Source organism: Chenopodium quinoa, unplaced genomic scaffold (assembly GCF_001683475.1).
Source record: "Chenopodium quinoa cultivar QQ74 unplaced genomic scaffold, ASM168347v1, whole genome shotgun sequence".
NCBI classification, from domain to species: domain Eukaryota; kingdom Viridiplantae; phylum Streptophyta; class Magnoliopsida; order Caryophyllales; family Amaranthaceae; genus Chenopodium; species Chenopodium quinoa.
Window position 1 is genome coordinate 37,267 of NW_018744092.1, and position 61,668 is coordinate 98,934.

General features: G+C 36.8%; 4 protein-coding genes across 5 annotated transcripts; 3 read left to right on the forward strand and 1 right to left on the reverse strand.

Moving 5' to 3' along the window:
• Positions 1-26,018: 26,018 nt before the first annotated feature.
• On the forward strand, positions 26,019-30,155 carry LOC110691720 (ABC transporter F family member 1). Of its 2 annotated transcripts, none has more exons than XM_021868652.1 (6): positions 26,019-26,200; positions 26,330-26,537; positions 27,379-27,452; positions 27,559-27,769; positions 27,854-28,088; positions 28,747-30,155. In XM_021868652.1, exons 2-6 carry the CDS (start codon positions 26,337-26,339, stop codon positions 29,799-29,801), a joined length of 1,776 nt encoding a protein of 591 aa, XP_021724344.1. In that variant the 5' UTR covers positions 26,019-26,200; positions 26,330-26,336; the 3' UTR covers positions 29,802-30,155. The 2 variants fall into 2 exon arrangements, with proteins under 2 accessions (XP_021724344.1, XP_021724345.1); XM_021868653.1 differs by lacking the exon at positions 26,019-26,200 and adding an exon at positions 27,128-27,276 and having other exon boundaries at positions 26,432-26,537.
• Positions 30,156-33,368: 3,213 nt separating this feature from the next.
• Positions 33,369-36,446, forward strand: LOC110691674 (receptor like protein 30-like). Its single transcript, XM_021868613.1, has one exon. The coding sequence runs from the start codon at positions 33,369-33,371 to the stop codon at positions 36,444-36,446; it is 3,078 nt and encodes a 1,025-aa protein (XP_021724305.1).
• Positions 36,447-39,231: 2,785 nt separating this feature from the next.
• LOC110691721 (dolichol kinase EVAN-like) lies at positions 39,232-47,379 on the reverse strand. Its single transcript, XM_021868654.1, has 14 exons — positions 46,850-47,379; positions 46,592-46,704; positions 45,779-45,961; positions 45,496-45,600; positions 43,543-43,613; positions 43,386-43,463; positions 43,042-43,256; positions 42,705-42,894; positions 42,553-42,618; positions 40,596-40,684; positions 40,348-40,462; positions 40,098-40,149; positions 39,903-39,997; positions 39,232-39,784 (listed from the first exon to the last, which is right to left on the reverse strand). Exons 1-14 carry the CDS (start codon positions 47,041-47,043, stop codon positions 39,671-39,673), a joined length of 1,680 nt encoding a protein of 559 aa, XP_021724346.1. The 5' UTR covers positions 47,044-47,379; the 3' UTR covers positions 39,232-39,670.
• Positions 47,380-60,086: 12,707 nt separating this feature from the next.
• On the forward strand, positions 60,087-60,455 carry LOC110691675 (50S ribosomal protein L18-like). The gene has a single exon (XM_021868614.1). The coding sequence runs from the start codon at positions 60,087-60,089 to the stop codon at positions 60,453-60,455; it is 369 nt and encodes a 122-aa protein (XP_021724306.1).
• Positions 60,456-61,668: the final 1,213 nt, after the last annotated feature.

The following is a 61,668-nucleotide window of genomic DNA, read 5'->3' on the forward strand; positions in this document are numbered from 1 at the left end:
ATAAGGTGGAGGAACACCAAACTCTCTCAAGGTTTTATTTGGAAAAGCCATTTGAAATTGATGGAGAGGTGAAGAAATTGGGGAATTAGCCCTTGGTGATTGTGGTACCTGGATAGTTATCCACTTCCAAAGATCGACAGTCTGGTCGACTCTACAACTGGTCATGCTTTGATGAGCTTCATGGACGCCTATTCAGGCTTCCATCAGATACCCTTGTGGAAAAAAGATCGAGAAAAGATGACATTCGTCACTGATCAAGGGCTATTCTGTTATACGGTGATGCCATTTGGGTTGAAGAATGCGCCTGCTACCTTCCAGCGTATGATTAATACCGTCTTCATTAATCAAATTGGAAGTAATGTAGAGGCGTACATTGATGACATGATAGTCAAATCCAAGCAGCAGACGGATCACCTTGCTGACCTCCGAGAAACCTTCAACACCCTCAGGCGGCATAAGGTCATGCTTAATCCCAAGAAGTGCGTCTTTGGTGTTGAGTCTGGGAAGTTTCTCGGATTTTTGATTGCTCAAAGGGGAATAGAGGCAAATCCGGAAAAAGTACAGGCAGTTATCGACATGAAGTCACCCTGCATTGTCAAGGAAGTACAAAAATTAACTGGTTGCCTGGCGGTGTTGGGAAGATTCCTCACTCGGTCAGGTGACAAATGCCTCTACTTCTTCCAAGCAATAAAAAAGAAGACAAGATTTGAATGGGGGGAAAATGCTGAGGCGGCATTCCAAAAGCTGAAAGAGCACCTTCACTCCTTACCCCGGCTGGTTAGTCCTTTAGCTGGGGAGGTTCTCTACATGTACTTGGCCGTCTCAGATCACGCCCTCAGTGCCGTTTTCTTAGCTGAAAGAGACAGCAATCAACTCCTAGTGTACTTCATTAGCCATGTGCTTAGAAATGCTGAACTACGGTACCCCTTGGTTGAAAAAATTGGCCTTTCCCTTTTATGGCCATAAAGAAGTTGAAATCATACTTCTTGGCACATCTGGTTGTAATCTACACAGACCAACCCCTCAAGCGGCCAATGACAACCCTAGAGTCATCTGGTATAATGCTCAAATGGGCTATTGAGATGCAAAGCTGGGAAATAGCCTTCGAACCGAGGAAAGCAGTGAAGGGTTAGGCGTTTGCTAACTTCATTGTCGAAATGACCAGGCTGGATGAGCCGGGAAACATTGATCAGGTTTAGAAGGTACATGTAGACGGGAGCTCTACTATGAACGGTTGTGGTGCAGGCGTAATTTGCAAGTCTCCCAAAAGAAATACATATGAATATGTACTACGGTTCAAGTTTCAAGCCTCAAACAATGAGGCGGAGTATGAGGCCCTGCTAGCCGGAATTGGCATGTGTAAGGCAGCAGGGGCAAGGAAAGTTGACGTCTGTTCAGATTCTCAGTTGATCGTCAGCCAATACCATGGTGACTATGAGGCCACCCATCCGACAATAATCAAATACCTTCAGGCGGTCAAAGATGAGGCCGGGACACTTGACAAATTTAACCTGAGTCAAGTGCCCAGGTCAGAAAACAACTAGGCGGATGCTCTATCAAAATTGGCGTGATCCGCCTCTTGCGATGCGCCTCGGTCTATCTTCTGGGAAGTCATGGAAAAGAGGAGCATTGAGAATGATCCCTTTGGAGTTCTTGACCGATGTTCAACCTGGATGGATGCCATCCGGGCTTATTTGGCAGACGACATCTTGCCGGATGCCCCTTCAGAAGCGGCTGCCCTGAAGAAGCGGGACTCAAGTTTTGAGATCCATTGAGGAGAACTCCTCAGGAAGGGTTACCTCCAACCGTGGTAGAAGTGTGTAACCCCAGAGAAGGGGAAAGAGGTGCTAGAGGATCTGCACACGGGTTTTTGTGCTTCACACATAGGCGGCAGAACTCTAGCAAAGAGGGCCAGGCGGCAGGGATACTTCTGGCCTACCCTTGAGGCAGACGCCATGGAAATGGTGAAGAAGTGTGACAAGTGCAAAGATTTGGCCGGCTCATACATCGTCCGGCTACTGACCTGACAGCTATTTACAGCCCGGTTCCATTTGCAAAGTGGGGCATGGACATCTTAGGTCCTTATATGCCTGCCTCAGGCGGACGAAGATACATACTAGTGGCTATAGATTACTTCACCAAATGGGTAGAGGCAGAGGCGGTCTAAGGCATTAAGACAAAGGACGTCATCTTCTTCATTTGGAGAAACGTCATCACCCGGTTTGGGGTTCCTATGTCTATGGTTTTTGACAATGGCCCTCAGTTTGAGATGTCTACCCTCAAGAACTGGTTGGGAGATCAAGGGGTCTCACACTGTTTCGCATCAGTCGGCCGTCCCCAAGCAAACGGTCAAGTTGAAGCTTTCAACAAACTGATCTCAGACAGTATAAAAAAGAAAATTGAAAGGGGTGGTGGTCTTTGGGCGGATGAGTTACCTCACATCCTGTGGGCCATCAGAACAACTGAAAAAAGGGCAACCGGTGAAACCCCATTTCTCATGACATACGGCACTGAATTCGTCCTGGCTATTGAACTTCATGAGCCAACACTTCGCATCATGCTTTATGATGAAGAGGCAAATTGGGAGGCCATGCGTCTAGCATTGGATTCACTCCTGGAGCGCAGGGGCAATGCCGCTTTGCGTCATGAGATATACCGCCTGAGAATGACTAGAGCCTACAATAAAAGAGTGCACAAACGACCTTTGAAAATGGGGGATTTTGTGCTACGAAAAATGGAGGCAACCGGCAGGGCCAATGAGCAAGGGAAGCTAACTCCTAATAGGGAAGGTCCCTACCGGATTTTTGAAGAAGTTAGAGGCGGCACCTACCGCTTGGAAACTCCGGACGGCAAGCAGCTAGCCAGAACTTGGAATGTAGATAACTTGAAAAAGTACTACTTCTGAGATTCGTAATTTTTTGCAAATAAAGTATTAATGAAAAAGTGCTTTATTAATTTTTGTTCTGTACAAAGCCCCGATTGTGTACTACACAACCGGGCAAATTTTGAGGCCAAAGGCCAGATTTTCGTAATTATTGTATATTGTACTCTTGTTTGTGCAATACACGACTGGGCAAATTTTGAGGCCAAAGGCCAGATTTTATCTTAACCCAATCGCCTGCTTCAACATTAGCAGACATCCGACGACGCCCCTTTGGGTGAAATCGTCGAAGAGAACATCTCCCATTTGGGTGGTAAATTGTTCTATCAAAACGTACAAACGGCTAAAAACTAACTTTCCAGGTTAAAACAGTCGCTTGAATATGCAATTGAAATCGAGATACCTCATGTTGTTCCCAAGTGACGCAGACGGTTCCCGAAATCTCGATCAGAGATACATGGCTTTTGCTCAAAGCATCACAGTCAGTCTCTCGCCAATCGCTTAAGAAGTAAAGGTTGGGATGCAGCTGCATGACGCTCCAAAATAGCGCAAGCGACCACTCAAAGACACTCAGTCGGTTATTGACACAACCGCATGAGGCCCCAAAGTGGCACAATCGGTATTTATGGTCCTCACTTAAAGGTATTACAGCCGTACAAAGGTTGATTGTTTCATATCAAGTGCCTAAGAGTGATTACCCGAAGGGTAACAAACAGTCGGATAAGCGATGGGCATAAGCAAATAACGTCTGCTATCCCTACTTAGCCAATTCAGAAACTCTCAAAATGGTCAAGGGACTGCCTGCTTATTCTCCGTATGCTCGTTTGGACGGCTACGTGCTTAGCGTAGGGAAGCTACCACGCACACAACTGTCCAGGGACAAGGAGGCTCATACATCCGCCATACCGCACGCACATTAGAAATGTAAATTGAAGTTGAAGCAAAGCGGCGAAATGTAAAAATTTAAGCAGATATGTATAAATTGAAGCAAATTGAAATTTTGATTAGAAATAAAGCCGACTCAGCCGGCAAATGTATAAATTGGCTAATAGCCAAAAGAAATTGTTAGCCAGACCCATGTTCGGGATAAAGAAGAGATACATCAAAATACGAGGCACGCAAGCCGGAGAGTCAAAATTAACAAAGATCAAGATTCAAACGGATCCTTGGCAGCGACCTCAGGAGCAGGAGGGGCAAGGGTCTCTTCAGCCTGGACCTCTTCATTTTCAGCACCGGCATCTTCGTCCCCGTGTGCACCCATTTCCGCTTGCATAGCCTCGATATCCTTCCTGGCCCACACTTTATAAGGCTCCGGGGCCGGCTGGTTTGTTTCCTTGGCCAAAATGGCAAGATCTGAGTATTTGTAGGCTAGTTCTAAGACGACATATTCCGCCTCTGGATGTACCAGGGACCAAGCCATTTGCATGCGGTTTTCGCAGTCTTGCTCATTCTCCTCGATGAGCCGGCATTGTTTCGCTTCCAAGGTGGCTTGGAAGTTCTGACTGGCGGAAGCTGCATTCTTCTTCAGGCGGCAGTTCTCAGTCAGCAGCAAAGAGTTCTCCCTTTTGGTCGCCTCAAAGAGCTTGAGAGACTCCGCCGTCTTCTTCACCTCCTCTTCACCATTCTCTTTCTCTGCCTAGAAGTTATGAATTTTTGTCCGGGCTTCATCGAGGGATTTTTGAAGCTTTTTGATGGAGTCTTCCTGTTGCATGATTATACTTTTAGTTTCTAATTCATGCACAATCATGGAATATTGAGCAACGTTATGGGCCTACGACGCCTCTCGTTTAGCTCGTCTTACCTCATCCTGCTTCCTAACGTAGGCCCTTTTCAGCCCTTCTACGCGCAGCATGGACTGCATTAGCACAGTCGGGGTTAGAAGGTCAAAAGGTTTAATACCTTTGATATATTCAGTTAAAGAGGAACATACCTCAGCCAGGCTGACCATGACCTGGTCGGCATTGAAGGTGTTGATCCCCGGGATCGCCTCCTTCTCTTCTTTTGGAATGGCCTTCAGCATAGCCCTGGCGTACTATTGTACATCCGGCCAGTGAGGAGAGAGATTTTCACCAGAAAGAGACGGTGAGAAAGCTACATACGTCCCTCCCATTGGCTGCCGGCTGCCAGAAGAGTCTTCTGGCTGGAGTTGGGAGTGTGACTTGACCCGCATGGGCTTGCCAAGCAAAGAGGGGTTGAAGGGATCTATTGTACCTTGAGAGATAGGTTGGGAGCCTTGGTTGCCCTCAACCGGCACAGAAGCGCCTGAAGCCCTAGGCGGCGCAACCTCCCTGGATGCCTCTGGGACATCTGGCTGCATGGAGGTTAGATCAAACCCCAGGCAAGTGTTTTTTACGGACTTACCCCCAACCGTCAGACGGCTGGGGACCGCTTGAGAGGAGGTTTTTCGTGAATTATTTGAAATGGCTCCCTCCTCTCCCGGCCGGGGCAGGATCAACTTGGTCAGAGAGCGAGGCGCCTTGCTCCCTTACTGAGTAAAAAAGACAAGTATAATGGTCAGCCGGTATATACTTCGAAAATATGCAAGACTAGGGGACGGGTGCATGTACCTTGTTTTTTGCCGCCTGGGCAGCTTTTTTCTTCTCCGCATTCTCCTTGCGGAATTCAGCGGCTGATTTTGTAGGCGTCTTGTGTGGAGGCAACATGGTTAAAGCGTTCACTGCAGAAATGAAACCGTCTGATTAGACGAAGATAATAAAACTTTCAAAAGCATAAAATAGCTAAGGCGGTATAATAAGGCCAGGTGCTCATGAAACCTACGTTTTTTAAACTTGGTGCTTAACCCGCAGGCGGATAAGAACGCCTCATCTCGCAAGAACTCATGTTTGGGTACCTAATTCTTGGGCACGCTTATTAGTTCACCGGTTGAGAGGGTGGTTATGGTGAGTTCAAAGAACCACTTCTCTATTATCCTCTCATAGTCCTCATCCGGGACTCGGGGCATCTTACATTTTTGCCCAAGGAGCTCAGGCTTCCGGTTGTAAGTCCTGAACTCGCGATTCTCCTCTTTGGTGGGAGTAGAAACCAGATAAAACCGGTTCTTCCAGTCTGACCACTTAGACGGTTTATCCAACGTCATCAAGTACTGGGGATAAATAGTGCATGTGGGCGAAGGCCTCCCAACCGGCGTTTAGGCCTTGCATCTCGCAGGCGGCAATATAGCCCAAAATGTTAACCCAAGAATTGGGGGTTAACTGCCATATGCCCAGACCATATGCTCTTAGGATGGCCTTAATTGTGTCATGAAGAGGGAAGCGGAGACCGACTAAAAAGGTCGCCTCGTAGTAGCCAAAATACCCGTTCGCATTGCGCTGGTTGTCTTCCCAGACAATCGTTCCCATCTCAGGCGATACTCGAATTTTGTAACCCTCTCCTAGGGGCTGCTTGAGTACAAAATCTCCAAGGTTTCTCTCCATGCTCGCCCGGTCCTTAGCTGAGACAGTGATGAGGAGGGGATCACCCTTATTATTCCAAGTAGGTTTCTCTTCCTCCTCGCTATCTACAACCGGAGTAAGATAGCTTCTGCTACTGCCTTCAGAGCCTGATGTAGAGGCGGTTTCTCCGCTTCTCTCATCTCCAGAGGATTTTTTCTCCTCCTCAGCTCCAGAGATAGAGGCGGCATCTTCACCGCCTCCATTATCGGACCCTAGGATTCCATCACTGGGGGTGCTTGGGGTACATCTTGGGGATTCCCTTGTCATCTCAGCCTGGTTTGTTTCAGGCGGCAACTCTTCGGAGCTCTCTCCTCTATACTCCGGATCTACAGCCGTTTTTCTAGTACGAGCCATTGTGTCCTGCACAGAGACAGAGACGGTCGGATTGGGAGATGAAGAAGGTGAATCCCAGTACCTAGAGGCGACTTCCCCAGTCTTAGACTTAGTTGTACCAGGGACCGGCTGAACTCTAAATCGTGGTGTACCGGGTGTGTGGTTAGTGAGTCCATTTACTTTTAAAGGCAAAGAAAGGAAAAAGAGAAACAAAAATGCATGAAAGAGCTGAAAGGGGTAGAAACGATATCTCAAAGTAAGCTGAAAGGTTCAAGAGTGTTGACCGGCTGATGAAGCAGGCGGAATTCAATGGATGGCTTGCTAGAGGTACAGGCGGTTGACCAACCATATGTACCCTCTGAGAAGAGCAAGTATTTTGAAACCAGAACTAGCTAGAGCACAAACGGTAAATCTGTGTGTGCCCGACTATCTCAGACGAAAAACCGGATGAGTTAGGAGAAGACAAACGGTTGTGTAAGCAACGACAGCCGGGATCAGAGCTCTCTTTGTCTCTCAAGAAAATTCTCTCAAAATTTGCAAAAAGTGTGGAATGAGAGGAGGGGGGTTCCTATTTATAAGGAACTCAGGAGGCGAACCGTCGCCTCCTCTTTTCAAAATTCAAATTCAAAAAAAAAGGAGGGAATAAGACGAACCGTCGCCTTCTCAGAGCGTGACACGTGTCACAGGTGCCACGTGGCAAGCCACGTCACACCTGTGAGGGACAAATGTTTGGGGTAAAATTACCCATGCCACGTGGCCCAATGGGGTGCTGACAAGTGTCAGCCCCCAAAGAGGCCCAATGGGATCCACTCTCATGCTGACACATGGCCCCGTAACCCTAATAGGGGAACAAATCCCCTTCTACTATAAAGAGGAAAGTCCTCATTTATTAAACATTCATGTACAATCATAAATACAAATACAACTACCGAGCAATATTAATTGCAGAATCTCCCGGAATCCGAGAGACCATTTACTTTCCGCATTCTTACTCACTCAGACTTATTCTAACTTGATCGTCGGAGGCGGAACTCCAACCAACCGGAGTCTCCGTGCTTTGTAGGTATAGGAGGTCGGCTACCAGTTCTTGTGTTGTAACTCTCCCGCTGGACACATTAAAAAACCCCGAAACAATTATTATTATTATTATTATTATTATTATTATTATTATTATTATTATTATTGTTATTTTTATAACAATTATTATTATTATTTTGCTATCGTGTTTTTATCGTGTGGTAATAACACAAGTATATGCTAAAATATTTTTTTCATAAACTTAATGACAATATTTAAGTTATTTAAAACGAAAAACACGAGTAATAACAATAATTTTTTTTCATAATTTCCGAAATGCATGTTACAAGTTGTACTTCTAAACTCCTAAATTACAAAAAATCGAAGCATGACTGACACCACATGCATTTTTGGTCTGCTCCACCAAAGTAATTTCGGGCTTCACTTGCTAATTAGTAATTAAATTTATGCAGCCATCAAGAGGACCACTAACCCCACAATGTACACGAAGTACACCCTTATCATTCTCATGTCTTCTTTGAAGGTGAATATAGGTTGATTTTCTTGGTTATTTTGGAACATGGTGGCCGATTTAATGGTGATTTTGCTTGGTTTTTTTGGGTAAGAAAGAAGGTAAAAGGAGATAAGAAACGAGTGGTGAGTGGAAGTTTGGATAAGGGTAATCTTCTTTTTATAGTAAGAAGTGTGTACATTATATCGTATTTTAATACATATACTTATGACAATCGTATAGTATAAAAGTACGACATTTAGTCTCGCCAGGGAAATGTGTCATTTTTATAGAAAGATGTGTTATTGTTTGACCCTCCAAAGTATGATAAGTGTATTAGTATTTTTCATTTAAAGTGTTGTGCACAGTACTTGAATTTGGTCAGCCTACCTATAAAGTCAACTACTCCAAACACTAGCACCCAACAAAGATTAGGGAGAAATAATATATTCTATCCTAAGCGATAACTAACTAGTGTAACTGTATTTCTTTTTTTTTTTTTTTGGGAAATTCTCAACGGTAACGCCCAACTTCTGCTACGCACCAATGGTAACCCCTTTTTTTTTGGATTATATAAAATGACCCTAACTAAGAAATTTATCTCACATATGACATTAATGAGTGTTATTTATTTAAAGAAAAACTAACTATGGCTAACTTTAAAAAAAAAAATCAAAATCACAAACCCTAAACTTGTAAAAAATAAATTAAGCAATCAAATTAAATCGTTCTTAAAAAATAAGATAAGATAATCTCAATTTCAATTGAGCAAATTATGCAGCTAAATCATCAGAAAATCGCTATAATAAATCGAGGAAGAAGACCACCACTGACATACTTTGCTTCTGGGTTCGTTGTTTCGCGTTTTCCCCAATTTGCTCTCCTCTGAATCTCTGATATATATATAAGTCGTACTGTACATCTTTTTCCTTTGTCATACACGGGTTACGATGGTGGTTGGTTAAGGGGTAGGGTGGCTGTGGGCAGCAAGGAGGTGTTTGGGGGAGGGCGACAAGCAAGGAGGTGGTTGGGGGAGGGCGACAAGCAAGGAGGTGGATGGAGGGAGGGCGGCAAAGAGGTGGTTGGGGAGTGGGCTGGAAAGTGAGGGAAAGGAGGAGAGGTTGGCCGGAATCAATGGGGATTGGGGGTTGGGATTAATTTTTTTAATTTTTCTTTTTTTAAAAAAAGTGTAAATTTAACCATAGTTAATATTTAATGAAATAAGGTTATGAGTGAGATGAAATTTTTAACTAAGGTTATTTTGTATAATCCAAAAAAACGGGGGTTACCATTAGTGCGTAGCAAAAGTTGGGGGTTACTGTTAAGAATATCCCTTTTTTTAATACATAGTCATTAATAGTGAGATAATACGACCCTGATAGATATAAATTTGTGTTTTGATAGAGTAAGACAAGATTAAAGTTTACACTGTTAAGGTTGTCTGATTAAGGGAATTATTATTATTATTTTTATTTTTTTTTACCTTTAACCACGTCAACTTTATGTTATATATGACCTTACATAGTATATTTTACCCTTGACTACGTTAACTTTATGTTTTTTGACTTTACATAGTATATTTTACCCTTAACCATGTCAACGTTATGTTGTATGACTTTACATAGTACATATATATACGATCTAATAAGAGCAAAAATTAATTTTGTATGAATACATGTCAAGGTATAAGATTTTGAAATATTCTGTCTAGCCCTACTAGTATTGTAACCTTATACCTTTGAGTAGATTTCAGAGCTGATATCCTAGGGAGATGTGTATTTTATTAGTATTGTTTCACTACCTTGGTGAGTGTAATGAATTATGAGGTTCATGAATTATCACTTAAATGGTTTAGGTACTCTGTCATATGTATATCACATGAGTATTTTTGAGTTTCAACACGACAAGATTATATGTTTTTTCTTTTTGTAATACCATGACATTTTAGAACTTTTTTTACTATATGATTACTAGAGTCTAATTTAGTTACGGTTTTCTTTATTTTATCAAATTAAGTTTCTTAAAACAGATTAATTAGTTTGTTACATATAGATAAAACAAAAGAATTTAATAAAAAGATTTTCATTATTACCAAAATCTAGATATTTACAATCTAAACCCTTTAATTATCCTTTATTTATTTTTTATATACAAATTAGCGCTTTTTCTTTTCCTATAAACACCCCCTATTTTTCTCATTTCAACACACTAAAAAATCCTACAAAACCTCTCTCTAGAAATTCTCTCTAAAAAATCCTTTTTATTATCTTGCTTTAGTTAAAATCTCTTTAATCTAGCTTTATTTAAGTTATTAGCTTATATAAAAAAGCATTATCTAGTTAAACTACTATTTCTATTTTTATTTAGGTATTGTTATTATCTCTAATTCCTATAAAAAAAATTGCAAAAAATATTTTTCTTTAAGTTCAAGTATTATGGTTATTTCTTATCTTTGTTTAAACAAAAAAGATTAGTTTAATTGCTTAAGTATTCCTAGTCCATATTTTAAAAAATAAAATAAAAAGTTTACTTATGAAGATCTAGCTTTATTTTTCAAGAATTAATTCAAGTTTATTTTGTTTAATCAAAATTCCAAAAAAAAAGAAGAAGTTCATTAGCTTTATTTTCACTTGTTTCTCTTAATATCTCAAAAGTTTCAAAAATAACACTTAGCCTTTTCTTAATTCACTTTAATTAAGGAGATCTCATCCTTTAATCTTGGTAAGCCAAATGTGTTATCTAAAAAATAGCTACATCTAGCTTAAGGTATTATTCTTCTTCCTTTCTCAATTTCCTTAATTATTATTATTATACTAACTAATGTGTTTGTTTCCATGTGATGTTACCAATAGGAGTAATGATATTAGGTGCTAAATTAGCCCTAAATATTTCATTATTCCATATTAGAAAACCAAACCTATTGGTGAGGTGATAGGATATGGGAAAAAGGGGTGTAATTGCATTTAATTTGCATTTTATCTTTGTCCAATGTATTAAAACATAAAGTGTTAAAACACATAAAGTGTTAATGCATTCATGTGTCTGTCTAAAATATATATTAAGAATAAATTCCTTCTTAAGGTGAATTTAAAGACCTAAGGAAGTAAGAGTTTATGTAGAGAATGTTCAAGAATAAGGAGTAACTCACAACGTCCTAGAATTCGCCAATTTAACATATATTATGTTCTGAATCAGCTCCCATTCTTAAGGTAAAATTATAGGATTTTTCAAGACCTTTCCAACCGTATCTTACAATAATCTTTTCAATTTTTCTATGATTGTTGATGAATTTTTTCGTTCAAGATGTCTAAAGTATAAAAAGGGCACGTTTTTTCCTCTTAGTTCTTTTTTAAAAGAAATATTAAAATAGTATTAAATTATATTAAGATACGAATGGTGTCATGGAACCTATACTACACTATGTTATGAAATTGTAACTTATAAGTTTTTATTGTTAAGTGATTTTATCTTAATTTTTACTTTATCTAAAGATGACTTTAAAAATAAGAGAAATCTTTAGGAGCTTTAATTTTATCTTGAGATGATTTTAGAAACAAAAGAGTTTTAAGAAAAATTAATTTTAATTTTAAGATGACTTCAGAAATAAAAAAAAAAGTTTTAGCAAGCTTTAATTTATTTTAAGATGACTTTAGAATAAAAGTCTTTGTTAATTATGTGACATTTAATTTCAAACCCTCTTGTACACAAGAATGAATCATAACTTTGCATGCTTGTTTAAATGATTAATGATAATTAATATATGGTTATGGCCTCATTTCCAAACATGAGGTTAAGATTAATTATTTAGTTGTATAAGGTTGTAACAATTATCCATCTCCATAAAAATAAGCCTATATCCCATTATAATTCCTTAATGGATTAATTGACAATCGGATATGATTAAATAGTTTATTGTTCCCTTTTATTTGGAAGTAAGGCCTTGACAGGTGTCGTGCTTTATTTGGCCAATTCCATTTAGCCTAAACACATATCCCTTAAAACATTACAAAAATTACCCTTGAGTGATTTTAAACCCAAAGTGAGATTATATAGTGAACTCTTACCGTTTCACTCAAAAAATACCTTGACCCACTAAAAAAAGTCGTCAATTGGGACACATTTGTTGATTCAAAGGACATTTTTGGTAATCACTAATCGAGGTGATTTGCCTCAACCAAGGTGGTTCATTTTACTTTTATGAGTGAATCCGTCAAAGATCACAAAAATCCCACTTACAAAAATGACGCTTATGTCAACTACCCAAATTAAAAACCCAATGGAATTGGTTATTTAAAGCATGACATATGTCTGAACTACGATGGTTTTGATCCATGAGTGGATTCAAATCCCACTATGATCGGTACGTAGTGCAACTTCGGTGCTCAAACCTACCTTATACTAATTATTATATTCCCATGACGTAATTTCATTTTGTGTGACTAACATGCTTTTAAATTTGATTTTATTTATTATACCTATGATAAACTCTTTTTTAAAATGCAATAGTAAGAGTCCGTTCTTTAGAGCGGAAGAGAAGAAGAGTCTCAGACGTTCGATTCTCTTAACTTAAATCCCAAACCCAAGACTGTGCTTTTTTTTTTGTTTTTTTGGAGTAAGCAGTTAATTTTTAGTTTTATTTCTTGACTGTTTTAATTCGGGTAAAAATAAGGTGGCGACTCAAAGTGTAACGCTCTAAAAAATTCCTTTCCTTTAAAATACCTGTTTTGCCCTTTTTAAAATACGAAATAGGAAAATCTAAGACATTACCGCCACCGTGATAACGTCTAAGGCAATTATCAAAGACACACAGCGAAAGACTCACTTTAAAAACCATTCAAAACAACTCAACTTAAAAAGTCAAACCAAACGAAAGTAAAGTCAAACCAAAGTCAAATAAAGTCAACCTACAACTTGGAGCCATTGTAGACCCTTATCAAAACCCAAACAAATTTTTAAAACCTTTGTGTTAGTCTCACAAGCAAATATATAATAATCAAAGAAAATAAAACACATCATATTCTTATGGAAACTAAACAGGATTCACTCTTCACTCATGCCCATCATGAATATGCTTTATCACCTGAAAAGCTTTTCTTAACTTTATCCCCACTACTCGCCATTAGAAATGGGTCGTCATAGGGCCAAGATAAAGACAAGGCCAAACAAACAACAATGCTGAGTACATAAGCGTAAACAGTACACACTAACATGCACTACTAGAAAACAGGTCATTTCTGACGGAAAAATTCGTTGGAATCACCCTGAATTCTGTCGAAAAGCCCGTTTTCGACTGAATTTTCGTCTGAACCGGTTGTCGAAAACCTTTTGCAGGAAAAACGACCTTTTCCAACGAAAAATCCGTCGGAAACACTTTTCCGACAGAAAATCCGTCGGAATTGTTTTGTCGGAAGAGGAATTTTGGCCCTGGAAAAGTCCGTCGGAAATTTCCGACGGATACTGTTCCGCCGGAAGCTGCTTAAAAAAAATAAAAATAAAATAAAAAGCACCAAAAGCCCCAACCACCCTAACCCACCCTGTCGAGCCACCACTTCCCCACCTAACCAACCCCCTAACCTAAACCATAACCCACCCACCTAGAAAAATGAAAAAAAAAAACCACCACTCCTAACCAGCTCCAACCCACCCACACCAGACACCCCACCCCACACCACCTAGACCAGACCCCCCACCCCACCTATCCACCCTGACCAAACCAAACTTCCCCCACCCACCCTGACCAAACCAAACTTCCCCCACCCACCCTGACCAAACCAGACCCTCACCCTACCCCACCCTTTCGAGCCACCACCACCCCACCTAACCAACCCCCTAACCCACCCACCCACCTAGAAAAACGAAAAAAAAATTAACAAATTAAAAGAAACGAAAGAAAAAATTCAGAACACCCAAATCGTAAAAAACAAATCAAAACATAAACCAAAAAAACGAAAAAAAAAATCGATAAAAACAATTTATACATTACATAGTCCAAACATCCGAAAAAACCAGATCTACAAACTTACATTACAAAATTTATAAACTTACATTACAATTTCATCAAAAAAATAATTATAATCATAAATTTTGTGAAAAATAAAACTAGATCTACAAACTAACCAATATTTAACCTATATTTTCGGCCTTCTACGGTGCTTGACGGTGGACGGCGGTGCTCCCACGATGCTTGACTGTGCTCGATCCAACATTGAAAGAACGAGAAGAGGCGAAAGAAAGAGATTAGATAGAAAGAAGAAGGAGAAATAGATCAGAGAGAAAGAAGAAGGTGAAATAGATCAGAGAGAAAAGGAACGAGAAGAGGACGAGAGAAAAGATGAAGGAGAAGAGGAGAGAGAAGAGAGAACCAGAGAAGTAGAAGAAGGCGGAAGAGAGAAGGAGAAGAGGAGAGAGAAAGAGAAATGAGAAATGAAAGGGGGAGGGGGTTAGTTCCGGTTTAATTAGGGTTTTTTTTTTATTTCCGTCAGAATGGGTTTAAATTCTGTCGGAAATCTCCTACGAATTTTAAATCCATCAGAAATTAATTATTTTTCGATGGAATATCCGTCGGAAACTAAGTATTTTCCGATGGATTTAAATTCCTACGGAAAATCTAAATTCGTCGGAAATTTCCGACGGAATTTAAATCCATCGGAAAATTCGTTTTTTTCGACGGATTTTTGTGTCTGTCGGAACACATCCGTCGGAAATTGACCTTTTTCTAGTAGTGATGCTTTCATCCTATCAACACACAACTTACCTTGTGGCACCTGTTTACAAACATACAACATACAACACAAGCAACCAAAAAATAAATAAATTGCTTAGTAAATTTGATTACGCATCGAACGGGTTTGCCCCCTAACCTGCCCCAATAAAGAGGTACTAACACGGGAGCTAACCGTGCCAGTATAAAAGAACTACTTGTAAGTGGCGGAATTCCTGCGCATAATAAAAGGAAAATACAGCGTCCTATACTCCCAGTAGAAGTTATAGTTAAATATAAAACCCCATAACTCCCCCCAATATTCATACTCAAGGTATGTACGTTCCAAAAGTTTTGGTGCGTAATCTCTTTCACCTTACGTTGTTTACATATTTTAGACTTGGTGATGACTCTCAATTCACAACATAATCAATCATCATCAATCATTCAAGCAATCAAACATACCAACTTAATTCTTGAATAATTAGTGACCACATTTTATTTAATGTTGAACCCTTTTTAAACTATCTCGGCGTTAGATAACACCTTAAGCGCATAATGCACCACACATCCTATCCCTCGGTGTTTAGAACACCTTAAGTGCACTTAGGCACCAAAATATAAATTAAATCTTCGTGTACATAGACATTTAAATAGCTCATTTCCCATGCTTATAACATCAATAAAAATTATATGAACCATAATAAAATTCCCTTTCAATATTCCAAACTCAATTAAACATTTACTTTAATTAAACTTGCTCTCAATCATTCCAATAATAAAAGTGTGGTTCATAATCAACATGTCAATATAATTAATTCCAATCAATAATTCATCTCAAATAATTCATACCTCACAAATCAATCACCAAAATCAATCCAATCAACAATTCCAACCAATACCTATCATGATACTACCTTGGAATTAATTAAACAAAGCCTAGCATGCTTCTACACACTTAAATAATTACCAAGTATGCGAACGTACCTCGAATATGATCTCAAAATTGTTATGACTACGCAAAATCACTCACTTGGAAGTCTCCTACAACCCAAAATTACAAAGAGACATTAATACCTATTCATAACAAATTTCAAGCAATATACACACTCTTTAAATCATTTTTGAACCTTATAAAGCATGCTGAAAATTAATTTAAACCACTTACTTTTATTCCCAATTAATGGGTAATTAAAAATCCTTTCAAGAAACATAATTGTAGCCTCTACATAAAAATTCCAGCATTTTAAAAACTCCTTAAACTTGCAATAATTTAGTTTAAAACATTAATTTCAATAGTTTTAATCAACTACAATCAAATTCCATCAATAAACATTAATTTAGAAACCTAGGGTTTTCAATTTGGGCTTTTTAATTCAAAAAATAAATCTGAAAATTATATACATATTAACCATTATTAAAACATCATAAAATCATCACACACACCAAAAACAATAATTAATCAAGGTTAGATTGAATTAAAAATAAAAAGAAGAATTTTTTTTTTTCTTTTTGTAAGGGTCGAACACAACAAGAAGAAGGAAAGGGAGAGTGGTCGGCGCACCACCTCCCCGCGGCTGGCTGCTGCTGCCGCCCTATGCTGGCGATGACCGGCTGTGGTGGTGGTGGTGCCAACCGGCCACCGGTGGTGTACGTATGAGGTGAAAAGAAAAAAGGGGAGGGAGGAAAATTATGGGGAAAGAAAAATAAGAGGAGAGAGACAAATATTTTACCTTTGGGTATTTTCCACCTTGGGCAAAGTTTAATTTGCTCATATGATGGGTATTTATACCCTCTCTAAAACCCTCCTAACTTAAATTCCTTTTCTACCCTTAATGATTCATACTCCTATTCCAAATGACATTTGACTTTCCTTAAAACTCCATTGCTTTTATAAATAATTATGCCCCAAAGTTTCTAAATAATAAAATAAAATATTTCCAAAACAATTAAATAAATAAAAATGGACTTTAACCTTTTTAAATTATTACCATAAATGATTCATTTCGAATTATTTAAATACTTCATAAAATAATGTTTTAAATTAATATACGTATAAAAATACGGGGTATTACACTAAGTTTTTTATTAAAAGTCTTATCAGACACCTAGGTGGAACCTCTCGGACATGCCTAGTTCAGATCTGTGTAGTCAACACACATCCGCTAGGTACCATTCGGCTTCTTTACCAGAACGACATTGGCTACCCAATCCGGGTAGTAACATTGTCGAATGAACCAAGCATCCATCAGTTTCTTGACCTCAGCGGCAGCCACCTGAGACCTTTCCTCGGCCGTGATTTCTTTTCTTCTGCCTAACCGGCTTCTTTTTAGGGTCCACGGCAAGTTTGTGGACAACAAGATCCGAGCTTACGCCTGGCATCTCTTCCACTTCAAAGGCAAAGATGTCTTTGAATTCTTTCAATAGCTAGTGCAAGTCTGCACCCAATGTTGCAAAAGCAACTGTCCCCACCTTCACGGTTCGCTCTGGCCGGTTGTCATCCAGAACGATATCAATGTTATCACCACCCGGCTGGGGACGAAGATCATCTGACCGTTCCCCGATCAGTGATTGCTATTGTTTTTCTTTCTTGACGGCCACCAAGTGGTCCGCCTTTCTCTTTTAGCCGGCTGCTTTGGAAGCAGGCGCGGCTTCTTGACAATCGTCAAGATCGATAAACCTCCCACGTTGGCCGGCTGCAGCCACAGTGGGTTTGACATCTGAGAGATAACACTCTCTCGCCGCCTTCTGGTCCCCATTCAGGGACCCTATCGACCCATCATCCCTCTCGAATTTCATCAACATGAGAGACGGGATGATGACTACTTTAAACTCGTTGAGAGTAGGACGGCCCAGGATCAGGTTGTAGGCGGTTAATTCTTCGACCACCAAAAATTTGACGACCATGTGTCGTCCTTCCCCCTTCTCACCTAGCCGGATGGGTAGGTCAATCCTTCCCATCGGATGCACTACTCCTTCCCCAAAACTGACCAAGGGATGGGAGGCCTTGTGCATGCTGCTAGGTTTGTACTTGAGCTTTTCCAAGCACCTACAGCTGATAAGGTCAGACGAGCTCCAAGTATCAATGAGGATTCGGCCTACTCGCTGATTGGCGACTTTGCACTCGATGACTATGGGGTCATCATGAGGCCGCCTGACCTTGCCCCGGTCTTTCTCAGAGATGATGACCTCAGGGAAGGTGTCTTTTGACACCTGGCCCTCATCCACTGAGTTGACCTCCAACTTCCGGAGGTTTTCTTTTGTGCCCCAGATGGTTGGACCACCTCCGGCGAAGCCGCCTGCTATAGTCATGATTTGCTCCTCATCAGTGTCAGAGCTTATAGCAAGATTGTCGGGCTTCTTGGACGGTTCTCCATTATTTGCCCGGGGGTTGCCCTTGGACTTCACAAGGTAGGGCTTCAAAGCCCCCTCATCAGCCAGGAGGTCCAGTAGCCGCCTGAGGCTATAGCAACCATTGGTGTCATGGCCTATGTCCTCGTGAAAATGGAAGAAATTGGACTTGTCCCAACTATTGATGGGACTTTTCATTGCAGCCGATTTCTTTATAGACAACCGGTCTTTGACCTCCATGAGAATGGAGGAGCAATCCTTGTTGAACTCGTACTCGGGGACGTACGGTTTCAACTCTTTCTTCTTCTTCTGGGATGACTGACCAGAGCGATCAGCCACCCAAACTTCTTTTATTTTCTTGCTCTCTTCTTTATTGACCGGCTGAGCGGGCCGGTTATCCCTCTTGTCAGATTTTTTAGGATCTGACGGCTGCTTGATGGCACAGAGCTCCGTCGCCTGTATGTAGGCTTCGACTTTCATCAGAGCTTCTTGGAGGGTTGCCACCCTCTTTCAAACTAGGTCGAATTTGAAAGTCGACCCGTCTTTCAGACCCTTGAAGAAGTTTGTGTAGGAAACCTCGTCAGACAGTCCCTGAATCTGAATTCTCATCAGATTGAACCGCTTGACATAGGATCTCAATCCTTCTCTATCTCCTTGAAGTATAGCCCCCAAATCGAGACTAATCTTCTTACCCGGGATGTTCATAGAGAAGTTAGACAAGAACAAGTATGCCAGTGTCTTGAAGTTATTGACGCAACCGGCTGGTAGGTTGTTAAACCATCATTGGGCTATGCCCTTTAATGTTGCCGGAAAGCATCTTCACCAGGCGGCGTCATCCAACCCCTGCAAATACATGAGGTTGGTGTATGCATAAGGTGGTCTTCCGGGTTGGTGGTACCATCATAGGCACCGATCAACACATTCTTAACCTTGGACGGCTGAGCCACCTCGGTTATTTCGCTAGAGAAAGCCGAAGTCTGTTCCCCAAGGTTTAGCAGTCGAAGCTGCCAGTCCATAAAATGGACATTCTATGCCGCCTGTCCTTCGAAGAGGGCCAGTCGCATATAAGGAGATCCATAGGGCATGTATGGCTGTTGGGGCACATACGGAGCCTGATGGATAATCTGAGGGCCAGTTCGAGCGGACATGCCACCTGACTGACTCTCTCGGTTTGTCTCCGAATACCTCATTGAGGTATTAGGGAGACTGTCTGAGAATGTCGACGTTGAAGCCGACTCAGACATTTGTTGACTTCTCTTTTGTTGGAGGAACATCCGAGCATCGGAGAACGTCTTTTTTTTACCCATCCGGCTGTACTTGCCGGATAGCCTTCCTTTTCCCCGCTTCGGGGAAACAAAATTTTGAGAGATCTACTATGGGCCAATCCGGTCCATGTGGTTTTGGATGAGGAGTTGGAACCCGGTCTTTCACCGGCTTCTTCCCAGAGGGAGAAGGCTTCTTCCCTGACGGAGTAGGCTTTTTCCTATAAGGGGATGGTTTTTTGGCCGGCTGACCCTTGTGGGAGTCTTCCTTTTTGCTTATCAAGTCCCTGATTTCCCCTTTGAAGCTACTCATGAATTTCATGAGTTCATCTCTGGTTACATGGGCAGCACCCTCAACCGTCTGGGCTTGCCCAGCCGGCTGGCCGGTTGGGTGGTTGGGGTCTGCTTTGTCATGATCCTGTTCCCTTATTTCCCGGGGACGGGAACGTCTGGATCTGAATGACCTATCTGGGGCCATGTAGGCTTCGACCTCTTGGTCGTCGCCACAATCTTGGTCCGTCTAGACCTCAGGTTCGGCCAGAGGCCGTTTCTCATCGTTAGGAAGTACAGACTCGTGGGATGCCATTCTGGAAGTACTCTCCTCACAGAAGGCGCCAAATGTTTTGGGGTTTTTTTATGTGTCCTGCGGGAGAGTTATAGCAGCAGAACTGGTAGCCGGCCGCCTGTACTTGCAAAGCACGGAGACTCCGGTTCCGCCTCCGACGATCAAGTTAGAATGCAGAAAGTAAATGGTCTCTCGGATTCCGGAAGATTCTGCAATTAATATTGCTCGGTAGTTGTATTTATATTTATGATTGTACATGAATGTTTAATAAATGAGGACTTTCCTCTTTTTATAGTATAAGGGATATGTTCCCCTATTAGGGTTACGGGGCCATGTGTCAGCAGGAGAGTGGATCCCATTGGGCCTCTCTGGGGCTGACACGTGTCAACACCCCATTAGGCCACGTGGCATGGGTAATTTTACCCCTTACAATAATAATAATAATAATAATAATAATAATAATAATAATAATAATAATAATAATAATAATAATAATAATAATAGGATCAAAATTTGGTGTCTACAGTGATTCTAGTGGAGTGAAGTCTCCACTATAGTCACTAGAACTAGAATGATTGGATTCAACTACTACTTGCGGTTTGCTTGAAGTAGCAATACTTGCTCTCTCCCTTTTTTCTCTTTGATTCGCCCTTACAACCTTTTCAAGCTCAAGATTCAATGGCACAAAAGGTAGTGCTTTATTGCTGCGTTTGAGCATAAAACAAAGAGAACTAGATGGGAGATTAGTAGGTTAGTCAAAGAAAATAAAGAAAAATAAAGCAATAAAAGTGAACTAGTCTCACGTATTTTATATGTAACTCAATGCTCAATGCCATTCCCCGACAACGACGCCATTTTGGTAAAGAATAAGTCGGTCGTTGGTCGAATACCCTAAATATTTCTACCTAAACCAAGCGAAGACAAGTATAGGGTAAGTAAAGGATCGTATCCACAAGGAATGAGTATGAGTACACCAAGATTATGAAGCGGTATAAGCTAGTTCGATCACAAGATTGGGGTTTTGATTAATTGACTACTATGGAGATAAACGCTAGGGGGAAATGGGAATCGACACTAACCAAACCAATAGATCAATACAATAGGTAAACATGAATACAAATTGGGTGATAGAAAGGACACTCAATATTGTCTTCTTTCGAAGCCACAACACTAAGCATTCTTAAACCAAACTCAACAAACAAGATAAGCCAACCAAGTCTCAATGACATAAAGTAGACTAACTCAGGTTTGTCTTTTGATCGGTTCGAGAAAGCATTAAGGCACAAGTAATTGGGGATTTCTCTCCTAATTATCTCAACTAAGACTATTACATCATCCAAACAAGGAACCGTAATCAAGAGGAATTTAGCATAATCATACAAGAAAAGGCTCACAACTTGACCTCATCTTTCAATGCAAGCATAGAAGTGAATACATGAGCAATGAGTGACCATCCAATTACACATGCAATTAACCAATCCTTTAACAATCAATCATCCACCCAAAATGAACATGCAAGCAAAAAGATCAATCAACCCATGGCTTACTTGGGTCTTTGCCCAACCCCTAGCTAAGAAACTACTCACTAATCATGGTGTTCAACATCCTAACAACAATAATTAAATTCAACATTAATCTAACAAGTTGAGAGAAATAATAAGAACCAAGTATATTAAACATGCAACAATAAATAATCAAGATTAGAGAAGAAATTAACAATGGAAAGCAATTAAAAACAGAAAATAAGGAGTAAGAGATAGAGGAAAGAGATTACTAATGAAGCTTCATAGTTGAGAAATACTTGAAATCAAGAGAATAATCTTCAATTAAAGTAGTACAAATGATGAAGATTCTAAGCACTAACTAAGAGAGAAGGGCCTAAGAAAGCTAAAGGGGAAGAAGTCCTTAAAGATGAAGCCAAGGGTCTTATTTATACCCCCGGAACTTACATTGTAAAATCCGTCAAATCCAAGCTTCAAAACAGTAGGAGTGTCCGCTCCTTCTGATAAGAGTGCCTGCTCCACTGGTAGGAGCGCCCACTCCTGCTTCTACTGCGCGCCCGCTCCTGCTTCTACAGATTGAGGCAGATTGTTGGAGCTTAACTAGGAGCGCCCGCTCCGTGACTGGTGCACGCCCTCTCCTTAATTAGCTGCTGCATGCCTTATGAGAGAGTCTTCATGTTTGTGCTATATGAATCAATTCTTGTTGCATCTACAAATACGAACACACACATAAAAAGGAACGGGAATGTCGAAGGCTACAATCATGTACAAAAGGAGTTAAAAGAGATTAAATTGGGGGAAAATGACTACAAAATCGGGTTAAAAATGCCATGATAAGTGGAAAAAAAAACATTTATCAACAATGTACGAGGACTCGTAGCAACCAACCTCCAAGGATAAAGGACTCCAACTCTACGGTGTACGATGAAGAGCTAGATTGAGAACAATTTGAACATTTCCCAACAACTAGAGACTATAATTTTGTGTATCATTTTTGGAGTAAAGAATAGTAGTTTGTAATTTTGTATGTGGAAAAGAAGTGGAAAAGCTTGGTTTATATACTAGTCCACCATCACAAATATATGGAAAGAATTATCAAGCTAAGCTCATGGAAACCAATCAAAGATCATCAAAGAGTTTCCCTTGATCAAGTGATATATATGCATGCATCAAGCATATCAATACGGTTAGGTGGAGGTAGGAAAACTCAACTACTTAACTCCCCATGATCAAGTGATGTACATGCATCAAGCCTATAAATATGGCTAAGTGGAAATAACAAAGGTCAACTAATTGATACAATCATCAATTAGACAATTAAGCAAAATCAATTTACACTTCAATCATGCTTAAACGGTCAAGCTAAAGAAGGTAAATGAGAAGAATTTATGGTGGCCAAAGTCAACTAATTGATATTAATTATCAATGTTATTCTTGATCTTTGAAAGCAAAATTTACTTAGACTTGGAGTATTACTATGGAAAATAACTAATAACTCCAACAAAAACCATTTTGAATGTGCTTAATTGATTTAATCCTACAATACTTTTGTCACTTGATGCAATTGCAGAAGTATCAGATACACTTGATTTAAATAAAGCACAATCCATTACACACTTATTGATGTCATTTGATTTTGTGTTTGAGGCACACTTGATAGTTGCTATATTTGGAATTACAAATGAGTTGAACGTGACATTGCTAAAACATGATCAAGAAATTGTAAATGCAATGGTCATGGTTGATGTAACCAAGACTAATTTGCAAAAGATGCATGAGAGATGAAAGATGGGATTATCATAGGGAGAAAGTCACTTCTTGTATGACTAAATATGACATTGAGGTTCCAAACATGGAGGGAGATATATTATTCCTAGGAAAAAAATGTTTAGAGGTAAAGGCTCACAAGTGACAATCTTCTTCATTTTCAAGTTGAAGTTTTTCTAAGTGTTATTGATCTTCAATTACAAGAACTTGAAAATAGATTTATCGAGGTGAGTAAGGATCTACTTGTGTGTATGTCTTGCTTTAATCTCGCTCATTGTTTTCTTCTTTTGACAAAAGAAAATTAGTTCAACTTGCACAATTTTGTCCCGATGAATTTTCAAGCTTCGAATTAATATTTTTTGAGCATTCACTTGAAAATTTCATTGTTGATGTTCGAAATGATGAAAGATTTTGGTTTTTGAAAAGTCTAAGTGAGCTTTCTATGAAACTTGTTGAGATTGAAAGTTTGTAACTCAATGATCGAGTCTACTTACTTTTGAAGTTAGTGTTGATTCTTCTCGTTGCAATGACAAGTGTAGAAAGATTATTTTCCGGAATGACGAAAGCGAAAGATAAATTGTGGTGTAATAGCATGAGAGATCAAATGTTCAAAGGTTGCTTGATTACTTAGCTAGAGATAGAATTTTTTTTTTAAATGTTAGCATAAATAATATTGTAAATCACCATCAAAACATGAAAACTCGTCAAGAACAATTGCAATAAACCTAAGTATTATTTGGTTGTAATATGAATTTGTATTACTTTATAAAATTAACCTTTTAATGTATACTTTTCTTTGGTTCATTATTAAAGCTTTGGCTAAGCTATTTTCTGATATATTATATGTGGTCGAGGATGGGAAAACCTATATATATATATCAATCAATCCTGGATCTGCCACTGATCATCGTAATCACTTCGAACATCATCACCTGAGACGTAGTTGACTAACACCATCACCACATTTGTTCACCATTAGCAAACACCTCTTTTTTGAGGATTGGAGTAGGTGATTCAACTAAAGAGCAAATGCAATGAGCCTATAAATCTTGGGGACTATAGTCGTGATTCCCATCATAATTACTTCCCCGTTCACAATTTGGATATGTAGTATGTACATGAATAGCTACCAAATGAAGGAGGTATAGAGTTTAGCTGACGAGTTTAAAATTATCCTTAAAACCTGCGATAAAAGGTGGAGATCAGGATGAAAAGAGGAAGAACGGATGAGCCCAAATTTGGGATCTCAAATGCAATCAACTTTGTTGAAGTAAAAATCTAAGATCAAGAATTGTAATTCATAGGAGAAACCCGAAAAAAATAAAATCACCTACACCCGTTGTATATGTTATACGGTACAACACCCTCCCTTTCAACCAATCAAAATGGCAAAGAATTTTATATTTTAAAAATCAAGTTCCCAAAAAACTCCCCTATTTTCTCCCTTCTGTAAGAGGATTGTTGTACCAAAAAATTTCCAGAGAAACCCTAGGAGAGAAAATGTGTCAATTCACACAAGGAAAGTTGGTTTTTGTTAACCTTAAATTGGGAATCTTGTTAATAAAGAGAGTTGATAATTAAAAATAAAAAGAAAAAAAAAACAAAAAAACCTAAAAATAACCCAAAGAAATTATTAGTTTTGATAAGTGAACAAATTTGGAATTTGAAATGTAATCAAAATTTGTTGAAGTTAAAAGCAAAGTTCAAGAACAATAATTCATATGAGAAAATGTGGTGATTCATACAGGTAACTAGGTTTTTAAAATTATATTGGGGATCTAGTTATAATAAAGAGAGTTGATGAACAAAAACCTAAAATCGAGTATATAACCCAAAGAAATTATCAAATTAATTTGATGAGTGAAGAATAATTGTTTTTAGGGTTCTTAAGAGGAATTATCCAAAATAAATGGAGAGAGAGAAAGAGAGATTGAGTGGATGGAAATAATGAAATGAGATATGAGTAAAAAGAGTGTAATGTAAATGTTATTAATGGACAATGAGATTTTGTTCGACAAAGTTATCAAGTTAACGACCCATATACTAAATAAAAGAAAAAAGGGCACATTTATTAATGAGAAATATTGGTGTAACAATGGAATAATGGGGAGTAAGAAGCAAAGCTAAAGTAATGACAAATATGTCTTGACATTACTTGTATATAGCATAATATAAGTAGAAAGATTCAAGATACAAAAAAATAAAATAAAAAAAGGAATACCATAAATGGAATATTGACAAATAATATGAAACATAGAGATTACATTTTTTTTTTTAAGTTGAAGTAAAAGAGATGCTTAGTAGTTATGATACTTAAAAGCAAAAATTTTGGGATTTACGAATGTTGGGGAATCAGTTTGAGTTGAATTGGATTCGACCTACTTAATTCTACTATGTGAATCACTTTAGATTTTTTTTTTCAATTATAACTTCACAATCTCTCTCTTATTTCAGATCTCAAATAACATTAAGATTTAAACCAACTAAGTTTAACAAGTAATTAACCCACTCAAAAAGGCATGATTCTTTGCCTCTTTGGAATGGAAAAAAAAAAAAAACTAGAAGATGTAAAAATCTAGGCTAGGGAATAAAAAAGTGAAGTGCAAAAATAATAAAGAAGCAAAAGTGGGTCACGACACCGATTGGATACTTATAAATTGAGCACCTTCATACATTTATAAACCCTCTTTTAAGAAGCCTTATAATCCACACACCTGGGAGTCTATTTTCTCCCTCTACCGTCCGATATCTTCCACTTCCGTCGGAAACCCTAACCCTAGATCCCAAATTTATTTTTCTTCTCTCTCCTCTATTTTTTGTCGCCGATCTCATATCTCTATCTTCTCCGTAACCTAATTGGTATATATGTACATATTTTATACTCATTAATTTCATTAAATTTGTTGTTTTTGATTTGATTTTGTAGTTTTGATTGTTTTTGTGGTGATTTGATTTTGGAAATTTGATTGATTTTGCGTGGTTTTGTAGTTTGAAAATGGTGTCGGACGCTAGCAAGAAGAAGGCTGCCCAGAAGAAGGCAGCTGCGGCGGCGAAAAGAGGAGGTAAAGCGCCTGCCTCATCAAAGGCGGCAGCTCAAAGTGTTGATAAGGTTACTGAAGCAGTTGGGGATATGGTGATTTCTGATCGGAATTGTACCGGTATTCTTTGCTCGCATCCTATGTCAAGAGATGTTAGGGTATGTTTTTTTTTTTCGATCTGTTTCGTGCTGAATTTCTTATTCCTTTGTTATTTATGTGAAATTCTGTTGTTGCTGTTGATTATAATTACAAGAATTGGGATTTAAAAAAGGGAGTTTTTGAGTTTACTAATGATAGGTAATTGAAGTCTATTTTGGGGTTTGCTTGAACTGAATAAGGGATTTGAATTAATCAATTAAATGGTTTATTTTGTTTAAACGAATTTATTTGGAATTCATCGTCATGTTATGGATTGTTTGTATTGGCATAAATAATTCATGAAATTTTGATGTAAAAAAAATGAATTTCCTGTTTGTTAATCTGAAATTGAATGGCGAGGTTTGAATGATGTGTTAGGCATGAAGTATGCGGTGTAGAGAATATGTAATTAATCCATTTCTTGCATATTAGTCTTTGCATATATTATGGTATTTGCAATCGTGTATGGTATTGCAATCATGTCTATATTCCTTTGAGTTTCTTTTGTTGAATATGTAGTGGTAATGGAGTCCTTTCTTTCACATATGTTTACATGCATGTTCACAAATCATGTGGTTAGCTGGTCTCACTTCTAGCTTATTCTTGTTAGCTATGCCGCACTTAGACCAATGCCTAGGCGAACAGATCATCTGTCAGCTGGGTGTTCTGCCATCTATGATGCTGGATTAATTGAATGAACTTATAATCTAGTGAATTTTCCCGAAATGTCATCCCTTGTGATTCCTTCTTACTTAGGAGGTAAAGTTATGTATAATATGCTTTTTTATTTTGAGCATGTGGCTGCTTCTAGTCTCTGTAGTTCTCTGTTTTGTGTCATGATAGAACTCCTCTACCTTGCAGATAGAGTCTTTGTCAGTTACTTTTCATGGACATGATCTGATAGTTGACTCGATGCTGGAGCTGAACTATGGAAGGTTTGTTGCTATCCCAAACTTGTATTCTTAAGTTTGTTCTTATCTTTATATTTGAATTTGTTTCACTATGGACGTAATGCGTTATACTTGGAAATTACATCTGCAGACGTTATGGTTTGCTGGGTTTAAATGGTTGTGGAAAATCTACCCTTCTTACTGCAATAGGACTCCGAGAGCTTCCAATTCCTGAGCACATGGATATCTATCATCTTAGCAGTGAGATAGAAGCATCTGACATGTCTGCCCTTCAGGCTGTAATAAGCTGTGATGAGGAAAGGATCAAGTTAGAACAAGAAGTTGAAAGATTAGTGGCACAGGTGTTTACTCTGCATATATTAATTGTTTACCTGATTTTTTTTATTATAATCATCGGCTTGCAGAATTAATTTTTTGGCCTATAGGATGATGGAGGTGGGGAAGCACTTGAACGTATTTATGAGCGGTTGGAAGCTCTTGATGTAGCAACTGCTGAAAAGCGTGCTGCTGAAATCTTGCATGGTCTTGGATTTGACAAGATGATGCAGGAAAAAATGACTAGAGATTTTTCTGGTGGTTGGAGAATGAGGATTGCATTGGCACGGGCGTTATTTATGAATCCAACCATCTTACTGCTGGATGAACCTACAAATCACCTTGGTAAGTTAAACCACTTCATCTCATGATACTTCTTTTGTGCTTAATTTTTCTTATGCCCATGCTTGTCTGACATTGACATCCACGTCCCTTTAAAGTAAGGAGAGATGTTTCTCAAACATTTTTATGTTATGATGCTTTGAGAACATCTTATGATGATTCATATACCAGATGTACAATTTAGATAATCTTATCCTCTGTTAACATACTTGGTCAACGTATTACGTTGAGCTCGTGATATTAATAACAATAAAGATGACACTGACCGGCCTGGCCCGTCCCGATTGTGACATGGCAATGTTACTTTGTGCTGGGCTCTGGGCCAGGTTTTAATGTAGGACAACTCAACGTTAGTCAACCATGCTTTAATAAGTTTGATTTGGCCTAGGCACTTAACCACAACACTGTTGTAAGTGCGCTTGGATTGTGCTTGGCACTCTTTGAAAATTTCAGCACATAATGTACTAATGTAGCCCGCAGGGCACAAGCTTACAGCCATCTTTAGCCTACTCTATATAGACAATATGTTGGTGGTGTGATAAGATATGTTTAGCTTAATGGAATTATATTTCTCTTTGGGAACTTGTATTGTGTATGTTTAATTGCTTATATTTTTCGAGAAACAAGTTTGATTTACCTTGCTTGTTCATTTTGATGGCAGATCTTGAAGCTTGTGTTTGGCTAGAGGAGAATCTGAAGAATTTCAATCGCATTCTGGTTGTGGTTTCACACTCTCAAGATTTTCTGAATGGTGTTTGCACTAACATTATACACATGCAAAACAAGAAGTTGACAATCTACTCCGGAAACTATGATCAGTATGTTCAGACCCGTTCTGAACTTGAAGAGAATCAAATGAAACAATACAAATGGGAGCAGGAACAAATTGCTAACATGAAAGAGTATATTGCTCGGTTTGGTCACGGGTCTGCTAAGTTAGCCCGTCAAGCACAGAGTAAGGAGAAAACACTTGCAAAGATGGAGAGGGGAGGACTGACAGAGAAAGTCTCCAGAGACAAAGTTCTTGTTTTCCGTTTTACAGATGTTGGAAAGCTTCCCCCTCCTGTGTTGCAGTTTGTGGAAGTGTCATTTGGCTATACACCAGAGAATATTCTATACAAAAACCTTGAGTTTGGTGTGGACCTTGACTCCAGGATTGCCCTGGTGGGTCCCAATGGTGCTGGAAAGAGTACGCTTCTGAAGCTGATGACAGGGGATTTGGTTCCTCTTGAAGGCACGGTGAAGCGACACAATCACTTGAGGATTGCCCAGTATCATCAACATCTTGCAGAAAAGCTCGACTTAGAAATTTCTGCCCTACTATATATGTTGCGAGAATATCCAGGTACCGAAGAAGAGAAAATGAGGTCAGCAATAGGGAGGTTTGGGCTATCTGGCAAAGCACAGACTATGCCTATGAAAAATTTGTCTGATGGGCAGCGTAGTCGAGTTATCTTTGCTTGGCTGGCTTATCGGCAGCCTCACATGCTGTTGCTGGATGAGCCTACTAATCACTTGGATATTGAGACTATTGATTCATTGGCCGAGGCGTTGAACGAGTGGGATGGTGGTATGGTTCTTGTTAGCCATGATTTCAGGCTCATCAACCAAGTGGCCCATGAGATATGGGTGTGTGAGAATCAAGCCGTCACCCGTTGGGGAGGGGATATCATTGCCTTCAAGAATCATCTCAAGAAGAAAGCTGGATTCGAATGAGCTGATGAATATTATGGGCGGGAGTTGGTTAGAATTTTGTCAAACGTTTTAGTACTATGCACCTCACCTCGACCTTCAGTTTTGCCTCAATGAGCATAGCTCCTTCTCGACGTTTGGATAGAAAATTGCAGTTGAGCCTTTAAGGTTCCGGCTATAGTCCCAAGCTTGGCGAGTTGAGCATTACTGTGGCCCGAGTTGAGGTAATTTTTTGTTTTTGCTTCTTTCTCACCTGAAAAAAACCCTTTATGAAAACAAACTCTGTAGTTGACCATCGAGATTATGCCTTGTAAACGAGATCATTTGTGAACCTGCATGTTTGAGATTCTAAATTACTTCTAAATATTTTTTTATGTATCCTCTTGTTTATTTACTAATTAGTTGCTGGCTGTTGTACCTGGGAATGGTAATGGGATGTTAGCCAGTCAGCTACACTTTGGTAACAAATACACCCCCAAACAGTCTAAATACTAATTATTTTTTTGTGGCAGTTAGTTTGATCATTCACAGTTACAAAGTTCTTTGTAATTTGTATGTACTTTATATATTTTGTTTAAAGTTCTCACGTATTTGCTTCTGAACAGTGTTCTACATGGTGCCATGTAGATGACTGAGCAATCAAAAGGGTTGGCAGTCGTCAAATAGTCGATGTTAGTTTCACTCGACAGAATATTATTCATGAAACAGAGCAGACATTCGCTGATTTGCTTCAAAAACAAAGTTAAAGAAGATAACTTGAGATATGCAATTTTTCCTTTTTGGCTAATGAGTTACTGAGCGAGCATATGGCTGATACTATAAGTCTATAACATCGGGTTTGCTCTGGCTGATACTATAAGTCTGTAACATCGTGTTTGCTCTGGTAGAAATGAACTAACAGATCAACTACTCGTTGTTTATACTCGTAATAAACTTGAGATGAGAGGCCATAACATGAGCAGTGATTTTTGGAACAAGAGAAATTGATTTTCTGTTATTTAACTGGCTTGTGATGAGGAAGGGCATCACATAAACAGCCATTGAAACAAGAATATATATGGAGTTTTCATTATTTTGTCATTATGTAATGTGAAATTAAGCATGACTGCTATTTGAAAATAATTCCCGTTTGGTAAAAATCTGTAATTTTAAAGACCAATATATAATGTATAATAGGGAATTAGTAAAAATAAGATTATTTTAGTTTAGTAAATTTAAGTTAAACAAAATTACTTTTAATATTGTACTTTGTAATAAAGTGAAGGGAACATGGCCTAATATGGGGGAGATTTGATAATTAACTTGCAAGGCAAAAGTATTTGTTATGTTATTTAGTGACGAGGGACTAGAGAGTACTTGACAAGTTAATTGGAAGCAATTTGACATGTAATATTTGAATGAAAGTTCCCCTTGATAATGATTTTCACTGTAAAATTAATACAGTTAAAAGTTCAAATTCTGGCCTCTAAACATTAAAGTGCAATTGTAGAATTATAAACAGTTAAATGTGGGTTCAATTAACAAATTGTAGTAAGGAACTGTAGGACTTGCTAGGTTCTCTTTCAAAGTGCATGTTAAACAAGAGCCATGCGGAGTTATTGTCACTAGTTGTAATTATCAATGGCATGAGCCAAGTATGTTTGTAACTTTTGCCTTGTGAGTTAAATGTTTTATTCGTAGGGTTTCCTTTGAAAATTCGTGATTAAAATTCCCTTTTTTGTCTCTAACTTTTGCAAATGATTGCTTTTGGCTTTTAATCTACTTTTTGTATTTCTTCCATCCATTACTTTATTCCCGTGTTTTTTTTTGCAATTAGGAACTATATAAAGGGACCGAGGGACTACATATTAATATAAATATTTTGCTCAACATTTTTGTGGGAAAGAGAATCTGGTGTACAGTATACATGCTAGGCTTTGTTTAGGGCATTAATCTTGCAACAAGTTGATGCATTTAGGAAGCTAGTTTTTCCCATGATTAAATAATTGATTTCTACACCTCAGACCAATTCTCGAGTCTTTTTTTTGCTTCACATTTTACTATTGCCTCCGTTCTGAAATGTGACCTCTCATAACTTAAGAGTATGAGCTGTACTACGCGTCTATGCAGGAGAAATTGATGAACTTGCAGATGCAACTGGCTTTTGCTTTGAGCATCAAGTGTGATAGCATCAGCAGCTAATCAAGCATTTTCTTGTTTTTTTTATGTAGATTGTTGTGTGCTATCAGCTCCCCACTCTAGTATGTAATGTTATGCCTAGTGTAATATTTAAGCTGGATAAATAAGATGATATCCTATGAGATGAAATTGCTGCTCATGGATTTTCGTTGCGTTCATACGTGCACTAGATTGGTGCTGCATTTTCCATGAGATATATCTGCGGAGACCTGTGACAATTAATCTTAACTTGTTCCTAACAATTTATCTTCACGAATCGATGCCCAAATTTCTGAGGGAAATCTCTCTCAAATTTACTGAAGGAGTATGAATACTGTACAATTAGCAATGTAGCAATGCTCAAAAAACAAGTTTAATGTAGCAATCAAGATTTGATTACTTGGTTGCTCAAGCTAAACAAGCTGAGTAGCTGACTACACAAATGAGTAACGACTACTTAAGCTTTCTTCATCGAAAATTTCACGAATTTCTTGCTTATCATTCAGTTCATTGATAATCAGCTAACAGGCTTAAACCTTCATTGTTAGAAATATTTGGTACGTAAATGATTGAAAACATGAATTCCACACGCATCATACAACTTTGCCTATCTGATTAGACACTATTAGTACATCGACAAGGATTCATTGCTAGAAAATTCTTTGCCCCATTTGAAACGTTTCTCTTTTAATATTCAGATGTCATTACTAGCTAATCTGGATTGTGGAAATTTTTGGCCTTTGGAAAACTATTATCATTGGTTCAGAAAAGGAAACAATGTTGGCTTGTTCAGAGCAAAATATACCCAATATCTCAGTATCTATCATCTTTGCTCTCTAGCTAGCAGAGTAGCAGGGGATGATCTACATCGAGGCTCATTGGGGCTTGACCCCAAACTTGTAAAGTGATTAGATAAATACAAGGAATTTATTTACTGCCTTAAAAATGGGTTTAAAAAAAACTGTTTCAAGAAGATTAAGGTATTTATATTTTTAAATATGAGGGAAGAACAAGCATGTTTTACAAAAGTAGCTAATGAGAAAGCCTAGATGATGCTGTTGTTTTCTTTGCATATATTAGTGAAAATATAAATAAGATTAAAGGATGTACATTTCTAGATTCTTTGTAAATAAACGTCTGGTTTGTGTTGCTCCAACTTGTACTATTGTCATCTTCAAAGAGAAGTCAAGTCTCTGTTTTGTTCTTTCCTTTTCTTTCTCTGGATGGTTTCATTTCAATGTTTTGTGACAAGTGCTATGCCCCGTCTTCCCCGTAAGTAGACTTGTCGATTGTAATCCTTAGCTTCAAGTATCATCACCATATGTACATTCAACAGAGTGACCATCTGTGGTTATAAAAGCCACTCTCATCTCTTTTGTTATGTGCCAGTAAAAAATTCCTCACTCACAAAATCAGATATACACTTATATCACAATGGGTTTGGGATGCTTTACATACATGCTTCTATTTATCGTATATTTTCCATTACTTTTTATCAATTTTCTGGTACTTGCTAATTCTAACCTCCCTTCCTTGCAGCAATCGAAACCATTGTGCCATGATCAAGAGAAGATTGCATTGCTTCATTTTAAGCAAAGCTTTCGTCTTGATTGCTCTGTATCAAATCCTACCTTGGTGAAATCATGGCACAATGAATCAGACGTTCATCATTCGAAAAATGCCACTGTAATTGGTGATTGCTGTAGGTGGGATGGTGTCAAGTGCAATGAGGAGACGGGTCATGTGATTGGTCTTGACCTCAGTAGCAGCTGCCTTTACGGCACCTTCCCTCAAAACAGCACCCTTTTCAGCCTTAGTCATCTCCGTGAGCTTGATCTTTCTTATAACAACTTTAATTATTCTCAAATCCCCTCTGACATTGGTCGTCTATACAAGCTCACACATCTCAATCTCTCCGATTCAGTTTTAAGTGGCGAAATTCCACTAGAAATTTCAAAATTGTCAAGCCTATCTCTTCTTGACCTTTCATATAATGGAGGTCCTATAGGTGTCAATGAGAAGTTAAATCTGAAACTTAATGATTTGAGTCTAGAGAAGTTAGTAAATAATTTAAGTCGCTTAACCCATTTTTATCTTGACTTTGTTGACATATCGTCTGAGGTACCTCCTATCTTAAGCAATAGAACTTCCCTAAAAGCTATCTCTCTCGGTTTTTGTAATCTATTGGGTGAATTTCCAACAAGTGTTTTCCGGCTACCAAAACTTGAAGAAATTTCATTGATTAACAATCCCAATTTAAAAGGATATCTTCCTGAATTTCATTCTAATAGTCCTCTTCGTGTTCTAGTTCTACAGAATATAAAATTTTCAGGAGATTTGCCAGATTCACTTGGAAATCTTGCATCCTTGAGTGTTCTTAATCTATATGATTGTGAATTCTCTGGAAAAATTCCATCCTCTATAGGTAACTTGACAGACCTTACTATACTCGGCCTTGCCTACAATTATTTTAGTGAACTCCCGTACTCCATCATGAACCTAACGCGCCTTACTAGTTTATTTCTTTCAAACATGATGGATGTTAGGACTGCTCGAATATTGAAATCTTGGCTGCCTAAGCTAAATTCACTTACTAAACTATTCCTTCCCCAAATGCATTTAGGAAATGACATTCTGCCTACTCTTTCTAACTTAACTAGACTCGATTTTTTGATTCTTCAAAACAACTTGTTAACAGGACCACTTCCAAGTTGGTTCATGAATCTAACCCAATTAGAAGTAGGTAATCAGTTGCAAGGTCCAATCCCACCTTGGATTTCTAACCTTATTAGTCTTCAATTATTGAATTTGAATTTCAGGGGCACAGCTGGCAAGCTTGATCCATTTTTCATGCTCCCAAATCTTCGTGTTTTAATATTAAGTGGTGTTAGCCTCACATTCCCTCAAAATATAAGCACCAATTCATCTATTTTGAAGTTGCACACTTTGGGTCTTAAATCGTGCAACTTGACCGAGTTCCCAAAATTCTTACGTTATCAAGATGAGTTAAGAGGACTATTTCTCCAAGGAAACAACATCACAGGAAATATCCCACAATGGTTGGTGAACACAACTAGGGAAAATCTATTGTTCTTATACCTGTCTAATAACCTTTTAACAGGTTTTGAACAACCTTTGATTTTTCTCCCATGGAATAATTTGAAAGCGTTAGATCTCAATGATAACAAGTTGCGAGGGCCACTTCCAATGCCTCCAAGGTCCATGCTAGTTTATCAAGTCTCATATAATCAATTCCATGGAGTTCTTCCCCATCATATATGTCGTGCAACTTCTTTAGTCTACCTTGACTTATCAGAAAACAGTCTGGTAGGCGAGATTCCAAGCTGCATTGGTCATCAGCTTAGTGGTTCTTTGCAAGTTTTAAATGCACGAGGCAATCAATTTGGTGGTGCCATTCCTCCAACATTCTCAAAATCCTGTAAATTGAAAATGATTAATTTAAGCCAAAATCAATTTGTGGGAAATCTCCCAAAGTCATTAATCAATTGTACTTTGCTTGAGGTACTTGATGTTGGAAGCAATCGTATTAATGACACTTTTCCATCATGGTTAGGAAGTATTCCCACGTTGCAAGTTCTTATCATGAGGCATAACTACATCTATGGGAAGATAACAACCCCATTTCCTAGTTCAGTTGGTAATGATTTTCATGGGTTGCGTATAATTGATCTATCTTATAATTATCTTACTGGTAACTTGCCATCTGGGTATTTTCAAAGTTGGGTTGCAATGACGCTTTCAACTGAAAACTCATCAAACTCATCAAGTTCTTTTTTTCAAATGTATTTTTTATATGATTACGGTCAAATCTGGTCTTTCGATGAGAGATACAATTATGTTGTCACCATAACAAATAAGGGGAGTGAAACAACTTACCCAAAGATATTGACTGTACTGCGAGTCATTGATCTTTCAAGCAATAAGTTCACGGGTAGAATCCCTAAGGACATTGGAAATCTTAGGGGTCTTCAGGCTCTTAATCTATCCAACAACAATCTTGTTGGTGGTATACCATCTTCTCTAGCCAACATTACAGACCTCGAGTCCTTAGACCTTTCTGAAAACATGCTTTCAGGGCTGATTCCTCGGGAATTGACAAGGCTAACCTTTCTTGGGGTCTTTAATGTTTCACAAAATCGTCTTGTTGGATCAATACCTAAAGGAGAACAATTCAATACTTTTGACAATAACTCTTTTGCTGGGAACTCGGCATTATGCGGAGCTCCATTGTCCACAAAGTGCAAGAAAGACTACATGCCATCCTCACCACCACAAAAATCAACAAATGATGAGATAGTTGAAGAGGATACTAAGCTGATTGATTGGATCATCAGATCTTTAGGGTGTGTAAGTGGATTTATAATCGGCTATGTCATTGGGAAGATATATGTGACTGATCGACATCATGATTGGTTTATGAAGACTTTTGGAAGGAAAGGGAGGTCGAAAACAAGAGTGAAGAGATCAACACAAAGAGTTAGGAGAAATTGAAAAAGCTTTAGATGTAGTGCCTCATACCTAGTCTAAGAACCAAGTATAATTACTTCGGTTTATCTAGGCCTTTTCCTCAGTTGTTGTATAGTTTGTGTTTTATAGTTTTGTTTCCCAGTAGCTTGTATTTTTTTGCTAATGTATGTGTATCTTATGTATAATCCAATATTATATCATGTTATTCATGTATTATATTGCTAGCTATATGAATAAGATAGCACCCTGTGAGACGAGAGTATTGCTCATAGAGGTTTCCCTAGTGTTTTGCATCGTGTGACCTTTATATCTCATTTGCTCTTCAATATAAATTTTCTTACAGTGAAAGAGAAAATTTAAATATGAAAGAGTTTGCATGGTATTAGGTTTTTTCATAGTTTTGCTTCCAAGTAGCTTGTAAATTTTGCTTGTCTTATCACTCTCATGTATAATCCCAGTATTATGTAATATTTTGCTAGCTATATGAATAAGATATAGCAACCTATGAGATAATTCTTTGCCCTGTTTTTCACATTCGTCTCGTCTCTGATGTCAATATTGGCTAAATTTTTCCTAGTGCTTTCTATGATGCTCAATATTGCTCATATAGATTACGTACTAGTGCATTTTCCATGATATATTCCTTCTGTGACCTGTGACATTTTATCTGAACTTATCCCTAACATTACTGTACTGCTTTTGTTATCTACTCTATTTCTAATTTTCTATTACTAATTATGTGTCTTCAATATGCAACATTAGCGAAAATTCGGTACTAGTTGCTCAGATTTAATCACGAATTGATGCCCAAATTTTGGCAAATCAAGAATAGATCACTTTCAATTGCCCACATAATCTTCTAAGGGAAATCGCTCTCAATTTTACCGAGGGTGTTTGGAAATCTTACTAGTAGCAAAAAAAACAAGTTTAATTTAGCAATCATGAATTGATCACTTGGTCACTTAAGCTAAATGATAAGTCTATTTTACATATATTTATTCCCCGTCCCAATGGTCATAATTGTGTTTATTTGAGCTCTACGAAACTACTTTTGTTACAATTATGTGTTTTCTAGTGTTTTCGTAGATTTTGGTATTGTTTTATAGGAAATTGCGAATTTGGAGAATTTTCCCATATTTATTGGAGCCACTACGAGCATTGGAGTAAGGTTGCCTTCATATGACCACATTCCGAAGCCCAAGACCGGTTGGAGTCATCAAATCGGTGATTAAGGGCTCGGCGAAGAAGAAGAGTCCGGGACAATGAACCATGTTTCAGAACCCAAAGAGGAAATGCGAATTGGGCTAAGAAACGACCCAATTGAAGAAGTCCAAGTTCGCCCGAGAGCTCGCCCGGTTGGGAAAGCCCTCGCTCGAAGGTGCGCCCGGCAGGGCGAGGAAGAAGGAAGAGAGTTGCTGCTCGCCCGAAGGCGCGCCCGGCAGGGCGAGATGGCGCCCGACCGGGCGCGTGTTTTTGAGATCGTTTAGCGACTTTTAATCTTCGTTTTAGCTTAGGTTTTCTAGTTAAGTATAAATACGCTTTTGTTAAGGAGGTTTAGACTCTCTCGGACGCTCCTCATTAATTAATTTCTAGATTTTGGTTTTAAGCTTTGATGAATATTCTTGTTTTCTCTCTACACTTTTGATTTATACAATTCATCATTTCCGTTTATTTTGGGTAACGATTTATTCCCCTTTTATTTTCAGTAATTTAATTGCTTTGATTAATTATGCTTTCTTTAATTGCTTTGCTTAGTTTAGATTTAAATATGCACAAGTAGTTTTATTTCTAGGGTTTATGGGGATCCATAAATAATATGAAGGGATAATTTATTATTGTTGACTGTCAATGCTTGATTGATTTCCTATTGATTGATTTAATGCTATGCAATTAGATTTGCGCAGGTTTAATTGTATGAGTTATGCAATATTGATTCGAGATTCGAGAGATGAGAATTGATGTTTAGGCTTAGTTTCAATAGGCAGGTTAATTTATAAATGGTTAAGTCAAGATTCGAGAGATGTGATTTAATACCGGTAGATTAATTTTGTGATCGTAATACGTAGCGAAAGCCCTTTATGATCTGATTAATTTATGCATTGATAATTGATTGTTGTGTTTTTACCCTGGAATATTGTTTATTGGTGAACCTATACCCTAGGCCTTTTATTATTGTTTTCCTCCCTTACTCAACTTGCTTTAGTTTAATTATTAGTTTTACTCTCATTAAAACAATTTGGTTACTTGATAATTTAGATTATATTAATTAATTAGGAATAGAAAGACTTGTTTCCCTGTGGATTCGACCCTACTTCCCTATCTATTTTAGTTAGTGGTTTTAGGAATTACTTTTGATTAGGTGATACGACTTTAGCCTGTCACTAAACAAGCTAAGTAGCTGACTACACTCATGAGTAATGACTATTTAAGCTTCTTGATTGATAATTTCATGAATTTCTTGCTTATCATTCAGTTCATTTGTTTGGATATTCTTGAAGTTCAGCTAGCAGGCTTAAACCTACCATGGTAGAAATATTTTGTTACATCAATGAAAAAAAAAATGAATACTACACGCATCATAAAGCTTGCCAACTCCGTATTTGAACAAACACTATTTGTCCATCAACAAGGATTGAACATTGTTAGAAATTCTTTGCCCCATCCTAAAGCTCAGGGAATACCTCAAAGCTTAAGTGTCAATGAATATAATTTTGCCCAACATTTTTCAAAGCATTAATGTTAGAGCATGCCATTGTTCATGCTAAACCGGCAATATCATTTTCAGCTATTATTTTTCTATGAACGAACATACGGGAAGAACATTTTATTTATGAAGAAGAATCCAAAATTACAAAACAGAACCAATAGGTAGAGCCTGGAAACTTCATTGCACACAGAAAACGGTACAAAAAAGAAATGAATTTTACAACTAATGGATTTACTTATCAGTAATATACACTACATAAAAGGCTCATCTAATACCAGCAGAACAGCCTTCTGCATTTTCAAGCTACGCAATATTAACATAAACCTTATGTGGAGCTCTATGGTGAACGACGTATAGTTTCTGCATACCAAATTGTTTTCAGAAATAGATCCCTGAACATGTGGCAACTGCAGTTAACTTCATTGTCAACGATTAGTGAAGCTCGGAATTTACTCTATGTACATGAAAGGGGGCTACCTAAGTGTATTGTTAAAGATCCAAGGAAATGCCTAAAAGAAATTTTTGTCCACTTAGTGTTGTATTACAGACACAAAAGAGAGTAGAACACTAATGGAATAAATGCATTGTCGAGTTGTGCTGTATAAGCCTCCAGCAAGCCACTTGCTATCACTGCCAAGAGAAGTGAGCTCCAATTCTGCACAATTTTCAATCACCCAATTAGCCAAATCTGATATGGTTATTAGTAGATCCATGCATTGTCAAAGAATGATTGAATAACAGCTAAACTTGTTGATTTTGTTGACAATACAAACCTGTATATATCCAGCCGATGCAAGAAGTGGGAGGAGAAAAGAGCACGCTGCCATGACTGATGTTATACCAGCAGCAGTCCCTTCAATAGTTTTCTCTGAACGACACATCCGAAGACCATTAAAAAAAATAAAAAGTTCAGAAAAGAAATCTGAAGTTCAACCAATGGACAAATGCAACTGAGCATAACAACTTACTGCCAGACTTGCTCCACCTCAGAACACCATATTTATAACCAACCATTGATGCCTACAGGAAAGAAACAACATCAGATATCTAAGTCGGCAAAATGCAGATGTTTAAGCTACATCATGCCCAACCACTTCACTTAAAATTCATTTTGCAGGCTTTCTTTTCCTCAAACTGTCTTTTCAGGTTCAATAATCAGCACATAATACTAAAAGACGATTAGCAGTTTTGACATATCTTCATTAATATAAAACTTACCATTGTATCTCCAATTCCAAGGCTCAAAATGCCAGCAAAGGGTGCAAGTGGACGATCATTAAATCCAGAAGATATCCATATAGGCAGCGCACATCCCAATAAGAGAGAAAAGTGGCTAAAAGAGAAGAATGAACAAAAAAGGCATAAGTAATTACTAACTGGTTTACAGGCACACCTCACAACAAGAATTTCAGAATTTTCAAAAAAGGCACAAGTAATTAGTGATCATGCGCAAAATGGACACATACCTCACAACAAGAATTTCAGAATCACGATGGTCTGTAAAAGCATTCATGAAATGATGGATCATCTCCCCAAAAGGCCAAATTCTCCATACCTGCCTATAAAGATTATGATTAGACAAGTAAACTGATGATTAATACAGCTCAGATCAGGTGATTGAGTGCTTGAAAAGTTGAAAGTTAAACAATTATGTCAAATGAAAATGTCTCTAGTGCAAAAACATATTTTTTTGATAATGATGACAGCCAATACAGCAGAACTTGATACCAATAAGCTGCCAGTACAATGAAAAAAGAAACATATTTAAAAGACCCAGAATTTAGTTTGGCAAGTTCATGAAACACTACAGATACCCCAAAGAGGGAAAAAAAAAGGTTGCATGATATGTATAGCTACCAGTCTACCACGGGATGCATCCACCATGCAGAACTCTGAAAAGAATTTCATCATACAATTGTTGAGCAAGGGGCCAGAAAAAATAGAGGTCAATTCATCCATAATTTATAAAAATGGTGAACAAATTATCTTATATATAATGCCTATTGAGCTGTTCAAAGCATCCTATATAATTAGTATCTTTAGATTTTCGCCAATTTCTGGTGATCTTCAGTCAATGTAGCTCATATCTGGCACATTTACAAGGCCGACAAGATTGATATTCACCTGGTAGTGTGGGACTATATGTTAATAGGCTTTGGGAAGAAAAAGGGGTTAGAGTCGTTAGACTAACATTTCAAGTGTTTAATAATTTACTTTTAGCAAGGCAAGTTTGGAGGCTAATTATGGTTTTATGGAACCTAGTTTACTAATTGGACGTGTGCTTAAAGTCATTACTTCCAAAATCCAAGAGTGTGGAAGCTGTGACAGGATGTAACCCCAGCTATAATTAGAATAGTATATTTAATGCTTATTAGAGGGTCAAGAGGTTGAGGTGACATGTAGTGAAAGTCTCTTCCTAAACCTGATAGATTAGTAGCAGAGGAGCACCTAGATGTGAATTGAGAAACACTGAAAAGAGGGCTTATTACTTTATAAGAAATAATTGTGATGTGGCTGTTAGGGATGATGGTGCAGTGGGTATGAGATTGCTATATTACTTTATAAGAAATTATTGTGATGCGGCTGTTAGGGATGATAGAGTAGTGGGTATGAGATTGCTAACAAGGGAAATATGGTGGGAACTGGCTGCAAAAGTGGCAAGTCATTTTGAGCTCAAGGTTTGTACTCCACTGTAGTTTAGCACCTTGTTTGGATAGAAGGAAATGGAAGGAAAAGAAGGGAAGAGAAAGGGAGGGGGACAAACTCTCTTGTTTGGGTAAAGGATTGAGGTAAGGAAGGGAAAGGAGAGGGAGGGATCTATTTTCCCTCTCTCTTTACTAAGCATAATCCCTCCAAATTGGAGAGATTTGGAGGGAAAATGGAGTTCACCTCTCCCTCCCTTTCTTTCCCCGTCCCTTCCTCCTATTTCCCTCCCCTTCCTTTCTTTCCTTATTTGCTATCCAAACAAAGCGTAGATGTAATCAATTGTTTAAAGCATTAGTAGATGCAGTAAGAACTTATTAATGAAATGCACCCTTTTCCAAACAAAAAAAAAGGGTTTGAAGGCAAGATTTCATGGCCTTACCTTTCTCTGGCCTCAGATATATATATATTTTCCCTATATTTTTTAGTTTAAAAGTTTGGTCATTGTCTCATGATTCTATGTGGCTCCATTTTACTTGTCACTTCTCACCAGTTACCCAGCAGAGCTGGGTAAGCCAGTTTCTGCAAGGAATAGTCTCATGACTAGAAGCATTGCTATTATTGTATCTCATATTCTCATTCTTCGTGAATCAATAAAAAACTTCCCTAAATTTACCTTCAAAATCATTTTTGTTTACATTTCAAGAATAATGCAGCTTCTTCCAAAGAAAGATGAAATGAATTAAAAAGGGACCATGGAAATTTGCAAATTGAACTTACCCGAACTATTTCCAGGACTAAGAAAGCTGCCAAAGCCACACCAAAAGCAAGATTAAGAAAATTTGGCTGGAAAAAATTAAAACAAAAATAGCATCAGACATTGTAAGAAAAAACAGAAATTAACCAATCAGCCATAACACAACAGAATCAACCTGAAGAATAAGCGCAGGAACAAACATAGAAACAGCCATTAGATGATAATACTTTCGCAGAAGAATTCGCTCCACCTTACTACTCCTTGAAATATTATAAAATCGATGCACTGAGATACAAATTACAGCCACCCAGTAGATGCACAATGATAACCTCTTAAGAGGCTCAGAGAAAACAAATTCGAACACCCTGTTTCAAGGCAAATTTGAAGTCAAGAATCAGCTGAAAATTTTGAAACCTTTGCACGATTAATTCAGCCTAAAGCTGCTTCAATAAAGTACAGTAAACATTGTAAACCAGACATACACAAGTAGGAGAAAAAGAATGCATTAATACCACCATAGAGGATGCACTTGAAAATCCTGAACGAACTGCACCCATAGTGGAATAACCGCAGCTGAACTAACAGCCAGCAAAGTAAAGAATAAAACTGATCGCCCATTCTCATTCCAGATCCTTGCATTATAAGAGCTTAAACTGATGAGGCGATTGGCAATTTGAGCAGAAACTTTAAAAAGTAAAGGAAACAGAAGGAAGCCAAGTAGATAACCCTGCAACAAAAGTTAAAGTAACAAATATTTAATGTTGTAGTAGTGTCTTCTCATCAACCTAAAGTCCTAAACCACATGCCAACTCAGCGTAAAAAAATAATAATAATAAAAAAAAAAGAACAAGTATACCTGAATGATGGTGCTAATCTCACTTCTTTTAATGCTATATCGCTCATCAGCCTCTGAAGGCATCAAGTATTGTACAATCTGATCAAAAGACGGAACGGCCTTTACAACAAATAATTGGCAAAACGGTTCACATTACTTATAGAGCAAGTGTAGAAACCTTCACAAGAGTAGACCTAAGCATGTCTCCAAAATATGTAGTAAGACCAACAGTCACCAAAAGTGCTTCTCCTACAACATTGAATGAACAACAATAATCAATATATAAAAAAGAAGGGTAGCATGTATATCCCCTTATAGTAATACCCTAGACAAAAAATCTACATTAAACTTCTGCTCACAAAGAAATATATAGAGATAATATTTAAAATCCAAAGCTTAAAATATTAAATGAGCAACTTATAATGCATTCAAATGATAGACCATATGGAATAAGAATAGCTAGTTAAGGGGACAAATAATTTGAAATGGGGGAGTATACATCTACAGCTTCAGAGGGCCTATCACCCAGTGCTAGTGTCCTTCCCAACCCCATCCCTACTCTTGAAATTAACCAAGGTGTGGACACCTCTAGAAATATATTCTCAAAATTCAACCACAATTCAATTCCCTGCTATGAGCTTTTGCTCGTGATTCTTTGGCTTTGTTTCGTAGGTGTTACACACCTTTAGCAGCAACATTGCTACCCTGGTCTGATTTTCTTGATGAATGAATACTTTTTTGAAACCATAAATGGGCATATTAAATTCATCAAGAAACTAATAAATAATATACATCTTCAATTATCGGAGCTTCTTAAGTTTTCAACATAATATATTATGTGGCCACAATTTCTCTATTTACTAAAGAACTCCCTTAGCAACCATCTAGAATAAAAAAAAAACCCTCCCCGCTCCCCCCCCCCCCCTCTCAAAGAGTCATACGGAATCAATCATGAGAAGATGTGTAACTGATTTTCAGCTAGTCTATGAATGGAGCAATATTACTCAAGCATTGGATAAATCTCCTATGAAACCCTCAGTTAAGCTAATATACCAAAGTTACCAATTACTTCTTGTAAAGGTCCTCATAGAAATGGGATTGCTTGAAGAACTTGTTGGTTTCTTCTCTAACTGTATGATTACTGATTGGATTTTTGCACTGCTAACATGCTCTTTTTGCCAAATTGTCACATGAGAAGCACACTGGTATTTCAAATATTAAAAGCACAACCCAATCTAGGATCAAGCAATCCTGTGGTCCAGAGTTAGCCAAGTGGTTCAGATCGAGTATATATATTCAACAAAAAGATACGGGACGTATAGGGGGCACTCAGCACTGAATAGTTAATACAATGAATCCTTCAGCTAGTTCTCATATTTGATTCTTAAATTTCAAACTCTTTCTTCCATCCTCACTACTCCATTGATAGTGTCTTCTCGGCTTCTCGCACTCATCAATTTGTTGTAATTTCACTTCTTCAAAAGTGCAAGTTATGTGGTGATCAATCTGAAGCTAAGTGGAGCTTGAAAAGTACAATTAGAAGACATGAGGATTCAGCACAAAGAGGCTTGTAAGATTTGTAACTTACTAACTTATACAATTTGATACAATTGTGTACCATGGGCCAAGAAAAATTCTCTATTACTTCCTCAGTTCTTTTTCTACTCCAACATATACCTTTTTCAAAAGTATCATCTTAATTACAACATTTTTTAATTTTGGATAGATTTGACACCCAAACAGACTTTCTTGCCCTTAACACCCACTTGTTAGGTTGTTATCTTACTTGCTTTTACATACATGGGTATAGTGGCCTGTGGCGACATGGCCCATTCACACCACTTATCCCTTTCCTTAATTTGTGTGGCCAACCCATATGTTGCGATAAATAACGAACAAAGGAAGTATGCCAGTAGCTAAACCGAACCCATCAAACTCCCAGTAGGCGCCAGTGTGCCACAGCAAAATGCTAAGTCCCAATTTCTAAAATAATTATAAAAGATATTCCAAAATACACACATTTTATATAACTTAATAAGAAATACACTAGTTAGATGGTCAAACAAGCGTCTTTCCTTGTTCCAAAACAAAGGTGGAGAAGTAACATGAACAAGATCAGACAAGCACATACCTATGGAGGCACATGAAGGGAAAGTACAAAGAATGTGTTGAATCAACTTCACTGCAGCTACTCCATGACTCAACATCCACATAAATATAAGTGTGAAGTGCAACCCTGAAATAGAAGGAGATCAAGTCATACAGTCATATATGAGCCAATAATCAAATACACTAGACACCCATTAAAAAAAAAATAGAGTGTAAGAAAGGAAACACTGTCCTATTAACCACAGACGATTTTATAACCTTCATTTTGCACAAAAAACAAAGTGTTGGTCATATCCAAGACATACCATAATTAGATTCTTCAAATGGGAGAATTAAGTACACTAATGCACCCAATATTACAAATGTGAAGGTGCACTTTAATGCAACTCTGCTACTGCTTGAATGCTGAATGACCACACCAAGAAAGAGAAGTACACTGAAGCAGCTAATATATGTAGTCCAAAATAGAAACTTCTGGTACTGAAATTCTGCACAACATGAGAAGATTGACAGCTTAAATATTGGATGCACAAACAAGTAATTCAAAATAAATAAATTAATTAATCACAAATCAAACTACAATTGCTTATAGCAGATCACGAAATCACAAAAACAATAGGCCCACAATTCATCATGGAAACTTGATCATTTGGCATTTGCTAATTATCCCCCTTTAACATCCAAAGGAGAAATTGAACTACACATTTGTAAAAAGAAGCTGAATTCCATATTTGACCATCAAAATTTATGTTCTGAATGCATACCAAGAAATGACAAATTAAGTGTCTTCTTCTTTCAAACAACCGAAGGATCGACATGTAAAATTTGACCTTGGTGTCATGTTTTGTTCAAGAAATTGGCGAGAGTTACTAGTTATTATCCATCCATCTACTTAATTTCCATATTAATCAATCCAAGCTATAGGTATAATTAGAACTTTACCCGGCCCGGGCAAAAATGAACATAAACACAGCTCATAATTATATGTTTTCTACCATTCTACTTGTATGCATACATACTCAATAATTATACAAGACACAAACATTTAGTTTTGTATAAAGCAGCCAAATTTACATATGCAAATTTTACCATAACTCAAACATGAATTACAAAATTACCTGCAAGTGCAACTTCCTGCAATGGTAATCCTCTAGATAGCTGAATCAACTTCGAGAACACGACAGCCGGCAACGTAACGGCTCCCAGCAGAATCCCTGACGAGGCACCTGGCCTACATAATTCAATCAATTATTCCCAGCAGAGTTAGATTTTAATACCAAAAACACATTTTACTCAACCTTGAATTTTGAATTAGAATCAAAACCCTAGAAAATTAAACAAGCATTACAAAATCAAAATTGAATTGAGAAAATGACCTGGAGCTGAATTTAGGTTTGGATGTAGAATTTTCGACGGAGATCTCGACAAAGAAGGCGGAAAAAGCGAGAAAAGCGAGAGAAATAGCTTCAAGGAGGAGGAGAGAGAAAGGGGCGGAGTAAAGAATACGAGTGAGGACAAGTAAAACGACGGCTCGCTCGCCGTTTAGCAGCGAAGAAGCCATTAACGCCATTGTTGTTGCAGAAGAGCTTCGTTAATTTATGTAATCCGCCATTGTTAACGAATTAAGAGGAGAGAGAAAAGAAAGAGGGATTTTGGCGCGCACCGAGTTGGAACTCCGACGGATCGAAGATTGAAGAGAGAGAAATGAAGGCTAAAATTGTGAGATTGAAAACCGCGTGATTGTTCGTTTGTTGGAGTGATGGTGACGTGTGGTATTACATGATCCCACCAATTATGAAGCGCCATGTCGGATTTGTTTGGTCATCCAATACCAGAATTTTAATATTTGAGTCGTTGGAGAACTTTTCACCATTCTAGATTAAAGCTTCAGCGTATAAGGTATTGTTTGGTTGACTAGATTTTTAATGGGCATTTGAAGTTTCCGAGAATTTTATTTCGGAATTCTTATTTGGTGGACACTAAAATATGAAAATGGGGCAATGATAATGGAGAATATTGCTATGTAACTTGCATAGAACGACGTTAGGTTGTAAGACATAATCATAGGTAATTGGGGTCTTACCGGTCACTGTCTTTCAAAATCAATGAAATCATTCAACCGGTATTCCATTGTTCGCCATTATATTAATTTCATCTAAAATTCTATCAATTTTTTTCTCTGAACTTCAATTTCATGGCGTTTTTGTTGTTTGGGGTTATGGATAGATTTGTGCTCTTATCGGAGTCTTATTTGATTGATTACCCGGAGTTCCTCTTCAATTACCTAAATTGACATCGAGTCTTGCTTGATTGATTACTCCCAGATGTTGATCATCGTCGTTGTCGATTCTTTGGTTTAGTTGTGCTGGCATGCCATGCGTTTGAGTTGTGTTTGAATTACTATTGGGTTTGAATTTTTATTTGAATTGCCATTACTCCTAAATTGCTATGTGTATGTGAAGTTACAGACAACATTGTATTTGACGATTGTGGTTATTTGCATGTAAAATTTCAGATTTGATTACCAAAAATTGGTGTTTATACCAAAAATGTTAGTTGTATTTTGTGGGAAATCATGTGCGATTATATGTTGCGTATGTTATGGCAATTGTTTTGTCATTGAATTTAATTAGAAATTTGAAGTATTCAAGTTATGAGCTGAATAGGGAAATGTATGATTATTTGTAGGTTTGAAGAAATTACGACAATTTAGCCAAATTCAAGGCCTTTTTTTAACATACCTTTGACAGTTAGGGTTAACAGAATCACCATCAATGATCGACACCCACCGGAATATTGTAGGGTTGTTCAGAGTGTGTTCTGGACCACACTAAACCGCTAACCAAACCGCAATTTGTGGTTTGGTGCGATTTGTAAATTGCGGTGCGATTTCCAAAAATGACCAAACGACACTTTTGCGGTTTGGTGCGGTTTCCATAAGACCAAACCGCACCACAAACCGTTATACCAATTTTCTACTATTTCTATTAAAAAGTATATAAAATAGCTTTAAAAAATGATGTAATTTTTTACTATTAGTTAATTAAAAGTTAAAAAAAGAGTTTAATATTTAAATTATATACTAATAATCACAAAATAAACTAAAGTATTTTTTACGGATTTTTCACCAAATACCACTGAGTTAATGCGTAATTCACCATATACCACACAAAATTTTCTAATTCACCAAATACCACTCAGTTAATGTACATTAACACAAAATGCCATTTTTGGTAACTGTCATTAACGCCGTTAGTAGTTAAGGTTAATTGTGCCACGTGGCAGCTTGTAATTGGTTCTTTTTAATATTATTTATTTAATTAATTAACTTTAGAAAAATTATTAAAATAAATTTAAATAAATAAATAAAACACCACCAACTGAACCATTGTCGCCCCCAGCCCAGCCCCAACCCCCACCCCGACCCGCCTGGTCCACTTCCCGGCTAGCGGCGACCATCCCCTTCCATCGCCGGCGACGATTTCAAAAACATCACGCTGTCGTTCGAACTTCTTCTAAACCCCGACAAATTCAACCCCAAAATCCCCAGAAATTCAATAGCAAAACCCCAGAAATCCCCAGCGCTGTCGTTCGACCCCCAAACCACCAGCGAATTCAACAACAATATCTCGATAAATTCGACCCCAAAACCTACAAATTTGACCACTAATAGAAAGCCCCAGCAAATGTGAGGCAAAACCCCCTATATTCGAGCAAATTAGAGCCAAAACCCCCTATTTTTCGAGCAAAAGATCGACCCAAAACCCCCACAAAATTCGAACTATAAAAACCACATAAAATCGACCAAAAATACCCTAAATTCGAGCAAATAATAGTTGAAAATGCAAATCAAAAGCTAGTAAATTTCGCCCCCCAAAAACCCTAGAAATTTCGGCCAAAAATCGGAACAAAATTGTGAGAGAATTTAAGTTTGTGTTTCAAATTTAGGGTTCGTTTAATTTTTCGCACAGATCTAAGCAACAACAGGTGGCTGAAGTTGAGATCATCGCCGGTGATGGAAGGGGATGCATGGTCGCCGCTAGCCGGGAAGTGGACCAGGCGGTCAGTCGGGGTGGGGGTCGGGGCTGGGCTGGGGGCGGCAGTGGTTCAGTTGGTGGTGTTTTATTTATTTATTTATTTTTAATAATTTTCCTAAAGTTAATTAATTAAATAAATAATATTAATAAGAACCAATTACAAGTTGCCACGTGGCACAATTAACCTTAATTACTAACGGCGTTTACCAAAAATGGCATTTTGTGTTAATGTACATTAACTGAGTGGTATTTGGTGAATTAAAAAATTTTGTGTGGTATATGGTGAATTACGCATTAACTCAATGGTATTTGGTGAAAAATCCGTATTTTTTAAAATATATTCATAATTTTTTTTTTAAAATATGGCTAAACTGCACCGTACCGAACCACATTTTGCGGTGCGGTTTGGTGCGGTTTGAAAAAAGTGCAAATCGCAATTTTGCGGTTTGGTGCGGTTTGGGATCCAAACCACACCGCGCGCGAACACCCCTAATTGGTGGACATAAAACCGCCTATGAACGACAACCACCTTAATTTAATTAAACAAAACACTGATCACGAACGACATTAGCTGCAGAGCTTTGCCATCATCTATCACTCTTCAGGACGCACAATGAAACACCTTATCTCAAAGCTACAAGATTCTACTGTGTGTACGTGTGTACCTCGCTTAACTCAAGTAAAGTTAAGGCATAAAGTCCTAACATAACGTCTTTTTTTCTTCGTCAAGTTATTTTTCCCTCAAATCTAGACATGTGAGTGGTTAAATAATTTTGTACTCTTAAATTGTGATTCCCAAGACTTTTTTATTACAATACTGCCACTTGGTAAAAGTTAGGAGATTAACTTAATTAGGTAGTGTTTGGCCAAGTTTTTCAAAGTGTTTCTCAATTTAAGAAATAGAAGCTTGGCCAAACAAGGAATTTTTAAAAAATAGAAACACTTAATCAAAAAGCCCAAAATAGCTTCTAGGGAGTGTAGAAGGAGAAGCACCAAATTGTAGCTTCCTCTTGCTGTTTCTGGGGGAGCTACTCTACCCATTTTATGTAACTTTTTTTAAGACAAAAACACCCTCTATGTTTTGCAAATTGACCTCTAATATCCCATCTAAATGGAAAAAAAGGATCCATCTTCTCTCTCATAAGTTTATACTTTCATCAGTCCAAACTCACATCCCAATACATCCTTCATCAACACCGGTAAAATGCAACCGTGACCTCCCTGACCACCGACGCCACCTTTCCGACCACCCAAAAGTGTTGCTGTTATTGTGGTTGTGGTTGTGGTTGATGTTAAATTTTCTATTCTTGTTGCCCCACCAAGTAGCAATTACGTACAACATGAGTTTAATTTAAGGTTGTTTTGATTTTATTGTAATGTACTGTTGAATTTGATGTTGCAACTACTCCTCAATTCACCCACATATTACACGCACTAGGAGATCTGCTAATGAGGTGAACAATTGCAATTAATGTTGATTTTATTTGGCCTCATTGTTGGGTTCGACATCTTCAAGTTGAAATTGGATTATTCTCCTTCTTGTTAATTGCTATAAATTATCTATCATCATGTGTCTCTGATTTGATTTTCATCATGTGGCACTAATTTGAGTATTTAGACGTTTCAATTGTTGAAATATTAAATTTAACTTTGATGTTATAACTTATTATAAACAACAATGTGTAAGAAAAAATTTCTAATTAATTGGGCCAAACAGGTTAAAATAGTTTTTGTTTCTTATAATCACTTTTAGGGGCCGTTTGGTTCGTAGAGAGGAATCACAATGGAATGCAGAAAGGGAATGGAGAAGAATGGAATGAAACCCTCAAAATTAAGCATGTTGTTTGTTTACAAAAAAAGAATGGGAATCACACCACCATTGCACCACCACATCACCACCACAACACCTATCCTTCATTTTTTTCCACCTTCTCCAGCCACCCCACCGCCCAACCAACAGCCACCCCCAAGAACCCAGACCTCCACGAACCCAAATCCAAACCCACGCCACCACCAAGACGAAACCCACCGATAGCCACCACTACGGCGACCCCCTTCACAAACGTAGCCCCCCGCCGGCCATCTCTTTCCTTCGAACTCCCACCTTGACCTCGTCAAGAGCAACGTCGATTCTTGTGGGAATGGCGAGGTGTGCTGGAGGTGGTGTTCATCGACGTGTGTGGGGATGGAGTGGTGGGTGCGGTGATTTTTGAAGGGCGAGTGAGGTGGTGGGTCAGTTTTCTGGTGGTTTTGGGGAAAGGGAGGTAGGATGGGTGGGTTATCTAGTGGTTTAAGGGTAAGGGAGATGGGATTTTTGGTGGTTTCCGGGAAGAGGGGAAAGGGAGGGCATTGATGGTGGTGGTTGGTGGTCAGTGAAGGGCTGGGGTTGATGGGGTTGGTGATCAGTGAAGGGTTGGGGTTGATGGGGTGGTCGGCGAAGGGCGGCGAGGGTTCGGTGAGGTGAAGTGAGTTCCGGCGAGGTGCATCCACTTGATAGGGTATGGTGGTGGACTGGTGGTTGGGGAATGGGAATGCAAAAGGTAGGGGGGTGGGGAATGGGTTTAGGAGAATTTTGGGTAAACCCAAAAATAAAATGGGGGAATGGAAATGACAAATAAGTGAAAACAAACACTAACAAAGGGAACCATTCCCATTCCCTTTCCCCATTCGAGCGAACCAAACGGCCCCTTAATTCTTTTGAAACCAAATACTTCTGCTTCTGGCAAGTGTTTTTCTAGAAACAGTTTCTGAAAAACTAATTTTAGGAAACAAAAGTTATTTTCCAAAAGCTTGACCAATCAACCCTTAGATTTCCTCAATGAAAATTTATGGGAATTTTTTTTTTTTTTTATTTTTTTTTGAAACGAAATTTTGGTTTTCCACAAAATATGGTAATTTTTTTTAAAAATAATAAATCAAAAAGAAATGAGCCAATCCACCTTAGTCCATAACTTAAGGGAGGTGATACACATAAAATTGTTGTATGTTGGATTCACATACAACACCAATTAAAATTTGACAACTCATCATTAGCTAAAAAAATTAGAGGGAAAATTAAGAGGGAAAAAATTTGGTTTATGGCGCCATTTACCAGAAAAAGGCGGAAAAAATTTTATTGGCACCAAATAATTTTTCGTGTTACTAAAAAAATATTTTACGATACTAAAAAAATACGATTTTGTTACTAGAGAAAATAGTGTCCTAATTAGCGTCATTAATGAAGAGAGATGTTTAATATAAGAATCGAATAATACTTCATTTGACGATATTTAACAAATTACAAATCAAAAAAATTATTATAAAAAAACCAATGAAATTATTTTTTCATGATCTTTCTATAGACATCCATATCAATATATTTTCGAAAATGTTATGAAGTTAGACAATTTTAACCTTACTATAGTTTGTTGTTTTATTAATAAGTGTTAGTAATTTGTCATTACGGTTACTACAAAAATTTCAAACATACCAAAAAAGTACAGATTATATTTTTACACATATTACATACAAAGTAACCGCAAAAAATTTAATACATGTTAGATACAACTAGGTTAAAATCTCGTGCAATGCACGTTTGTTAAATATTTTTGACAATAATATTACAAAATATAAAGTATATAAAAGATATTCAAAATTATTTCATTTGGGTATATATAGAATATGATTGTCAAATTGGAAAGAAAATACATAATAATTACTTAAAGATTTTGCAAAAAAAAAAAAAAAAAAAAAAAAAGCGAAAAAAACGGAAAAAAATTTCACAAGGTAATGACAAGTGTCATGGAAGAATTTGCTTTTAGTATAGGTTAATAGATAGATTATACAACTATTAGTTGTTGTACGGATTAATTCATACTTTGAGGGTTTAATTCATTCGTTAGATTAAAGGTTTTCAATCAAATAATTAAGAGTTAAAACGAAATCACGAAAGGTTACACGCAAATTAATGTCACTTATTACTAAATACTCCCATGTGTTTATAACTCTCTCCTTAAACATAATCTTGCATTGTTACCATTTTTTGTGGAAAATTACAGATTTGAAAGTGCTATTTAATAAGTTTTTATTTGATAATCATATAAGATACATAGTTTCATATACTTTTTTCTAAACCTTCTTTACTAGTTTATGTGGGAGATTAGAAAATTGATAATGATTAATGAACCTAGGTTTTATTTATGAATTTCGTTGTTTGAGTTTTTAATATTTAATATTTGTTTATGTGACATTTGACTTGAATATTTTTTTTTTAATATTGTTATTTTAATGTGATACTCATTATTTACAATATGATTACATCTATACATAAATATATTATATCGCATACAATATATGCCTTAGTCGTTTTGCGTGTTGTCCTTCATCTACATTTTTAACTTCAAGCTATCCAATTTCCAAACAACAATAACAATAAATGAATTAGAGGTCTTAAATAATAATGATAGACATTGATTTTCCAATTATAAGATGAAATATGAATACATTGTTGTAAATTATGATTCATACATATGTGGATTCCACACAATTATTATCATTTACAACTTATTATTGTTAAATAATCATATGTGTTTACAATTTATTTCGTTCATTAATAAGAATTGCGTTACTAAATAAGTTGGTTTAATTATTTTTAATTTGATTTTATCATATTTACGGATACTAGTTTACTCATATTAAATATGTGGAAAAAGGCTAGTTTTCTTATAGCATAAATAAATATAAAGTGTTAATAAAAACAAGTGTTAGATACAAAGTCTTAATATAATAAATACAAAGTGTTACTAAAAAAAGGATGAATTATATGCTTATAGTATCAATAAATACAAAGTTTTAACAAATACAAGGTTGTTACTAGAAGAGTATTATTTTTAAATTTAAAGTTAATTATCACATATTTTAGGATACTATATTTGTTGCTTTCGTTACTAATTTACGTTAAAATAAGAAAATTCATAGAAAAGCGGTAAATTTTTTTTTTGTTTTGAAAAAGGGAAGAATTATGTGTTTGCAAAGGATCGAACTCGAAACAATGTTACATTAGTGCAGTTTTATATTCAGTGTTAGTAACCAAAATTGCGAGACCTACAATCTTTGTCGATTCTAAAGAACAAATTCAAATCATTTGTTGTAAATATAGCTTATACTACATATTGGAGGGTTTAATTTTTTTTTTTTTTTAAAATATGAGTTAAAATTAAATCACAAAATGTTACACATAATTATTTTCACTCGTTCCTAAATACTCTCATATGTTTACACCTATTATTAATCATAATGTTGTTACTAGAAAAATATTTCGAAGAAAGGTGCAAAAGTCATAAGATGAAGGGTTAAAATCAAATAGTGAAAGGCTAGAAACAAATCACTTTAGAATACATACAATCATTTATGCTTACTATAAAATCGCCTATATTTCTACATGTTCCCCTAATCAACAATCATGCATGGTATTGAAAATGTTTAAGTTTGTAAAATTATGTTTGACTCATACGAAGGTTAATTAGTTTCGCATAGCATGATGTAATCAACAATAATCGTTGTATATGTACTAACACGCAACATTACTTTGCCATTTCAATTGTTAACATCAAATTTGAAATATTATTGAGGCCTTTGAGAGTTCAATCTAAGTGTAGTAAGACTTAATTTATAGATTCGAAGATTAAATAAAATAATGAAGAGTTTAAATCGAATCACGATTGGTTACACACTATATAATTATTGTCACTTATTACTAAATATCCCATATGTTTACGACTTATTTCATTAGTAATAAATTATTACTAAAAAACGTGTCATTTATGCATAGAATGTATAGTTTTGGATATTATATATAAATTTTTTGCTACCAGTTGATTATGTGATTAAGTTTATTATACTAAAAAAACATTGGGATAAAGGATGGGATTCGAATCCGGTCCAAATTAAATGTGTAACAATTTATGAGCAGTGTTAGTAACCAACATTGCAAGATATTCACCATGTAAGCATTTTGCAAACAAAACATATTATTCTTCCATGCATCGTCGGTAATTAATCACGTACTTACTAAATTAACGATTTTTGTTACCAATTAATTTACAAAATTATTGCGTTCGTCATTTTGTGGGGAATTTCTTCAATTTCGACGTTCTTATATCTAAAATTATATGTCTTCCACTATTCACATTCTTATGTCCCTTGAATCTCCTTTATAATGTAAGCAATTAAATCTCCTTTAAAATAATATTGTAAGCAATTAAATCTCCTTTAAAATAATATTGTAAGCAATTAAATCTCTTGCATTTATTGACTAATTAATATTTTCATCTTTTAACCCTTTGAAAATAATATCTAAATTATTCAACTTGAATTTTAATGAAGAACAAAAATATGGGAGGGATTTAAATTAGTATTAAAACATAAAAATAACATTATAAAGATTAATTAATTAATGCCATATGCAAGCCAAAAATTGTGTCAGGTGGGTGCGATGCCTCTAATCTATTACGAAGTAATATATATGAGGATTAATACTATTTTTTAATCCCAACTTTGGATTATTCCTCAATAATCCCAACTTAAGGTGGGTTATCATTCTTCATACCCAAATTGGTTAACAAAAGTCAACAACCTTCTATTGTAGGTTGTTGGACACGTGTCGCCACGTGAGTGGTCCATTTTTTTTTTAATTTTTTTTTACTGAACCAATTTTTTTTTTAATTTTTTTTAAAAAGAAAAAAACAGAAAAAAAAAATTTAAAAAAGAAAAAAAGAAAAAGGAGTTTGTTTTATTTTTTCTTAATTTATTTATTTTAATTTTTTGACGTAATTAACATATGACATGTGTCGCCACGTGAGTGGTCCATATTATTTTTACCGAATCAATTTTTTTTTAAAAAAGAAAAAAATAGAAAAATTCTCTTTTATTTTTTTTCCTTTCTCTTGATTTTTTTGATTTTATTTTAATTTACTTTTTAAAAAAGAAATAATCAGAATTTTTTTTTTAAAAAAGAAAAAAACAGAAATTCCTTTTATTTTTTTTTCCTTTCTCTTGATTTTTTTGATTTTAATTTACTTTTTTAAAAAGAAATAAACAGAATTTTTTTTTAAAAAAGAAATAAACAGGAAAAAGATTTTTTTTTGTTTTTTTCTTAATTTATTTGATTTTATTTATTAATTTTAATTTTTTTGAAGCAATTAACATGTGACACGTGTCAAATAATTTTTAAATTTTTTTTACCCATTCATCAGGTTACCGGTTTTTGAGATTGAAGAATGATAACCGACCTTAAAGTTGGGATTATTGAGGAATAATCCAAAGTTGGAATTAATAAAAAATAAATTGGTGAAAGTTGGGATTATAAAACAGTATTAATTCTATATATGAATCTTAGATTAATTTACCACTCATATCTAAATTGATGAATAAAATATATAAAAATGTATATTAGACTATTAGAGTGCCATGTTTGGATGGAGGAATGCACCTCCTATGTAATGCTCTTGCTGGATAGAACTCCATTTTAATGAACTGGGTTCTGTCAATACATAAAAAAGTGTGTTTACCAACCAATTTTTTTTTGAAGACACCAACCAAATTAATATTGAGCAATGTTTGAGTTAGAGAATGAGAGTGGTCCATTAAAGGAGGGATGGAGTACATTTTAAAAACAATTTTGAGGTTACCTACATACAAAGAGATATGTAAATTCAGAAGGAAAAAAAAAAAATCAAGTTCACCATGGAAGACAAATTTAAGGAGAGAAAAATATTTTGTTGTTTCATGGAAGACAAATAAACAGTAGAGTTTTTTGTTTTTTCTTATTTAACAAAAAAATAAATTCAGAAATTAAATTTGAGCATTGAAAATGACAAATATTTTGAATTTTAAATATTATAGTATCAGAAATGTCATTTTGAATTCAAATTAAATTCAAAATAAGTGGAATTTGGGGCCCAATTTGACAACTAATAAAAAGAAGTCCATATCAAATACTCCCTCTGTCCCTAATTTTTTGCCCCATTTAACTGTGCACGGTCTCCAAAATGCATATTAAAATGTCTATATCTTTATTTCCATACACGTAAAAATTATAAAAACGTGATATTAATAAAAAATACAATGAGACGAATCTAACAAGACCACTCATGACTACATTATCTTTTATAGATTAACGTTAATTTATGGTCAAAGTTTTCAAAGTTTGACCCCAAAAATGACAATGGGGCAAAAATAAAGGGATAAGGAAGTAATATGTAGCCTTTCTCATAACTAACTCACCTATGGGCTGTTTGCCTGTTTGGTACTCGTATGTGGGATTTTGGGTTGGGAATGGGATTAATAATCCCTAGTCTTCATAAAACGTCCTGATCCATTTTCAATACGCGTTTAAAAACGCAATACATTTTCGAAACGTTTTTGATACGATACGCCGGCGAAAATAGGCGTTTTCCGTGCAACAGAGTGCACAAGCCTGCACCCCTCCCTCCCTCTTTTTATCGTACTCTGAATTCTGAACTTTATTGAAACAACTTTCTCTCCTCCATTGAAACAGCTTCTGAGGTAAAGGTTCTTTTTTATTTTTTATTATATTTTTATTAATCATCGAGCATCAGTTTCTCAATCTACTGTTAATTGTTGATGCTAATTGTTTCTATAATCAATTTAGGGTTCTTCTAAGGTGGATTATTGAACTATTAATGTATAAATGTTGAACTTATGAAAAGATTGTTACAAACGATTTCGTGGCTATAATTTTACTGCTCATGTTCTTAAGGGAGAAGAATTTAACGTAATTTTTTGAGCTTAGTTTGATAATTGAGTCAAATTAGGTTGTTAATGTGTTGCAGGCTCTTGTTTATAACCCTATAATATTAGAGAATTATGGAAATGGAATTTTTCTCCCAGGCCGAAGGTGGCCACCCCTCATGCTCTTGCTCAGGGAGGACCTTTTAACAAATCTTTACTCGTTTTTATTGCAATTAATAACAATTGAGGTGTTGAGGAAGTAGAGTAGAGCTTTAGAATTGCTACCTATTAAGGTTAGACCATTTCAATTTTTTTAATCAACCCTAAATTTAGAACTGCTAGAGGAGTGAAGAGGGTTGAAAATGCTAAAGACCCAATTCATGGAAAATCCTTGGATAGTGGGGAGTTAACTTCGTACCCCCCGTTATGTTAATTGCTATATAAAAATAAAAAATGGGAGAATATTTTTGATTTGATGAAGAAACGATTTTGTGCTCTTGTTTGAAACCTGTACCTGTGGAATTGCGAAATTTGGAGGCTGTTAGGCGGAATTTTAAAGATTGGTTAGTTAGTAGCATCTTTTAATGAATTTATTGAGCTGAAACCCAATGCTTGATCCTAAGGACCTTTAACAATAAAAGGTGGGAATCGTAGGATTCTTATTTCTGAACTGATTGGATTATTATCTTATCTAAAAGGCGTGAATTAAAATTTCTCCTTTTATTCTTGGTTGTCCTGCCTCCTGCGTGATATAATCAGTTAATCACTCCTATCGTTTTGTGTGATTGGATTGAGCCGAAACCCAATGCTTGATGAGAATAATGATTTGTACAAGATTAAATTCAACTGCTAAGTCAATGTGGTATTTAGGGTGGATGGTAGTGTGCAATATTGCTGTAAGAGTATAATATTTGTGATCCACAAATAAATGGGTGTGGAAAGAACAGTTGAATTTGGAAGTAGATTTAAAGCAATAATGTTCTTCATAGTGAATTGAAATTTGTGTAATGTTCACTGGGGCTGCTTACATTGGTCTGTTTACTTGGATGGATGAATTGAGTCAAAGTTCGTTTTAGGGAATAATTTTAAGTAGGACTTGAAGTGACTACACTCATTCCTTGATTGCATTTGACAATGGAGTAAATATAGATCTAGATGTCACTATGTCAGTTTAATGAACATCTGCAGGGACTAGTACTTGGGTGGTGTGAGAAAAAGGAATACACTATTAATTGGGCTGATTGTGCTGTGTACTGTAAGGAGCGCAATCCCTCTTGGTGCTGGCTATTTACATCAAACAAAAAAAAATAAAATAAACCACAGCAAAATGTTCATGTCCAACCTGATTACCGAGTCTCGGACACATGGAAAATTTTCACAAAAGTAGCCGAGTCAGACGCATGGACATGTGTATGTGTCCAACCCTAGCACGAGCCCGATTAACATAGCCCATCTCTCTACACACAACAAATTCTGTACAATTTGATCCTAAGGACCTCTTACAATTAAAGGTAGGATTCTTACATTAACAACATTGACTGCTTATTGTGTTGAATTGGAAGGTGTATTACTTGATTTGGTAAAACTTGCTGAACTCATTGGATTATTATCTTATCTAAAGGGTGTAGATTGAAATTACTCCTGTTAACCTTTGTTGTCCTGTGTGATATAATCAGTTAATCACCCCTACCATTTTGTGTGATATCAGTTTATTACTCTTACCATTTGTCCTGCATGATATTCTTCTTCTTTTTCCATCCAGGTATCTAGTTTGAAACAAAAAGGCAGACAGTTGAAGAAAATCTAACACAGTGAGATAGTATTAGCTCACCTGGACAAACAAAGGATGGCAGCTGTTATGAAAAGATATGTTCTAAAGTTATTTATATCCTTGAAGTACATCACAGCAAATGTAGTAGATAGGAACAATGGGAAGATTGTTGCCACCGCTTCTACAGTTGAGCATGCTCTCAAAAGTTCACTTGAGTGTGGTCGGTCTTGCAATGCAAAGGCAGCAACAGTTGTGGGAGAAGTTTTGGCAAGGCGTTTAAAGGTTGAAGGTCTCGACCATGGACAAGGAAGAGGGATCCATGTAAATATGAATAAGGAGGTGGAGAAAAAAGGCTTTAAAAATCGTACCAAGGTGTGGGCTGTTGTGAACGCACTGAAGGACAATGGTGTTAAGGTCGTACTCGAAGACAGAGATGATGTCTAAGCAAATTGTTAAAGCTACCTATCTGTTTTAGCTGGGTTAGTTTGGAGAATGATATGTCTCCATAGGCTATCCTGTGAGTCCCTCCTTCCCTTTAATTTGACTTTCATTTTATAAATATAGTTGTTCAATATCAGGTGCAGTAATTTTAGCAACTGGAGGGAAAAAAGAATTTAAAATAGGGATCGTAAAGTCATGGAAATTGTTAGCCACCTTGTAGCCAATATACTCTCCTTTGCTTTCTGGTCCCAGCTAGCCAGCCCATAGACGAAAACTAAATCAATCAATCAATCAATCAAAGCCTTAATCTCATAAGTGGGGACGAAAACCAAATAACAGAATGATTTTAGCTTAGGGGTATAACGTTACCCTGTGAAGTCTAAGCAAGGAAATTTATGTCTTCCTGTCCATAGTTCATCTATGCTGAGATAATATCATTTGCGTGGTGTTATTATATGTTGCCTAATACTACCTCCGTTTCATATTTTTTGCAACGTTTGCTAAAAATGGATGCTACACATTATTTGCAACTAATGTTTTCTTTCCTTTTAAGGTTGTCATTTCTCTCTATTTCTCTCCTCATCACATGGATTCCTATTTTTCTCTCTCTATTTTACACTCACAAACAAATTTTGCCTAGGAGTCCGTGCACCCTTCAAAGTTGCAAAAAATGTGAAACAGAGGTAGTAATTTATTTCGTCTGGCTATCAACTTATTTCAAGGTCTTGTTTGTAATTTAGGGGGCGTTTGGTATGGATTTTTTAAGGCATGAAAACGGATTCAAATAACCCACTCCGTTACTGCTTGTTGTTAAAGACCAGAGAGTAACCGTTACCTGGGTGTAACAGTTCCCCCCAATTTGATTCCGCTCTTTGACCCAAGGAAACAAATTCTGTTTCCTCCATTCAACAATGTTAACATCTCTCATTGACTCTATCTTCCAAAGCTCTTAATCACCCAATTTCTCTCTTTCGAATTCGATTTCTCATAATTGGGTCAAATAAAATCACTCAACAACAACTCATCATTCTCACATCTCACCCACCAAAAATAAAAAAAAAAAAAAGAAAAGAAAAAATGAATGAGCTTTTATGTTGATCGATGATGAAGATTGATCTGCCTTTGCGATGATCTGATTTGATGTTGATAATTTTGATTTTTGATGGTTTGCTGATTTCATTCTGGTGTAGTTGTGTTTTTATGATCAATAAAAGAA

Excerpts from the sequence above, each read along its gene's own strand:
- LOC110691721 (XM_021868654.1), bottom strand. The coding sequence starts at position 47,043 with ATGGCGTTAATGGCTTCTTCGCTGCTAAACGGCGAGCGAGCCGTCGTT. Across the intron at positions 45,601-45,778 it reads ATTTGAAGAATCTAATTATG|GGTTGCACTTCACACTTATA; the intron begins GTATGTCTTGGA and ends CTTCTATTTCAG. Across the intron at positions 43,464-43,542 it reads TTAGGTCTACTCTTGTGAAG|ATTGTACAATACTTGATGCC; the intron begins GTTTCTACACTT and ends TCTTTTGATCAG.
- LOC110691674 (XM_021868613.1), top strand. The coding sequence starts at position 33,369 with ATGGGTTTGGGATGCTTTACATACATGCTTCTATTTATCGTATATTTT.
- LOC110691720 (XM_021868652.1), top strand. The coding sequence starts at position 26,337 with ATGGTGTCGGACGCTAGCAAGAAGAAGGCTGCCCAGAAGAAGGCAGCT. Across the intron at positions 27,770-27,853 it reads TTGAAAGATTAGTGGCACAG|GATGATGGAGGTGGGGAAGC; the intron begins GTGTTTACTCTG and ends TTTGGCCTATAG. Across the intron at positions 28,089-28,746 it reads TGAACCTACAAATCACCTTG|ATCTTGAAGCTTGTGTTTGG; the intron begins GTAAGTTAAACC and ends TTTTGATGGCAG.
- LOC110691675 (XM_021868614.1), top strand. The coding sequence starts at position 60,087 with ATGGCAGCTGTTATGAAAAGATATGTTCTAAAGTTATTTATATCCTTG.